General features: G+C 47.1%; 2 protein-coding genes across 6 annotated transcripts; one reads left to right on the top strand and one right to left on the bottom strand.

The window, feature by feature from the left end:
• Positions 1-32,302: 32,302 nt before the first annotated feature.
• Hnrnpdl (heterogeneous nuclear ribonucleoprotein D like) lies at positions 32,303-37,288 on the bottom strand. Of its 4 annotated transcripts, none has more exons than XR_007980288.1 (9): positions 36,256-37,288; positions 35,379-35,547; positions 35,128-35,289; positions 34,650-34,781; positions 34,427-34,541; positions 34,051-34,221; positions 33,673-33,764; positions 33,202-33,306; positions 32,303-32,556 (listed from the first exon to the last, which is right to left on the bottom strand). XR_007980288.1 is itself a non-coding variant. In XM_052199491.1 (8 exons), the coding sequence occupies exons 1-7, from the start codon at positions 36,696-36,698 to the stop codon at positions 33,694-33,696; spliced, it is 1,263 nt and encodes a 420-aa protein (XP_052055451.1). In that variant the 5' UTR covers positions 36,699-37,287; the 3' UTR covers positions 32,303-32,556; positions 33,673-33,693. The 4 variants fall into 4 exon arrangements, 2 of the variants coding, with proteins under 2 accessions (XP_052055451.1, XP_052055452.1); XR_007980289.1 differs by having other exon boundaries at positions 36,111-36,344; XM_052199491.1 differs by lacking the exon at positions 33,202-33,306 and having other exon boundaries at positions 36,256-37,287.
• Positions 37,289-37,481: 193 nt separating this feature from the next.
• Enoph1 (enolase-phosphatase 1) lies at positions 37,482-70,097 on the top strand. 2 transcript variants are annotated; one of them, XM_052199490.1, is made up of 7 exons: positions 37,482-37,796; positions 54,737-54,838; positions 56,472-56,665; positions 63,516-63,648; positions 65,136-65,259; positions 68,960-69,102; positions 69,936-70,097. In XM_052199490.1, exons 1-6 carry the CDS (start codon positions 37,713-37,715, stop codon positions 69,094-69,096), a joined length of 774 nt encoding a protein of 257 aa, XP_052055450.1. In that variant the 5' UTR covers positions 37,482-37,712; the 3' UTR covers positions 69,097-69,102; positions 69,936-70,097. The 2 variants fall into 2 exon arrangements, with proteins under 2 accessions (XP_052055450.1, XP_052055449.1); XM_052199489.1 differs by lacking the exon at positions 69,936-70,097 and having other exon boundaries at positions 68,960-69,934.
• Positions 70,098-70,454: the final 357 nt, after the last annotated feature.

The following is a 70,454-nucleotide window of genomic DNA, read 5'->3' as shown; positions in this document are numbered from 1 at the left end:
CTAAAAACACACTTCCTCCAGCAAAGTCACACCTCCTGACTCCCCAGACAGCACCACCGACTGGGAAACCAAGTATTCAAATGCCCTAGACACCTGGGAACATCTCAAACCACCATAAAAGGATAACACTTTGGTTCAGTTCCATGGTTTTGTTTGGTTTGGTTTGGAGACAGGACCTTGTGGGATGATAGTATGCAAGACAGGAGAGGCTACAGTGGGCCGGTGAGCTTCCTGGAGATGGCGCACCAGTTTACACAGCTGTGATGTGTTGTGTGTAGCGTTACCACCCTGCCTTAGCTCCGGGAACGGGCCAGGCTCCCACCCAGCTTCCCTTGAATCCTTGGATAAAAGACATAAAAGTCTGTCTCTTTTTCCTCCAGTGACCCGGAAGTCCCGCCTATTCCTTCCACCCAGCAATTAGCCCATGGCTTCTTTACTGACAGATGAGGATCCAATTGGGGAACAGGACTGTAGCATCAGACCCACCCCTACAGCCATGGCTGTATCCTGAAGACGCACAGCTCCATGGGCTTCAGTCCAGGATTGCTTCCAGCTACTGATACTGAAAATGCTTTCTCGTGGCTGTCATTGCTACATTCCTCATATGTGTGGCTTGGTGTCATTGGGTGTGAGGAGACCCTTACTGCTTATAGCCTGGTGTGATCACTTCCTGGGTGACAGCCCACTCTGTTAGGCAGATCAGTCCTGCAGATCAACAGGAAGACGAACCTTCCTAGAATAATATCGGTTAGTTGACTTAATTTTATGGAATATACTTTGATTTAAATAGTTTTAGGAAGTTAGGGTAGGTAGCTGATTGAAAGTTTAAGGAGAAGCCGGGCTGTGGTGGCGCACTCTGTAATCCCAGCACTCTGAGAGGCAGAGTTCAGGCGGATTTCTGAGTTCGAGGCCAGCCTGGTCTACAGAGTGAGTTCCAGGACAGCCAGGGCCATACAGAGAAACCCTGTCTCGAAAAAACCAAAATCCAAAAAAAAAAAAAAAAAGAAAGAAAGAAAGAAAGAAAAAGAAAAAAGAAAGAAAGAAAGTTTAAGGAGATGGTTTAAGTTGTTGTTCAAGAAAGACATAATAAAGTTAGAATTAAGAGCAGAATGTGGCCGGGCAGTGGTGGCACATGCCTTTAATTCCAGCACTTGGGAGGTAGAAGCAGATGGATTTCTGAGTTTGAGGCCAAGCTGGTCTACAGAGTGAGTTCCAGGATAGCCAGGGCTACACAGAGAAACCTTGTCTCAAAAAACATATATATAAATAAAATAAAAATTAAAAAGTGTAGAATGTGCCCCCCTCCTTGTAGCGTAGTGAGGGCTGCATAGGTTGGAAAAGGAGAACAGTAGTTTTCATGCCTTACAGGCATGTAATTGTACTTAGAAGAAATGGGACAAGTTAATGATTAAAAAGAAAGTCCACTCTATGTTGGGTCTGAGTTTCTGGATTTCGTATCCAGGGATATGGCCACAGGCTTCGGTATACATGATGAAAAGACAGGGTTATGAACAAAGGCTAAATAATTCTATAGTGAACGTAAGAATAGAAACTAGATGATTAGCCAGTTTAGCTAAACAAGACTTCAAAAATAAGACACAAGAGAGATGATGGTCTGTTTCTAGGTAAATATAATAAGCACTGGAGAAAAACTTGCTACTATAGACTGACTGGCTTGCTTAAACTTAGCTAATCAAAGAATTATTGCTGCGGGGTTAGGATGAGGCTGTGGAGATAAAGACAGATGGGAAATGTGTAGTTAGGCATGAGTTTCAGAGGAAGGAAACACAAGCAACACTCCTGTTGTGATTTCCTTTCGTGTAATGATCATAATCTGTTTTTCAAGAATATGTTTTGTGATCGTTTTTAGAGACTATGTAACTTGTGGTCATGAGGTAATCTTTTTGTTACATAGAGAACTCTGTCTTACGAAGTATAAAAAGTCCAAGAGAAAAAAAATAAAGTTGTTGGAACCTGCCAGTTGGTGTTTGCTCCATCCATCTACAAAATGCATGTATGTGTATGTATGTAAAATTCATTGGAGTTTTGCTCCATCCACCCAGTGTGTGAATGTGTATGTATATATGCACATATGTATGTATATGTATGTATGAAGTTGTTGGAACTTGCCTTGCTTTATCTATACAGCATTTGCATGTGTATGTGTATGTGTGTGTGTGCATGTGTGTGTGCATGTGTGTGTGCATGTATGTATGTGTGCATGTGTGTGCATGTGTGTGTGTGTGCATGTGTATGTGTGTGTGTGCATGTGTGTGTGTGATTTTCCTCCTTTTTTTCTCTTCTCCTTCTTGCCAAAACCTAAAAAATTTAAAGAGTTCATAGAGTTTCGTGCTGATCACAGGGAGTGCTGACCCCAGTAAACCAAACTTCACTTCTGCAGAGAAGTCTGCTGAGTGACCAGTCATGGACTCCATACTAGACTTTCCTCACTTTACCCTATGGTGTTGAAGCTAGCCATCGACACACTGCTATACCCAGAAAGGCCAGCCTTGTAATGTCTCTACACCTGATCCTCCTGCCTCCACCTCCAGAGTTTTGGAATTACAGGTAGACACCACTGCATGTTTTTTCCTCCTGCCTTCCTAAAGTTCTGAGATGAGACTTCAGTCATTCACGGCAGCTGTAATTGTCCACAATTCTACTTCAGACCTTAGGGTAAGTATAATTGTTTGATGGAATAGAAGTCCAGTTTCTTGGATATTACAAATATATTTTCCCAAAAAGTAAAAATAATAACTCCTACCACAGTTTTACTTAATAATGTTGATTATTTGTTTGTTTGTTTGTTTATTCTCACTATGTAGCCCTGGCTAGCCCAAAATTCTCTCTGTAGACCAGAATCTCCGGGTTTGAACTCCGGAGATCTGCCTTCCCCAGCCTCCTGTGTAAAGGTGTGTGCCACCACAGCTGGCCACAATGGACTCTTAGTTCCGACACTTAACTTTGCAGGGGCTAGAGTTCAGGGAAATTACTGTGGACGAATTGTAATAGAAAAGTCACCATTTGTAGATTTAAGCTCAATTACCTGTAAATTGGCACCTCAGTTAGCCATTTGTCCTGGATTTTAGACCTAACATCATCAAATGTTGAAAGTCTTGGCGAAGATTAGGAAGAACTTCCTATCCTCGACCTCTGTTGCAGAGACTGAGTTATTTGATGTTCCTCACTGGTGCTAGCTATAGCAGAATAATCACCTTCGTCCCAGGGCTGAGAGTTCTGGAACTATGTACATTATGGGAAAGGATATGAGCAGTGGAGAAATGGTTACAACCTATTTTGGAATGATCTAAGTGGCTCTGTCAATCAAGCCGCTGAAGTCACGCCCCTTGGTAACTGTCTCTGTCAATCAAGCCGCTGAAGTCACGCCCCTTGGTAACTGTCTCCGTCCTTCACACTCAGTACAAAGAAGCCCAAGACTGAGTTTGGTTTAACTGAGAAGGTTGTTCAATGGATGGCTGCCGTTCCTCACAACAGATTCCTCCTCAACCTGCCCCGTTGGTTTTCTCTGAGTACAGTATCCTTGTGTGCTTTCATTTTATTGAATAATCTACGAAGAACCTGCAGCGCCGAGGCCCGCCTTCTCTATCACTCATAGCAGGCATGCTAAGGTACTGGCTGTGAACGGCCTCAGAGGAAACCAACGAAGCCCAGCCAAACAATTGCAGAGTCACTGAAGAGAATGACCACCTATGTTCACATCTTCTTTGTTTTTTGTTTGTTTGTTTGTTTGTTTTTGGATTTGGTTTTTTCGAGACAGGGTTTCTCTGTGTAGCCCTGGCTGTCCTGGAACTCACTCTGTAGACCAGGCTGGCCTGGAACTCAGAAATCCTCCTGCCTCTGCCTCCCAAGTGCTGGGATTACAGGCGAGCCCCACCACCGCCCGGCTGTTCACGTCTTCTAATGGTGCCTTATGCAGACAGCTTCGTCTATGTATAGATTTCATCATTATCTGAGGTTTCCTACTCCAACAATGGACTGAGAACTGTCTCCACCTATCTGGAATATTTCTGAAGGGGAAAAACTGCTTTTATCCAATCCTTCAGGCCCTGTTTCAATATTTTTTATTCTGTACCCTGGGTCTCTTCAACAAGAGGCGGATGATCTTCCATACCAATTAATAAAGCCCAGGGCTACTGTTGAGTGTGAAGAGACAACAGACTCTTTATCACTTTCCAGAGACCAGGGGAGAGGCTAGTCTCAGGCTGCAGAAGGGGTGGAGGCCTGCCTCCGCTCTCCTGCCTCAGGGTGCCAAACGTTCGGTTTACAGACAGTTCATTGTGTCCTCTGGTGTGGAAGGCTTGGCGCTGTCTAACAGCCACCTCTTCTTCCGGGCTTACTAGCCAGTATCCCCCTCCACCTCTGTTACTTCATTTTGTGTTAGCCTCCTCTTCTTAATTTGATTCTAAAACACTCCAGTACTAACTATGCAAGTATAGTTTCATCCTAAAACTGCAGACCAACCCAGGTAATTCACACCTGTAATTCTACCACTCACAGGGCTGAGATGGGAAGATTTTCAGTTTTAGGTTAGCCAGAGGCATATAGCTGGACTCTGCCTCAAATTAAAAAAAAAAAAAACAAAAAAAAAAACAAAAACAACTAGGTAACTCCAAACAGAAGTGTCTGGGGTCTCTGTGCTCCACCCCACCTGCTGGCAGCCTCAGAAGAAGGAAGTGTTCATGGCTTCAGCGGCATTCTTGAATTAGGCTCTGAGGGCCTTCCAGTCTGCCTCCCTTGATCTGTCTTTAAATTCTATTTTTTCACCAGGATTTTGTCCTTTGTTCTCTTTTTGTTTTATTACAAATTCCCTTTCTGAGCGACATGTCAGAGTCTTAAAAGCCACCTCTCATTGATGACTTCTTAATATGTCCATTTGCTCCATAAATACCTAGTATAGTGCATGATTGGAAAGTCACAGTGGTTGCCACACTATCAGTCTCTAGAGGCAAACGACCTAAACTGACCTGTAAAGAAATTATTAGAACTGGAGACTCCATTCAGAGACCGAGCACTTGCTTAGCAGGTGTAAGACTCTGGGCTTAATACCTAGCACCACACACACACACACATACACACACACAAATACACATACATAAGCATGCAGATCATACATATCATGCATAAACACAAACACTCTGAGACAAAATTTGAATAGAAGCAGTTGTTAATTAACCAATTAATTAATTTAGTGGTAGCGAGACTCAAACCCAAACCTAATAATACAAATTAGGCACACACTCTACCACTGAGCCACACCCCCAGCCCAGTTAGTCATTTTAGTAGGTTTACAAATGCCAGTCATTTTCTTCTGCTTTTAATAAGGTAAAGTGCGTATCGTTATGCGTATGTATGTATACAGGTCTGAAGGTGGGTGTGCCTTGCATGTGCACGTGGAGCCAGAAGAAGACATGAGCGGCTCCCTCCGTCGTAGTCCACTGTCGCAGCTGCACTGGCTGACCAGCAAGCTCCCTTGGCTGCCTGGCTGCCTCCTGGTGCTCGGTTGATTATAAGTGTGTGTGCTGCTGAAAGACTCCCAAATCCTGGAAAATCCTCACTCAAATCTTGGGGTAGGATGACGCCCAAAAAATTTCAAGAGAGACCGTTCTTGATGCAAACACATGAGGTTGAATTCTCCAGTGCACTGGGCCACTCTCAGAGCAGGGACAGAGGAGTTGGACCCCATGCCGCTGCTGTTGGGGGTTTTTAAAGAAACAGACCATAAAGAAAAGGGAACGGGATGCTTAGGCTGTGATCTATGTCATAGGAATGGGGAGATCAGCGGCAATTCCTGGCTCAGCGGAAGGTTACAGGTTATCTTGGGCAAACACAGTTACTTTGAGCGGGGATGGGGCACTGGGCCTTGAAGCAGGAGAGTGCTTGCCCTTGCAGCTGGAGGGAGTGTGGGTCTTTGAAGCCCATGGGAGTGCTATCTTAAGGTTGACAGTTTTCTAAGTTGCACTATGTCTAGACTAATTGCTAGTGGTCTCTCACTGCCACATCCAGCTTTTTATAAGAGTGTGAGGGATTCGAACTCAGGTCCTCATAAGGAGAGAAATGCGCATGTATTTGTAGAAATAGTTTTGTGGGGTTTTTTGTTTTGTTTTGTTTTGGTTTTGGTTTTTCTGAGACAGGGTTTCTCTGTGTAGCCCTGGCTGTCCTGGAACTCACTCTGTAGACCAGGCTGGCCTCAAACTCAGAAATCCGCTTGCCTCTGCCTCCCAAGTTCTCGGATTAAAGGCATGTGCCACCACTGCCTGGCTTGATTTATTTATTTTTTTAAAGATTTATTTATTTATTATATGTAAGTACACTGTAGCTGTCCTCAGACACACCAGAAGAGGGCATCAGACCCATTACAGATGGTTGTGAGCCACCATGTGGTTGCTGGGATTTGAACTCAGGACCTCTGGAAGAGCAGTCAGTGCTCTTATCCATTGAGCCATCTCTCCAGCCCCCCTTGATTTATTTTTTTTAAGATGAGGTGTTTTTATATTTATTTTTTTATTTGTGTGTGTATTGTGTGTGTATGCTCATGCGCATGCATGACATGGAACTTGTGTGGAGTTGTCCTTTGACTTCCATATGTGTACCATGGCACAAACATGTAGACACAGGTACACTTACAGTTATATGCGCACACACTTTCACAAGATAAATAAATAATATAAAACCTACATCTTACCCCCCTAGTATTATGTTACTGGTAGGAAATTTGCTAAACTTAAATATTTACCAGTGGGATAAAAACATGCATTATGATAATTTGTTATGTAACCACGAGTGAAATACTAGTTTGGGGAATCACAATAGTCCTCACATAACACGGTGAACTGTACTCTCAGATTTCCATGAGAGAGGGCTGAGGAAGGCATTTTTTTCTCTGAAAGTTTGAATTGTTTTATCTCACTTTATGTATATGAATGTGTATGTGTACACGTGTGTGTGTGTGTGTGTGTGTATATGTGTGTGCACCATGTATGTATGCGTACCCATGTGCAGGTGCACCATGTATGTGTGTGTGTACCCGTGTGTATGCACCATGTATGTGTGTACCCAAGTATGTGTGCACCATATATGTGTGTGTGTACCCAAGTGTCTTGCACCATGTATGTGTGTGCGTACCCGTGTGTGTGTGTGTGTGTGCACCATGTATGTGTGTATACCCGTGTGTGTGTGTGTGTGTGTGCACCATGTATGTGTGTGTGTACCCAAGTGTCTTGCACCATGTATGTGTGTGCGTACCCGTGTGTGTGTGTGTGTGTGTGTGTGCACCATGTATGTGTGTATACCCGTGTGTGTGTGTGCACCATGTATGTGTGTGTGTACCCATGTGTGTGTGCACCATGTATGTGTGTATACCCGTGTGTGTGCACCATGTATGTGTGTGTATACCCATGTGTCTGTGCACCATGTGCATGCCTGGTGCCCTCAGAGGCCCAGATGAGGACATCAGAGCCCCTGGAACTGGAGTTACAGGCAGTTGAGGTATTATATGGGTGCTAGGAATTGAACAGCAAGTGCCCTTAACCACGGAGCCATCTTTCCAGCCCCTTGGAAGTAAAACTATTTTGAATGTTTTTTCTTTGTTTGTTTGTTTTTTTTAAAATAAGTTTATTATGTAAGTATACTGTAGCTGTCTTCAGACAGCACCAGAAGAGGGCATCAGATCTCTTTACAGATGGTTGTGAGCCACCATATGGGTGCTGGGATTTGAACTCATGACCTTTGGAAGAACAGTTGGTGCTCTTACCCACTGAGCCATCTCTCCAGCCCCTGAATGTTTTAAAAATCAATCCAGATAAACACTTTTTTCCCATATTTCTGGAGCACCATGTTATATTTTTATACATATCTGATTTCGGTAATATTCAAATAAAATCTTGGAGACAAAATTTTTACCTCATGTTACAACATTAGCATCAATAATGAAAGACAGGGGTGGACGAGATGCTGAGTGTGAGAGAGGTGCTGAGTGTAAGAGAGATGCTGAGGGTGAGAGAGATGCTGAGGGTGAGAGAGGTGCTGAGTGAGAGAGATGCTGAGTGTGAGAGAGATGCTGAGTGTGATAGAGATGCTGAGGGTGAGAGAGGTGCTGAGTGAGAGAGATGCTGAGTGTGAGAGAGATGCTGAGTGTGAGAGAGATGCTGAGTGTGAGAGAGATGCTGAGTGTGAGAGAGATGCTGAGTGTGAGAGAGATGCTGAGTGTGATAGAGATGCTGAGGGTGAGAGAGGTGCTGAGTGAGAGAGATGCTGAGTGTGAGAGAGATGCTGAGTGTGAGAGAGATGCTGAGTGTGAGAGAGATGCTGAGTGTGAGAGAGATGCTGAGTGTGAGAGAGATGCTGAGGGTGAGAGAGATGCTGAGGGTGAGAGAGATGCTGAGGGTGAGAAATGGCTGAGTGAGAGAGATGCTGAGTGTGAGAGAGATGCTGAGTGTGAGAGAGATGCTGAGTGTGAGAGAGATGCTGAGTGTGAGAGAGATGCTGAGGGTGAGAGAGGTGCTGAGGGTGAGAGAGATGCTGAGGGTGAGAGAAATGCTGAGGGTGAGAGAGATGCTGAGTGTGAGAGAGATGCTGAGTGTGAGAGAGATGCTGAGTGTGAGAGAGATGTTGAGAGTGGGAGAGATGCTGAGTGTGAGAAATGGGTGAGTGAGAGAGATTTGAGGGTGAGATGCTGAGGGTGAGAGAGATGCTGAGTGTGAGAGAGATGCTGAGGGTGAGAGAGATGCTGAGGGTGAGAAATGGCTGAGTGAGAGAGATGCTGAGTGTGAGAGAGATGCTGAGTGTGAGAGAGATGCTGAGGGTGAGAGATACTGAGGGTGAGAGAGATGCTGAGAGTGGGAGAGATGCTGAGGGTGGGAGAGATGCTGAGTGTGAGAAATGGCTGAGTGAGAGAGATTTGAGGGTGAGATGCTGAGGGTGAGAGAGATGCTGAGAGTGGGAGAGATGCTGAGGGTGAGAGAGATGCTGAGGGTGAGAAATGGCTGAGTGAGAGAGATGCTGAGTGTGAGAGAGATGCTGAGTGTGAGAGAGATGCTGAGGGTGAGAGATACTGAGGGTGAGAGAGATGCTGAGAGTGGGAGAGATGCTGAGGGTGGGAGAGATGCTGAGTGTGAGAAATGGGTGAGTGAGAGAGATTTGAGGGTGAGATGCTGAGGGAGAGAGAGATGCTGAGGGAGAGAGAGATGCTGAGTGTGAGAGAGATGCTGAGTGTGAGAGATGCTGAGGGTGAGAGAGATGCTGAGAGTGGGAGAGATGCTGAGGGTGGGAGAGATGCTTAGGGTGAGAGATGCTGAGTGTAAGAAATGGCTGAGTGAGAGAGATGTTGAGTATGAGAGAGATGCTGAGGGTGAGAGAGATGCTCAGTGTGAGAGAGATGCTGAGTGTGAGAGAGATGCTGAGGGTGAGAGAGATGCTGAGGGTGAGAGAGATGCTGAGGGAGAGAGAGATGCTGAGGGTGAGAGAGATGCTGAGAGTGGGAGAGATGCTGAGGGTGGGAGAGATGCTGAGGATGAGAGATGCTGAGTGTAAGAAATGGCTGAGTGAGAGAGATGTTGAGTATGAGAGAGATGCTGAGGGTGAGAGAGATGCTCAGTGTGAGAGAGATGCCGAGTGTGAGAGAGATGCTGAGGGTGAGAGAGATGCTGAGGGTGAGAGAGATGCTGAGTGTCAGAGAGATGCTGAGTGTGAGAAATGGGTGAGTGAGAGAGATGTTGAAGGTGAGAGAGATGCTGAGGGTGAGAGAGATGCTGAGAGTGAGAGAAATGCTGAGGGTGAGAGATGCCATTTTCTCAGTGATCAAGGATAGGAGGGCCCATTGTGGGTGGTGCCATCTCTGGGCTGGTAGTCATGGGTTCTATAAGAAAGCAGGCTGAGCAAGCCAGGGAAACAAGCCAGTAAGGAACATCCCTCCATGGCCTCTGCATCAGCTCTTGCTTCCTGACCTGCTTGAGTTCTAGTCCTGACTTCCTTTGGTTATGAACAGCAATGTGGAAGTGTAAGCTCAATAAACCCTTTCCTCCCCAACTTGCTTCTTGGGCATGATGTTTGTGCAGGAATAGAAACCCTGACTAAGACAGCACCCTGCATAGGTGACCAGTAACAAGTCAAAGTAACATTTTTCCAAAATCCAACTGGGTGAACTAGCAAGGTTCTTGGGAGTATTTACAGGAGTGTGGGTGAGGGGCTATTTACAGGAGCAGGAATGAGCCAGGAGTGGCTGAATCCCCGGACACTTCCCCTACAGTGAGCAATCATTACCAGCCGGAACACAGGGCTCTGGGCAGGACCTGCAGCGGCTTAACAGTTGGAGAACCTCTAACTCACCTGGCCACAGTCTCCAAGCCTAGGCAGTCGCTTAGTACAGCCTCGGGAAGGGCCTTGGGGGATCTTACAAGTTTCTCTTTTCCCCACACAAGTTTGTTTACTTGCTGAGTCAACATCCCAGGAGGGAAAATTCCAGCCCAGAAGAAATGGATACATAATCTCTCTACCTCAAAGAAAGCTCCAGCAAGCAGTTAATGTCCTCAGGTATTTCCTGGACCCGTGGGTTTTGTTTTTTGGTTGGTTGTTTTGTTTGGTTTGGTTTTGGTTTTTCCGAACCAGAGGAAATGTTATATCTCTCTCCCAGGAAAGGGTGGGGGATGGCACCACGCACAATGGACTCCCCTATCCTTGATCACTAACTGAGAAAATGGCATCTCTCACCCTCAGCATCTCTCTCACCCTCAGCATCTCTCACACTCAGCATCTCTCTCACCCTCAGCATCTCTCTCACACTCAGCATCTCTCTCACCCTCAGCATCTCTCTCACACTCAGCATCTCTCTCACCCTCAGCATCTCTCCCACCCTCAGCATCTCTCTCACCCTAAGCATCTCTCTCACACTCAGCATCTCTCCTACTCTCAGCATCTCTCTCACCCTCAGCATCTCTCTCACACTCAGCATCTCTCTCACCCTCAGCATCTCTCTCACACTCAGCATCTCTCTCACCCTCAGCATCTCTCTCACACTCAGCATCTCTCTCACCCTCAGCATCTCTCCCACCCTCAGCATCTCTCTCACCCTAAGCATCTCTCTCACACTCAGCATCTCTCTCACTCAGCATCTCTCTCTCACTCAGCATCTCTCTCACACTCAGCATTTCTCTCACACTCAGCATCTCTCTCACACTCAGCATCTTGTCCACCCCTATCTTTCATTATTGATGCTAATGTTGTAACATGAGGTAAAATTTTTGCCTCCACAATTTTATTTAAATATTACCCAAATCAGATATGTATAAAAATATAACATGGCACTCAGAGGTTTCTCTGTAGATCCCTGGCTGTCCTGGAACTCACTCTGTAGACCAGGTTGGCCTCAAACTCAGAAATCCGCCTGCCTCTGCCTCCCAAGTGCTGGGATTAAAGCCATATGACACTACCGCCTGGCTATTCTAGTAAAGCTTTTGAAAGCCCTCACTAGTTCATTTAGTCTTCATTTTTGACAACCTATACTTGTTACTGTAGGGTTCTCTCTCTCTCTCTCTCTCTCTCTCTCTCTCTCTCTCTCTCTCTGTGTGTGTGTGTGTGTGTGTGTATGAGAGAGAGAGAGAGAGAGAGAGAGAGAGAGAGAGAGAGAGAGAGATGACCTCAGGGTATGTGTTTGTAAAGAGCCAACTTCTTCCCGAGTCAGGTGACATGAAGACAAAGGATGGAGAGCTGTGTTTCAGTTCGGGCTGAGGGAAGGGATGCTGAGGAGACTTAGACTGGTTCCTGGGAACCTGCCTGCTTTGCATACCACTGTTCTGAGGTGCTGGTGAAATCCAGGCTTCTGTGGAGCTTGGGAAGGGAGACCAGAATGATCTAAGTTAAAAGTGTCACAAGCCTCGTGTTTCCTGCTGAAATAAAGCCAACTTTTGTAAAAAAAAAAAAAAAAAAAAAGGCCAACGTTTTTCACACTGAGAGGCAGGACTTCCAGCTACTTCTGAGAACTCCTGGTTTGGTGTTTTCTGTCTTTGCTCTCCCTGATCCTGTGGAGCCAACTTTTGGATCCATACTCCCACTCTCATAGAAATACTTTTTTTTTTTTTAAGATTTATTTCTATTTTTTAAATTGTATGCGTGGCGCCTTGGTTAGGATTTTACTGCTGTGCAAAAACACCATGACCAAGGCAAGTCTTATAAAGGACAACATTTAATTGGGGCTGGTTTAGAAGTTCAGTCCATTATCATCAAGGGGGGCGGGAGGATTGGAGGGGAAGCCAGGAAAGGGGACAACGTTTGAAATGTAAGTAAAGCCGGGCAGTGGTGTCACTTGCCCGTAATCCCAGCACTCTGGGAGGCAGAGGCAGGCAGATTTCTGAGTTCAAGGCCAGCCTGGTCTATAGAGTGAGTTCCAGGACAGCCAGGGCTATACAGAGAAACCCTGTCTCAAAAAACCAAATCCAAAAAAAAAAAAAAGAAAAGAAAAGAAATGTAAATAAAGAATATATCTAATAAAAAAGAAAGAAAAAAAAAACCCAACCATATTGGAAAAAAAACCAAAAACAAAATAATAAAGTTTTCACTGGTATAAAAAATAATGAACATGTTATTAAATGAACATAAAAAGATAAAAATAAAGTGGGAACATGACAGCATTCAGGCAGGCATAATGCAGGAGGAGCTGAGAATTCTACATCTTCATCTGAAGGCTGCTAGCAGAATACTGACTTCTAGGCAGCTAGGATGAGAGTCTTAAGCCCACGCCCACAGTGACACACCTACTCCAACAAGGCCACACATTCTAATAGTGCCACTCCCTGGGCCGAGCATATATAGACAATCACAAGTGGGTACCCACAGCGTCCAGGATCCCCTGGAACTGGAGTTAGGATGTGCACTGCCTGACCCTGGTCCTGGGAACCGCACATGGTTCCTTGCTATACATGCCCTTAGCCACAGAGCCACCGCTCCAGCCCCGGAAAGGCTTCTAATTTATATGTTTATTACATTTCCATTTTCACTCCCCTGTTATTTATCTGTTGGCATTAAGAATGAATTTCAGAAGGTGGCTGTGAAGGTAGCTAGGTCTGAAAGCAGCGAGAAACGTTGCCATGGTGACCGTGACAGGTCCCGGACTCTGGCTGGATTGGAGGAATGTCTTCTCAGTAGCGTTCCGACCCCAGCACTGCACAAGCTGGGTGGGGTGGCGCGTATCTGTAACCCCAACTCTTAGAGGAGGAAGCAGAAGGATCAGGAGTTCAGGGTCACCCTTGGCTACACTGAGATTTGAGGAGCAGCCCGTTGAGGGGCAGGTCATAGGGAACCATGATCCCTGGCCCTGTGAGTTTAGAGCAGCGCATCCTGCTGGAGGTCTATGGGTACCGCCGACCCTCTTGTGTCTGTCAGCTAGCCTCTGTGCTCTGGGCACTGTGGGCTATGGATGGCCACCTTTCACAGCCGCAGGAGCGTCACCTGAGAGGGCCTGAGCCAGGGTCAGGGCCAGGAGGCCTGAGTCAACTTAGCACACAAAGGGCTCTGCCCCTGACACCCTCAAACCATTCCATCCTGGACAGGATGCTTCTGTTTCCATTAAAGAGCAAGCTTATTTCAAGAGGAGAGGGAGAGGGACCGGAAGAGGGACAGGGAGGGAAGGAAAAAGGGAGGGAAAGAGAGAGGAAGACAGAGAGGAAGACAGACAGACGGACAGAGAGAGAGAAAGAGAGAGAGAGAGAGAGACCCATGGACTATTTTGGTATCTCAGACTTACAAAAGAGGTTGGGAAACCACACCTGGTCACTCTTATGCAGAAACTATTTCCAAAACCACACAATACTGGTTCCACACAGACTCCAGTTGTGATGGTTGGTATATGCTTGGCTTAGAGAGTGGCACAATTAGAATGTGTGGTCTGGTTGGAGTAGGTGTGTCACTGTGGGTGTGGGCTTTAAGACCCTCATCCTAGCTGCCTGGAAGCCAGTATTCTGCTAGCAGATTTCAGATGAAGATGCAGAACTCTCAGCTCTGCCTGTATCATGTCTGCCTGGATGCTGCCATGTTCCTGACTGAACCTCTGAACCTGTAAGTCAGCCCCAGTTAAATGTTGTCCTTATAAGAGTTGTGGTATCTGTTCACAGCAGTAAAACCCTAACTAAGACAAAAATTGGTACCAGCATAGTAGGGTATTCCTGTGACAGCATGACCATGTTTTAGGGAGGACTGTGGAAGTGTAGGACCCCCGAACAGGGAGACCCCACTCGAGTCTCAGGTCGGCGCACACCCAAGGAAATGCGAGAGACCAGCTTGATGCAAAAACACGAGGCAGTTTAATGGTGGCGCTCTGGGCCGACACGTCTCGTGCAAGAGACAAAGGGGTCCCCTCAAAAGCTAGGGGTTTATGTGGGAAAAGGCAAGGGGGTTTCGCACGCTTTTACATGATTGGTCAATTTATACATTGAGGGAGGAATTGGCATACAATTACATCAGCGGGTAGTACGTGCAGGACAGCGCATCAGCAATGTAGGAGAGTGGAGTGTAGGAGAGTGGGAGGCTTATCTTTTGTTAGCAGAGGGCCTGGTTAACATTAAACTACACAAGAGAAGAGAGGGTGAGGGGAGGGAGTGCAGATGGCCCACGACTCAGCGGAGGTTGTTTAGGCTACTTTCTTATCTTTATGGCCGGCTAGTTTCTGGAATGTCTTAACAACCTTGGGAGGACCATCCTGCTGTTCTAACAACCTTGAGAAGGCCCCAGCTTGTCTGGGCTTGCCCCTGGCCTGCCTTATGCCTGGGCTGTGGATTCTGAGAGGTCTTAACTTCGTTTTTGTTTCTAACTTCCATCATTCCCCTCTTCTCTTATTTTCATAATTTTAATCTTAGAATTCTAGAACTCAGTATCTCTGTTAGAAAGTTGGTAATCATATTCATCCTCTATTTTGGCTATGGGTTGATACTGTCGTTGCAGAACCATAAGCTGCACGGCATTTATTCTATTTCTAACAAAAGCAAGGCCTTTATTTACTAGACAAGGGCCAAAGATTAGAACCAGACATATAATAATTATAGGTCCTGCAAGGGCAGAGAATAAGGTGGTCATCCATGGGGATTTGGAGTATCAGGATTCGAACCATCCCTGCTGTTCTCCTCGTTCCCGCTTTCTCTTTTCAAGCCTTTCTCTTAATTTCTGCATGGAATCTCTGACTAGTCCTGTGTGGTCTGTGTAAAAACAACACTTTTCCTTTAAAGCTGCGCATAGTCCTTCTTCCTTTAAAAACAACAAGTCTAATCCTCTTCTATTCTGTAGCACTACTTCGGATAAGGAGGTCAAAGATTTTTCTAAGGCATTGATGGATTTTTTTTAACATTTCTAGATCTTCATTTATAGCTTCTTTAAGAGACTGGAAGGACTGAGCTCCTTGTCTTCCTTCTACCAGGGCTGTCACACCCATCCCTACTCCCACTGCAAGACCGGCCCCTAACATCATTGCTAGAGTTAGGGAAATTGGCTCCCTTTTATTTCTTCTGCCGGTATCTATATCTTCTAGGTAGGAAGCGGGGGTGATAATACACTCGGGGTAAAAGCTGAACCATGACACAAAAGTCCCGAGAGGGGTCGAAGACACTAGTAGATACACAAGGGGTAAGTCCGCTGTTACAGGCCCACCATCCAACCAGAGTAGGTACAAGGTAGTAACTGGAGTCTGTCCTATCTATGGTGTGAATCTGGTCACACAGATGGCGGTGGGAGGGAGGTGGAGTCCCTATGCACAGACTGCGTTTTCCCCTGACGCTGTCACATTGGTCAGGGTTAATTTTTTCCCTGTTTCCCATGAGCAGGAAGCATGACTACTAGTTTTATTGAAATCTCTACTGTAAGCGATCCCCTCATAGTAAGGGGGGGCCTGAGGATAAACATAACCAGCAGTTTGAAGTAGCCTCAGGATCAGTGCTGTTTAGGGCATAAAAAGCTCCCTTGACCAGATTAAATAGTCTCTGTCCCATTGAAGGGTACGTGGGGATTATGGTCAGGGGTCCACGAGGGGTGGCTATGTTAAGGGACTTTACAGGAGCAGAGGGGACGATTATAGGGGTCAGGGGTTTGGGCTTGGTGGGTGGGCCTTGTTCCGGGAGGATCTTGTTAGGTCCAATGGGTACCGTGGGAGGCTTTTCTATTGTCAACTTAATTTTGAAAATCAAACCAGGATCCACACCAGAGGCATGCAACCGCAAACCCCAACTGTTTCCCCTGAACCAGCTCTGACGCTCTTGCTTTCCTTTATCAGTGAATTTTATAAGGATCGGATTACAGTAGTTACCTTTGCAGGCCCCATTTGGGCTGCTGTTATGGGCACATACATTTTCAGGGTATTTAGAACTGTCTCTCTCACCTTGGTTTGGTCTGTCATAGCTACTGTTTCTTTTCACAGTGATCAGGTCCCAAGAAGAAGAGGGGTTCCAATAAATGTCTCCTGTAGTCTCACAACTCCATGTAGCACAATAGAAATTTGATGCCCCTCCACACTTATGCCGGAGATTCCGGACTCGTCCTTGGGCAGGACATACATAAAAAGCCGCAGACTGGAGGTTCGCTCGGTACAACTGTCCCGAGCACCCATATGTACTCCCAATCCCACTTGGAACACTCTGCTTTTCAGCTGGTGGTTTAAGTAGGTCAGTGTGATCAGAGATATCCCAAGAAAGTGATCCTGCTGCTAACTTACAAATATTGGGCGTGAGATCCGGCCACCAAGTCCATGGAGGGTGCGTTGCGGCGGTCGACCAGACAGCGTTCCCCTCCTCATTGAGTACCTCCCAAGTTTGCCTAATCGGTGTGTGGGGGTTGAAGTCTCTGCTCAGCGTTGTTCTGGCTACGCAGTCGCAACTTAAGAGGATTACCAGTCTTTTCTAGAGTCCATTCATCTTGATCAGTTCCTGGAGGAGCCTTCTTAACATGTGAGGCGTGGACCCAGGTGGGGATTCCTTCTACCTTTACAGCGGTCAGTGTGGTCAGCAGTACTAGGTAGAGTCCTTTCCACCGAGGTTCAAGGTTCCCTGCTCGGTATCTCCTCACCAGGACCGTATCTCCCATTTCGAATTGGTGCGGCACCTGCAAGTCGCCCGTGGTGTAGGTTTCTTTCAGTTGTTCCCAGATTTCCTTTCTTACGATCTTGAGAGCCTTTAAACAAGCTAGAAGGCGAGACGAAGGAACGGGGCGGGAGGGGAACACATCAGGGCAAGCTCCACTTTCAGTGGTTAAGTGAATGGGTGGGGGCGTGCCAAACATTAGTTCAAGGGGTGTTAACCCTGATGCTCCGGGAGTATTTCGAACCCAAAATAGCGCATAGGGGAGAAGGACTGTCCAGTTGTTCCCATCAGTTTCTTAGGTCAATTTAGTTAAGGTCTCCTTTAGAGTTCTATTTATCCTTTTTACCTGTCGTGAACTCTGGGGTCTATAGGCACAATGTAACTTCCAATTTATCCCCAGTTGTCTGGCCAGTCCCTGACTTACCTGGGCGATGAAGGCAGGCCCGTTGTCTGACCCAGTTACCTTAGGTATTCCAAAACGGGGAAAGATTTCTTCAAGTATCTTCTCGGCCACCACGTTAGCCGTCTCTCTCGGTGGGAAATGCTCCTGCCCACCCTGAGAAAGTGTCTATAAAAACTAGAAGGTATTTATTTCCATATCTTGCTGGTTTTACCTCAGTAAAATCAACTTCCCAATAGGTCCCTGGTCTATCCCCACTTAAACGTTTTCCACTATGAGTCTTATTCGGCACTGCGTTAGTGAGTGCGCAAACTTGACAATTCTTTACTAGGTCTTCTATCATCTTTTGAAGCTGCGGAATATGATAAAGGGACTTACCGACCAGTTTTATCAGTTTTTCTCTCCCAGGTGGGTGAGACGGTGTATGTTAGTCAAATATTCTAGCCCCTCTTCTCTTGTGAGAGTCCGTTTTTCTAAGGACCTCTAAGGTCTAAGGCTGGTTGTGATGAGGCTCTAATTGTCAATATTTGTGGTCCCTGTACTGCATCTTTTGCCACCTGGTCTGCCATTTGATTTCTACTTTCTATTTTCCCAGTTCCCCTCTGATGTCCTGGACAGTGAATGATTGCCACCTTGAAGGGCAAATGAACAGCTTCTAGCAGACTGAGAATTTCTTCTTTATTTTTGATCTCTTTTTCAGCGGACGTTAATAATCCGTGCTGTCAGTATATTGCCCCATGAATGTGAGCAGTTGCAAAGGCGTATCTGCTGTCAGTGTAGATATCGACAGCTTTTCCTTCTGCCAGCCTCAAAGTCTGGGTTAGGGCAATGAGCTCTGCTTTTTGGGCTGATGTTCCTTCTGGCAAGCTACTGGCCCATATGACAGACTTCCCATCCACTACCGCTGCTCCAGCCCTGCGCTTACCTTCTATCATGAAGCTGCTTCCATCGGTGAACCAAGTCATTGCCCCAGGCCAGGGTTGATCAGTTAAGTCTGACTGGGTCCGGCTTCCTCAGCTAGATGTACAGGGGCTTCGTCAGCTTCAGGCAGTAAGGTGGCAGGGTTGAGAATAGCAGGTGGAGCAAAGGTCACCCCTCAGTCAGCAATAAACTCTGGTAGTGGGTCATCCTGGCATTAGTCATCCAGCGGTCTGGGGGCTGCCGGATGATGCTCTCGAGGGCATGCGGGGCCACTATGGTCACATTCTAGCCCATAGTCAGTTTATCAGCATCTTTCACTAACACGGCAGTAGCTGCTATTGCCCATAGACACGAGGGATATCCGCTGGCTACTGGGTCTAATTTCTTTGAAAGGTAGGCTACAGGGCGCTTCCAAGGTCCCAGTGTCTGGGTGAGGACACCCCTTGCCACTCCATTTCTCTCATCAATGTACAGGGTAAAGGGTTTCTTCAGGTCAGGTAGTGCTAGAGCGAGGGCCTGCAGCAGCGCCTTTTTGAGTGTTTCAAAAGCCAATTGGTGTTCCTTAGTCCAAATAAATTCCCCTTTTTTTCTTGCCAAGGGGTATAAAGGGGTCGCCAGGGTGGCAAACCCTGGGATCCAGAGTCTGCAGAACCCTGCTGTTCCCAGGAATTCTCTTACCTGGCGAGAGGTGGTTGGGGTCAGGATCTGTGTCACTGTCTGTTTTTTGGTTTCCGTGAGCCATCGCTGTCCATTTTTCAGGGTATATCCCAAGTAGGTCACCTCAGTCTGGCACAGCTTTGCCTTTTTAGCCGAGACCTGGTACCCCAACTCACCTAGCTCAGCCAGGAGATTCTGTGTCCCACGCTTGCATTCCTCATGTGTCTTGGTTGCTAGGAGAAGATCATCTACGAATTGCAAGAGGGACGCCTGTGGATTGCTGGCTCGAAAAGGAGCCAGGTCCCGATGTAAGGACTCGTCAAACAGGGTGGGAGAATTTTTGAACCCTTGAGGTAACCTGGTCCAGGTGAGCTGCCCCATCCTGCCACTCTCAGGATCCCGCCATTCAAAGGCGAACAGGGGCTGACTGTTAGGGTGTAATCTCAGACAAAAGAAGGCATCTTTAAGATCTAACACCGTATAGGTTAGACTCGTTCAGGCGGCATCGTGCTGAGCAGATTATAGGTGTTTGGAACGGTGGGGTGTATGTCCTGTATCCTTTTGTTAACCTCTTTAAGGTCTTGCACAGGATGATAATCACCCGTCCCCGGTTTCTTTACTGGAAGGAGGGGGGTGTTCCATGCGGATTGACAGGGCACCAGGATCCCCTCTTGGATTAGCCGGTCAATGTGAGGGCGTATCCCTTCCCGAGCTTCCTTCCCCATAGGGTACTGTCGGATCCTAATGGGAGTGGCTCCAGACTTGAGCTCTACCACTACTGGAGGGGCCTGTTTTGCCATTCCCATTCCTCCTGTTTCAGCCCAAGCCAGGGGAAACCAGGTGAGCCAGTCTTTCAGCCCCTCAGGGGTGGCAGTCTTTTTCTGATAAATCTGGTATTCTTCTCCTAATTGCAAAGATAGTCCCAGAGCCTGGGGAGGTGCAACTCCCCAGGACAATTCTGGTCCGGAGGGGGTCCGGAGTTATTTGTGCCTTTAATTTAGTCAGCAAATTCCTTCCTAGTAGGGGTATAGGGCACTCAGGAATGACTAGAAATGAGTGGGTTACTACATTCTTCCCTAAGTCTACCGTCTGAGAGGTGGTCCATGGGTAGGGTTTCTGTCCCGTGGCCCCGATTACCAGCGTCTTCATTTTTGACCTTACCCAAAGGAGTTTTCAGTACCAAGTATTCTGCACCTGTATCGATCAAGAAACTTATGGGAGTCCCCTCCACTTGTAGGGTTACCCTAGGCTCGGGGAGGGGAGCCGAGCCCCATCCCCCCTAGTCTTCATCATTCTCGAGGGACAGTACCTTTGTCCCCTGCTTCTTCTTGGGGCACTCATGGGCTCAGTGTCCTTTTCCTCTACAGTGTGCTCATTAATCTTTCTCCAAGGGGGGATGGTCTCTTCTGGGTCTCCTTGGCTCCTGCCATCTCCCGCCTCCCAGGTTCCCTAGCTGTCTGTTCCTGTCTCTCCTGTCTCTGTCTACTACTGTGGCCAGTATCCTAGACAGAGTCTTCTCTTGCTTTTTCTCTCTCCTATCCTCATCTTCTCTCCTCTCTCTCTTTTCTCGTTCTTGCTTCTCTTCCTCTGTCTCCCTTTTGAGATACACTTTCTCAGACGCTCTAACCACATCCCTTATTGTATAATCCTGCAGTCCCTCAATCTGTTGCAATTTCTTTCTAATGTCAGGGGCCGACTGTCCAATAAAAGCCATAATTACGGAAGCTCGCTGCCCTTCAGATGTAGGGTCGAAGGGGGTATATCTTCTGTATGCCTCCATGAGCCTCTCCAAAAACACTGAAGGGGGTTCAGTCGGGCCCTGCATGACCTCTCTTACCTTAGCCAAATTTGTGGGCCTTCGTGAGGCACCTCTGAGACCTGCCACTAGAGCCCGATGGTAATTGGACAGTTGTTCCCTACCTTGTGCCGTGTTATAATCCCACTGAAGATGCGACAAGGGGAATCCTTTATTTATCCCCTCAGGGGTCTGGACAGGGTGTCCGGCATGGTCTTGGACATTCTTCCGGGCCTCAGGAAGGATCCTCTCTTTCTCCTCGGTGGTAAACAAGGTCTGTAAAAGCTGCTGGCCATCATCCCAGGTGGGCTGATGAGAATACATCAGAGACTCTACTAGACCTGGAAGCCCTGCTGGATTATCTGAAAAAGGGGGGGGTGATTAATTTTCCAGTTATAAAGGTCAGAGGAAGAGAAAGGCCAGTACTGTAAAAGCTTCAAGCCGTTCTGGTCATTTGGGTTTGGGGGTGCACCGACAGCCCTAAGGGGAAGTGCCACCGTGGAGTCAGCTGGTCCCTCAGGGGTGACTCCTCACAGACTTCTTGTTCCTGCGGAAGGGCCCTCCCTTTCTCTGGCTTCAGGAGCCAGAGCAGGAGGGGGGGCTGGCGGAGCTGAGGGTTGGGGTTCTGGTTGTGGGACTCGATAAGGTGGGGGTGGGGGAGTGGGCCACTCAGGGGGTCCTTCTATCTCAGGGTAAATCTTTGGGATTGGTGCCAGCGAAACGCTGCATCCTCTATCTTCTTTCGGGTGTGGTTTCGGTTTCTTGTCTGCAGCACCTTCCCGGACAGCCAGGATCTTGGGGCCGGGACAGTGAGGAGGAAGGAATGGCTGGACCCAGTCAGGTGGAGACCGTGCCAGATCTTCCCATACCGTGATGTACGGCTGTTGGTCCGGGTGCGATCCTGGTCCTTCCTGAAAGACAATGGCCTTCATGGCCCTGATACTGGACAAATCAAAAATCCCTATAGGTGGCCAGCCTACTCCGAAAGTTGGCCATTCCGAGGTACAGAAGGTCTGCCAGGGTTTTTTCTTAACTTCTACTGACAAATTCCGTCCTCTTGCCCTAACATCTGTCCAGTGCACCTTAGTCAAGGACAAAGGGGTCGTCACTGTCTGCCCCATGGCAAGAAACAAAAAACACAAAAACAGAACACAAACAGCAGACACTAGTACGTCCAAACACACTCGCCCACGTCTGGTATTGAACAAACAACCAAACGCAACTTCTGATGGAGTAGGGTTCTGTTCTCTCTCTCTCTGGGAGAAGGAGAACTCCGTCTCCTTCGTTCTGGAAAAACACGGTCAGGCTCTCCTGACTGTCTCTTACCCTAGGAGTGTCCTCCAGGGTCGCAGCCTGCGGTTCTGGGGCGTCCCGCTCCGCAGCCATTGGGTCCTTATGACCCACAGCAGCAGCTGCAAGAGCAGGATTCCACGTCTGCTCTGTTCAGCTACGAATCGAAACCAAAACACAGACATAGCGGCGCCACACTCAGACACTCAAGCTCATACAAAGTACCTCCAAGGGGTCTTCGGGATTCCTGGGTGTCACGGGGATCCCGGACAAGACCCCACAATGTAGGACCCCCCCCCGAAAGGGGAGACCCCACTCGAGTCTCGGGTCGGCGCACACCCAAAGAAACGCGAGAGATCAGTTTGATGCAAAAACATGAGGCAGTTTAATGGCAGAGCTCTGGGCCGACACGTCTCGTGCAAGAGACAAAGGGGTCCGCCCTGAGGCTCAAAAGCTAGGGGTTTATGTGGGAAAAGGCAAGGGGGTTTCGCACGCTTTTACATTATTGGTCAATTTATACATCGAGGGAGCAATTGGCATACAATTACATCAGCAGGTAGTACGTGCAGGATGGCACGCCAGCAATGTAGGAGAGTGGAGTGTAGGAAAGCGGGAGGCTTATCTTTTGTCAGCAGAGGGCCTGGTTAACATTAAACTACACAAGAGAAGAGAGGGTGAGGGGAGGGAGTCCAGATGGCCCATGACTCAGCAGAGGTTGTTTAGGCTTTCTTATCTTTGGCCGGCTAGTTTCTGGAATGTCTTAACGACCTTGGGTGGATCATCCTGCTATTCTAACAACCTTGAGAAGGCCCCAGCTTGTCTGGGCTTGCCCCTGGCCTGCCTTATGCCTGGGCCGTGGATTCTGTGAGGTCTTAACTTCGTTTTTGTTTCTAACTTCCATCAGAAGGACTTTTGTACTTTGAACTAGAGAAGCCATTGGGTGTTAGGAGCTCTGTGGGATGTTGGGTAGGAGCTTGGAAGATGATGCTGAGAGCAGAGCAAACGATGGAGGTCTGGCTCGTGAAATTTCAGAGGGAAGATTACACACTCTTATCAGGACTGTTGCTATTTTGATTGTGAAGATTCTGTGGTTTTGGTTAGCTGGGGCTAAAAAATTAGATTTGATTAACAAGATACCAGAACTACTAAAACGAAATCTTTGCATCACTGGGACGATTGATGCAGGTTAGCTGGAGCTAAGAAAGTAGAAGTGATTAAGAAGAGATCAGAATCGGGCTGGAGAGATGGCTCAGCGGTTAAGAGCACTGACTGTTCTTCTAAAGGTCCTGAGTTCAAATCCCAGAAACCACATGGTGGTTCACAACCATCCGTAGTGAGATCTTATGCCCTCTTCTGGGGGTGTTTGAAGATAGCTACAGTGTACTTACATATAATAAATAAATAAATCTTTATTTAAAAAAAAAAAAGAGATCAGAATCACTAAAGTGAAATCTTCTGGGAAGTGTTTTCTGAGAGCACAGAGGAGGGGTGCTCCAGAGACAGCCACGGTTGTACCTCGTGTTGGCAGCCAGACTTGGTAATGTGTAAGAGTCACCCAGGCTGTACTGGTTTTGAAGCATGAAGAACAGCTGATGCTTGGCACTGTGAGAGGCCAGGAGAGGCCATTGGTGAAGGTGCAGCCTCAGTGACAGTTGAAGGCCCAGGATTGAAGGGGTCACACTGAGGAGTTGAGGCTTAGCACCCCGAAAAGAGTCCATGAGAGGCTATTTTTGAAAAGTGCAGTCCAGTTGCAGCAGAAGACAGCAGAGTTTTTGAGATGCCAGTACCATGTGATGACCACCAAGAACAGCAGCAGCAGTGGAGTATAGGCAGCTGGAGCCTAGAAGACAAGGTGTGTGCTACAAAGGGCAGAGCTGGAGAAGTGAACCAAGCCCTTGCAGAAGCACAGAAGATTTTGAGTGGATCCGAGACATTGGTCAGAATTTAATTTTGCTTTTGATTGTGACTGTGCCCTGATATTTTTCCCTCTGGAAATATGAAAGTATTTTAGTAGATCCCACAGTTAAGAGACTCTGAATTGTAAAACAACTTTGAATTTTAAAAGAGATTGGATATTTTAAAAGGACTGAAATTTTAATATGTAAGAATTTGTAAGGACTGTGGGTCTTTTAAAGTTATTTATATCTCAGGGATGAATAAAAAAGTAAGGGTTGAGGCTTAATAAGTGATATGTTTGTGTGTCAAGTTGACAAGGTGTCATTTGGTTTTGTATGTCAGCTTGACACAAACTGGAGTTATGACGGAGAAAGGATCCTCTCTTGAGGAAATGCCTCCATGAGATCCAGCTGTAAGGCATTTTTTTTTCAATTAGTGATCAAGGGTGGGAGGGCCCCTTGTGGGTGGTGCCATCCCTGGGCTGGTGGTTCTGGGTTCTTTAACAAAGCAAGCTGAGCAAGCCAGGAGAAGCAAGCCAGTAGGCAGCATTCCTCCATGGCGTCCACCTGAGCTCCTGCCTCCAAGTTCCTGACCTGCTTGAGTTCCAGTCCTGACTTCCTTTGGTGATGAACAGCAGTGTGAAAGTGTAAACTGAATAAACCCTTTCCTCCCCAACTTGCATCTTAGTCATGATGCTTTGTGCAGGAATACAAACCCTGATTAAGACCATAGTCTCTACTGTGGCTGCTTTTTTGCTACACAAAGGTACTATTGTTTCAGCACTGACACCATCAAGGCTAAATACTGGGTGTTGCTATTAAAGTCTCTGAGCTCTCTGAACAGTGGCGGCTGCCAGGACAGCCACTTCTCCCAGCACCCAGCACGGATTCCACCGCACGCCTCTTTCTTTCTCTCAGCCACGTGCTCAAGGTCTGGTCTGGGAGATTTCTGATAGAACTGGTGTCATGCATCTGCCTATTGGTATAAAGGAGTCAGGGAAGGTGAGTCTTCCCTCTCTATATAGTGTGATGCACTGTTTCTCAGTAAGAAACTCTCCTTTCCCATAACACATACGTGACATACACACACTATCACAATAAAGGGCTGGAGAGGTTCAGAGGGTGAAAAGACACTTGCAGCATATACTTCTGCCCCTACAGGACCCCTGCCTTCAACCACGGCACACCAAGACCCAAGTACAGGGATTCTTTCAGAGGACATGCTCAGACTGTATTCAAAGTGTAGCAATCCTTGCTACTACCGACTAGATGTTTCTGTGGCAAGTAACCTTGACTGTTCACTGTACTGGATTTAAAATGATCATGGAAACACATTTGTGTTTATGAGGGTGTTTCTAGAATCTTAACTTCCAGAGGGAAGACCCACCAAATGTGTAGGTGTCACCTCTCATGGCCTGGAATCCTGGTCTAAAGTAAAGAGGAGAAAGAAAACTGATAAACTATGTCTCCCTGCTGTGATTGCCCTGCTGTGCTAGACTGCACCCTCTCGCTGGAAGCCAATACAGCCTATTCTTTTCATTTTTAAATTTCTTTCCTTCCTTTTTTTTTTTTTTTTTTAATTGTGGTGTGCACCTTTATCCCAGCAATCAGAAGCCAGAGGATTTCTGAGAGTTCAAGACCAGCCTGGTCTACACAGAGTTTCATGAGAACCACAGCTACATTGAGAGACCCTATCTCAAATTAAAAGAAAGAAATTATGTGTATGAGCATCTATCTGCCTGTTTGCATGTGCGACACACATGTGTGTAGTTCTCAGAGAGGCCAGAAGAGGGCATTAGGTACTTTGCAACCACCTTTGAGCCACCTTGTGGGTGCTGGGAACCAAACGCAGATCCTCAGGACACAGTGGCCAGTGCTCTTAACTATGGACCATTTCTTCTTTAAGCTGCTTTTACAGGTATTTTGGCACAGCACCAAGAACAGTAAAACACAAAAAAGTGCTACCAAGAATGGAATAAATTTGGAACAAAACTGGCCTGTGGAACTCCTTCCTTAACAGAAGGAATGTCAAAGCATTTAGAACTTTGGGCAAGAAAAGCTCTAGAATGGTGTCCAAAGAACTAAACAGGTTATTCTCCTGAGCGTTCAGGAGACAAGCCTGCCAGGGACCAGCTGCGGAGGCTGGTTTCAGAGCGGAACAAGGAGCCTGTGTCCAGAGCGAGAGGCTATGTTGCACCACAGGAGTGTGCCCCTGTGTCTGCTCTTGGACCTGTAGGTGAGTCCCAGTATTTGGTTAGTTCCCTGGTACTTTCAGTTTTTTATTGTTAATATCTTTTGCTTGTTTTTAATATCTCACTCTGTTTGCCAAAAGGGCTGGACTACCTAGACTACAGCTTCTAGAAGCAGAATCATGTATATTTGTCCTCTTGAAAAACCAAAAATGTCTAATGATTCAAAGACGTGTGTGCGTACACCTACATATATACTCTTTAAAGTATATTCCGGGCAGTTCTAATGCATGTGAATGTGAATATGTAGTTCTCAACAAAATTAGGAGCGGATTCTGGGCTACTTCTGAGGACTCTTGAGGAAAGGACAGCTCGTGCCAATAGCCAGTTAAACTGTCAGTGTGCGTGGCTCTTATATACACAAACTCCTGCGTATCCCATGCTGGCCTCAAACTTGTTATGTAGCTCAGGTTTGACCCTGAACTTCTGATCTCTTGCTTCAACTTCCTGGAGTGCTGAGTGATAGCCATGTACCGCCACACTGTTTATGGGATATCTATTGGGAACTGAACCCACAAGGGCCCTCCCGCCCTTGATCACTGAGAAAATGCCTTACAGCTGGATCTCAGGGAGGCACTTCCTCAAGGGAGGCTTTCTCTGTGATAACTCCAGCTTGTTTTGGTTTTGTTGACACAAAACCAGCCAGTACAATTGACCCCTTATCAACTTGACACACAAACATCACTTAAGCCTCAACCCTTACTTTCTTATTCATCCCCGAGATCTAATAACTAAATACTGAGATCTCTGCTAGACAGTCACTCTACCATGTCTCAAGCCCCAGACTGTTCTTATTAAGATATAGTACCAGCTCCCATACTTTCCAGAAATTATCAGTGATGACTGTATTTTTTGGTTGAATCTCTATTTGGTTGTTGTAAACAAAGCTAGAAGCTTCCTCTTCTATATCTTTGAGGCTGAGAATGATTTTATCAAGTGTTGACTATGTCTGAGAGAAGAAAAAAAATTTAGGTAGTTTTAAAGGAATAACCTGGGGACTGCAGACACGCACTGACCAGTGAAGTTCTTGCATCAAAAGTATGAGGACCCACCCAGGTTTGGGTCTTCAGTAACAATCTAAAAGCTGGAGCAGTAAGCAACTCCTGGCTTTCACATGCATACACATAACACACCCTCAAAAATAAATAATTCAAAAGTATAAAAATGCTAGCCTTCTAATCCCATGTTGGCTGTGTGTTATTTGAACAATCTACACTTGATCTTAGCCAAAAGGATGAGTAGCAACATCACTGGGAAAATCTGTCAAGAAATCCTGTCTGGAGGCCCAGCATATTAAAACAATAATCCTGGCTGGTTGGCAGCGGTGGCACAGGCCTTTAATCTCAGCAATCAGGAGGCAGAGGCAAGTGAATCTCTTGAGTTTGGGGCCAGCCTGGTCTATAGACTGAGTTCCAGGTCAGCCAGTCACAGAAAAACCCAGTCTTGAAAAACCAACCCCCCCCCCCAAAAAAAAAACCAACAATAATTCCATCTACAGCAGGGAATTGGAAGTGGAATGAACTGTTTGAATTTTAAGTTTTATTTTTTGAGACAGGGCCTTACTATGTAGCTTGGCATGGGCTGCACTCCATATGTAGCTCAGGTTGGTCTTGAATTCAGAGATCCGCCTGCCTTTGCCTCCTGAGTGCTGGGATTAAAGTTCTGTGTCACTGAGCTGAGCTAATTTTAAGTAATGTGTGTGTGTGTGTGTGTGTGTGTGTGTGTGTGTGTGTGTGTGTGTGTGTGTGTGTGAGAGAGAGAGAGAGAGAGAGAGAGAGAGAGAGAGAGAGAGAGGAAGGCTTGTGAATATGATTGCTGTGCGTGGAAAAGCACAGAATAGGGTCTCAGCATCCCGGGATCTGGAGGCACCCGCAGCTGTGAGCTGCAGGTGTGAGCTGCCAGGAATCACACTTGGCTTCTCTCCAAGTACACTATGTGGTCTCAAAAAAAAAAAAAAATCAAGATTAATTTTTACTTTGTGTCTTTGGGTCATTTGACTGCCTGTGCATCTATGCAACACAGTAGATGCAGTGTCTTCAGATTGTCAGAAGACAGCACTGGATCCTCGGGCACTGGACTCACAGATGAGTGAGTTACTGCCCGGGTGCTGGGATTCAAACCCAGGCCCTCTGGAAGAGCAGCCTGTGCCCTCAGCCACTGAGGCATCTCCTCAGCTCTGACACATTTGAATGTGTCAGTCCTGGATACGAGGGAAACCCTTTTTGCTAATGTCTGTATCTTGGTGCCCTGAAATGCCAGGAATACAGCAATTAAACAAAGTTAATTAACAACATTTTTATAATTAAACAAGGAAAGAACTGGGTCAGAATGGTCATACCTTTGATGGACTCTAAGACACATTAACTAATGAAAAAAGAAATGTACATTAGACAAAAGTTTTTGGGGGAGTCCTTATTTCCAAAGCCATTTAAAGACTAACTTTTAAAACTTCATAAATATGCACGAGCTCTAGTGCTTTAAAACGTTCTTCCTTTTCCAGAGCACATCAGGGGCGCTTTCCTGAGCATCCCTCCCTCCTCTACCCACAGTGATGTGGGGCTGACTTCACTGCTGATGCCTTACTGAGACTGAAATTTCTTGGGCTCAGGTTCAGTATTCTAGTAAGTGGGGCAGAAATCACAGAACTATCTGCACAGCATGATGAGAAGTATTTGACTTTTATTGGCATGATGCCCATCGCCTCAGTTACGTCAGTGCCATTACACACACTTTTTTAACATTAAGGAGACCGAGGCAGGAGGAACTCAAATTCATCACAAGCTACATGGGGAAATTGGACTCAACAGATTCCAATGTATGTGAAGAGAAAATGAAGTATTCCAGTGATGAAAAATCTGGAAACCACTCAAACTCCTTTCACTAACCAACTAGCCAACCAAACAAACCCCCTCAAAACCAAAACCTGTAATTCAAGTGGTCAAGAGACTGAAGCAGGGACAAGTTCAAGATTAGTCTGGGTTAGACACTGAAGTCTCAAAAACTGGGGGTTGTGGAGCACTTGCTACTGCAGAGGACCGGGGATCAGTTCCCTGGTCCTACAAGGAGGCTTACAATTGCTTGTAACTTTAATTCCAGGGGATCTGACACCCTCTTCTGGCCTCTGTGAGCACCAACCACAGGTGGTGCACAGACATACATCCAGGCAAAACACATTAAAAATTTTCATGGTATGTATACACACATACAACTTACCTACCTCATAGTCCAAGGACATTCAGAATTAATCACTATCTAAGGACGGATCTTTCATAGGGACAATAGTGGCTGCAGATGTCTAGGGTATTCAACCAGAGAGATGGATCCATTGTAACCAGTTCTTTCCTGGAAGAGCTCCTAGCCAGGAGCACACGGACCAAGTCTCAATACCAAAGTAGTTCTCAAGCAGCAAGTACTTCACCCAGAAATCTAGGCCTTAGATACTTGTAAGATTACAAAAGATGTCACCGGGGCAGTGCTTACTAACCAGCAGCTGCCCTGACTTGCAGACTATGGGATGGAGTTTGACAAGTACTGTTGGCAGGGCTACCATTATTCTCTCACTAAATCAGTGTTGAGTAGCATAAACACCGCCTGTGTGTGTGTGTTGCCCACAAGAAGGCTGGAGCCATTGTAACTCCTGGAGGAATTGTGGGCTGAACTTGGGTCCTTTGCAAGTGCAGCACTTGCTCTTAACCATTGAGCCATTCCTCAGTCCCCCAATTTCTAGGCACGTATTGTTCTTTGAGAAACCAACCTCTTGTCTAGAGCAGCCATACCTCTTGACAGCCAGCCCTGGTCAAATGAGCACAGTGAGTCCTAATGGATGGCCAGAGGTTAAGTTCTCATTTCTACACTCTTCTTTGTTGTGCATTCTTCTAAAGCCCAGACCACACCTTAGTTTTCAGCAAGAAGACATGGTGGATCCTTACTTAACCAAATACTAAAATCCTAATTTCTGATTTGACCGTTTTGAAAGAACCCAACCAATCAGAAGTGATCCCTATTTTACAGAACACATCTTCACATGGTTCAAGAAGGCGATTGGCTGCATTGTTCTTAAAGTCAGGGTCAGAGGTGACAGCCAGCAGGCAGAGGTCTGGGGGGCATTTTTCATTGCCGATACTGCTCCACACTAGATTCCATGTGGTTATGAACATGGACAGGTATCTTGTGTTGTCTGTCAACTTCTGAGTGGTGAATGTACACTTGTGTTGTGGGGTCAAAGCTGTTGTCGTCATCTTCTTGACTGCTTTTGATGCAGGACAGCAAGTATGGAGTCAGCTCTTCCCAAGAGCCTCCAGAGGCGCCTTTATGGGCAGAGGCATGTTAGCAGCCTGCCCAACTCTGCTTAGAGACCAGATCACTCAACTTGAAGCTATGAATGTAGCTAGGATGGGGATACGAGGATGTACCTGACTCCACCCTAGGGCTCTCTATACACAACTCAGCTTCATGTCTGTGAAATATTCATGAGTGTGAAATATTGACCCAGCCCCTGAGAAACCCCTTTAAAAAGTGCTGGTTATGACTTGAAATGTGCTGTTATCTGTATTCTTACTGAAGGTTCCCGGTCAGTGACAGTAAGAGGTTCTGGTTACTCATGTTAGTAGTAACTTGAACCTCATCCTTAAAAATGGCCATGACATTGTCAAATAAACCAGTCTGTTCTGAACCGTTATTTAGGAATGAATGAACACTGGCATTAATGTCTACTCATGCAACTAAGCAATGTCCAGACTACTCAGCCAAGCTCAGCAACACTGAAGAAATTTCCTATGTTCAAGGCACCTCAACGGCCAAGTATATCCTCACCCTTCAACTCTTAAATGAGCTTCATATTTACTTAAGTCATACATATCAAGACTTAACTGAGATTTTATTTTAAAAAGACTTTATTCATTTTGATGAGGGGAAATGACAATCTCAATGCCAACTTGTCACCTAATTGTAAGCTTGAACTCACAGGAATTCTTTTTTGAATACTGTACCTACTAACAGAATGTGAAATGACCTCCTATTTTCTGGCTGCAAGTTGAAACCAACAGTTCTTTTTAGTAGCCAACCCAGGTACCTGGCCAGAGGAAAGCAAGGCCAAGTCATGGAAACTCGACAGCCCAGCAAGTACAAATATCATTGGAACAAGGTTGCAGGCATTTAGAAAAAAGGTATCAGTATAAAAAACTTACACAGGTCTAAGACCAAGTCCTCTAAACATGTACCCCAAACCCAGAAGCTTTTGTGGAACCGTGGAAAGACCTCTAAGCCCAATATTTACCAAAAACTCAAAGCCTGTATTACTCTTAAATCCTTAAAAGTTTTTAATGCACTGAAAGATACACATGACTTTCCACAACTCCCTTCCTCTGCCGACTAGCAAACTGCTTAAGCCTATTTAGCATATGCATACTATGGTGGGATGGACTCACTGCTTTCTTTAAACCTCACCCCATTGCATAAGACCTTAGTGGATAATCCCAGACAGACCTGATGAAACCCTGGTTACTAGTTCTTCCTCTGCATTTACCTCTAATTTAACAAACCAACTCTTTAAAGTTGAATTAGTTTGTCAAGATAGGCACAAAGCAAATGTAGTCAATTAACAAGCTTTGTGGTAGCCAACAGGTCCATTTCTGAGGTGATGGGATAGAAACAAGGGCATCATTTGTGCTCAGACAAAGAACACTTGCCAACTTGCCAGTGAGGTACAGCCCTGGCCCAGCTTGCTTCCCTTAGAGCCATAATCCAAAAGCACACCACCCGACAGCAAGTGTCACCAGTCACAGACTAGTGTCAGTCTCCAGATACCCATGGGAAAACATTATTCAAAAGGTGGAGAAGGAATCAACAGAGAAATGAAGCGTTAGACTTTAAGCACAGCATAAACACCCACAGAAACCAGAAACAGGGATCCCATGACTAGTTTCTTCCTGTGGATCAATACCACCTGCCAAATAAGCTGTGCCTTGATTATTGCTTCTTTATAAAACTACATCTCCACAGAACTATGCAGTACCTGACGCAGAGAACAATCACATAAGGAAGCATTTATTTGAGGTTTAACATGAAACCACACAAATAAAGTTTGTATAAACACAAATCCACATGAGTCCTAACACAGGAAGCCAAGGACAAAGTGAACAAAGGAACTAAATCGGCAGCTATATACAGTCGGACACAACTGTGTCATGTACACTACAAAGTCTTTTACAAAATAATCATCTTAGGTCAACAGAAGATCAAGCAATCTTCAATGTCGTCCTGTAAGATGGTTTCTTTACACCTCCTAAAACAAAAACAAAACACCTATTAGATGTGTGCAGTCCCCACAAGCTTGCAAAGGTCCACTTTCATGAACTGCTTTAAGTCCTCACTTCAATTAAAGATCACATGCATATTTCTCAGCAAAGGACAGTTTGGGTATTGAAACTCACTGGAGTTCCAAATGACATGGATCGGACTTAATTCAGAACGTGGGAATTTGATCTTCCCTGTTGTGCATCTAGCAAGTGAGGCCAACTAGAAGCATCCCTAGTAAGCCAACTGGAATGCTACCAACAGATTCCAGGGAGGTTTAGAATAGTAACATGGTAACCAATTGCTTTGTGCATATGATCTTTAATGTATATCCCAGATTTAAAAGTTCTTGTTTTGGTTTGTAGATTTCACTATTAGCTATAAAAAGAAAAAGCAAGCATTAAATCTTAAAGAATGAACACTTAAAATGAGGCTCCACAATTGATATACAACACTAAACAGAAGACCAAAATGATTAAGCTGTAAAAAGGCATTTATGTACTTTAACTCCTGTAAAAAACCATTTAAGTTAAGTTTAGACACTTAATCTCCAAAAAGATTAAAAAAGAAGCCAAAGTCTGAAGTTTTCCACTTTAATCTTTACGCTGGTACATGAAGTTGGAAGAGACCATACCACAGGACAGCGTTTTCTGGTGTATGCCTTGCGCTCTGCCCGCAACGTGCGACCCCCAGAGATAGACGTGGTCAGGGTGACACACGGCCTGCAATGAAGTTCCCGCTGGCGGGTACAAACAAGGTATAATGTCAGAGTTAGAAGACAACATTCTTGTTTTCCTTAAGTTGTACCCATTTCAGTACTTTACCTGTTAATAGTTCTAAAAAAGTTTAATTATTCCTCTACACCTCCTGGTACACAAAGCAAACAGAAAAACTCTTAAGTTTTTCTGTAATTCTAAAAAAGGTGAGGTAAAACTTTAAAGTTAAAGATCTATAGACACTTTAGGCAAAACAGGCTCATAAAGCAATTTAACATTAACAATTTAGCAAGGACTACACAACATATTGTTTACTCATATTTTTCATTTGTCTATTGATCTTTAAGTTAAATTAGCCATTGCCAATGTTTTCCTGTGATTTCACACACCTGCTCGCCCAGTGTCCTCCTTCAGTAGGGCTGGTAATTGTTCTGGTGATTGCCACCCCCACGGGACGCCTTGCCATAAGTACTCTGCTGACCTGTGGACAGGATACAAGGCTCACTAACCACGTTTCCAAGGAAACATTTTTCTAAACACAAAAGCAAATCTACCTCCACAGAAACTATGCATGCTGAACATTAAAACATCAAGTCATCTTAACAGTAACAGTTAATAGTTGTAAATCGTATTTTCAAATAACCACCACTGTTTGTTACTTTCCCATGACTATAAAATAAGACTTAACTCCAAACATCCCAACAGGAAACTCATACACACAAGCTCAGCATGGTTAAGCACTTCAGAATTGAGTTAGGTGTTCTTACCGCTGTAGTCTGCATATCCCTGTCCGTATCCATAGTTCCCATAGTTATACCCAGTATAATCATAGCCGCCATAGCCACTATAGTTCTGATCACCACCATAGGCACTATTATAATTTCCATATCCTTGATCATAATAGTTATTAAATCCTTGGTTCCAGTTTTGGCCCTGACCTGAAACAATGCACAACAATGGTTAGGAAACAATGTGGGACCGTCCCAACCCACCACAAGCCGATCGATCGTTCCTGTCCCCTACACTGTGGCTCACCCCAAGTCAGCTTTAAAGCTTCAGGCTAGCAGTGCTTCCTTATGGGTCATCTCCCTAGCAGCTTCCCGCTTCAGGGCAACACTCACCACCCCCAGAAGGCGCTCTCACCTCTCCCGCGGCCCCTCGCACCTCCTCTTCCACCAGCTGCAGCTCCTCTGCCACCTTTCTGCTGCTGCTGTTGCTGCCTGTACACCTCTTTGGGTTGTGCAACTTTGATTTCGCACTAAAAAGAAACAGAAATCTTGCTGATGTTCCAAGTTCTGAACATAGAACAAGTTTCTCTTCAAACAGATTCCACACGCGCAATTCTCAATGTAGTTAAGTGCTTTACCTTCCCAGAACCTATTTGATGGTATCTGCTTTCTAACAATTTCTTTACTGGCTCTTCATCTGTGTATGTGATAAAACAGAATCCTCTTCTTTCATTTGTTTTTGTATCCATGGGAAGCTCAATATTTTCTATCTGAAATCAGGTGCACAGTCAAAACAAACAAACCCACCAGTTAATGAAGATTATACAATACCACAAGCTCTTTACAAACAGACACATCTATTGACCACCGTGTTCTAAAAGTTGTGACTATCCTTTTATAGCATCTTACACCCCAGAGGCCACCAACTGGTAAAACACTTCACACCCTTGGGGCTGTGGCTAAGTAAGATTAGACACTGGTTTCCACTACAGCATAGAAAGCAACAGTAAAGATGCAGGAAGTAGAAGCAATAATTCAGTCCCATCCTGTGAAATATTAATGAACCCTACAGACTTGACTAAACACGAGAGACACACAGATACAAACACAGCCCACCTCTCCGAAGGCTCCAAAATATTCTTTAATTTGTTCTTCTGAAGTATCTGGACTCAATCCACCCACAAACACCTTTTTAGGGGGTTCCTTCCCCTTTAAAGCTTTGGCTCTTTTGGGGTCTATCAATTTGCCGTCCAGTTTGTGTTCCTTCAGTTCCAAAACCTAGAAGACAAGTTAGTTCACAGGAACTTAGAAGCCTAGAGCAATTTGCAAGCAACACAATAGACACAGTGCAAAAAGCACATCCCTACCTTATCCACACTAGCAGCATCTTTGAAAAGCACAAATCCAAATCCTCTTGATCTTCCAGTGACTGGATCTGTCTTAATTGTGCAGTCTACAACTTCCCCAAATCGAGACAAATACTCAGTCAGATCTTTCTTGCTTGTATCCCAGCTCAAGCCTCCAATAAACATTTTACTAGAAATAAAGTTATTTAAGAAAAATAGGCTTAACAAAGTAACTTAGTAATTAAACAAATACAGGGTAACTTACTCGCCAGGCGCAATCTGTTTTGACTACAAACACAGACTACAAAAATCTTAAGATCACTTGCTCAAGCCAGCTGGCGCGTTGCTTTGTACTATGCAAACACAAAACTTAAAACAATTCAGTAGAATCTGGTAGATACCCTGCTCCGATTACTTCGGATTGCAAAACACAACTTTTCACATGGAATCTCCCACAACTTACGTAGACTTTTGTCCACAGCCATAAAGCCAACTTGCTACCTAAAAAACTTTTAGTGCCAGTCGTCTACTCGTGCCCGAACCAAGTTTCCCAAACCTCCCCAGTTAAAAGTCGCCAGAGCTGCCAACACACACAATGAAGAGGCGGCAGCAGCTGCACCAAGTGGCGCACAGAGCCCAGCCCCTCCCCCCGCGGCGCCTGCGCACTCGGGACACCGACGGCACCGCCCTCCTTCGCCAACCCCTCCTCCCTTCCCCCACCCACGGCGGGCCTCTCGAGTCACCCCATCTTACTTTCCACTAGTGGGGAAGCTACTGGGGTCCAGCGGGCACGCGGAGAATCGACTCGGGGAAAGACTGGGGGCAGCGCGCGCGGATCCAGAGGGACGAAGGGCGCGCGCGGGGCTCTGGGGGAGGGGAAGAGCGGAGCGTGCGGTACCCGTCATCCTGCTGGTTCTTGCTCGCGTTGATCTTGGATCCCTCTGCGAACTCCTCTATGTTGCTGTACTCATTCATGTCCTCCATGGTGGCGGAGCCGTCGGCAAGGGGGTGCTGGCGCGCAGTCCGGGTCCCGGCGGCAGCGGCGGCGGCGCGTTGTATGGAGCTAGATTTAAAATGGCGGCGGAAGAGATCCGGCCGCCGCCTGCGCCCTCCCTTTATAGCCGCCCCGCCCGCCAATCGGGAGGGCTGCTGGGCAGTGACGTGGCGCTGGGTCCGGCGCGCCCCCTGCCGGGAGGAGCTGGAAGCGAGCGAAGGGAGGAGCGGGGCGAGCTGCCGCGGAGCCCGCGGCCGCCAATGGGAGAGGCTGCGGGAGGCTAAAGTAGCGGGAGCGGAGGGGAACAATGGCGGCGGCACATGGGAGAGCCGGGGCGGGACCTCCATCGCGGTGCTCCGGGTGAGGAGCGAGGTCGCGCCGGAGGAGAATCAGTCGTGCAGGACCGAAGGGCAGGGAGTCCCGAGCGGCGCTCTTACAGGGCCGCAGTCCCTCTTGCCTTGAGAGCTGTTTGCGTCGCGCGTCCAGTTCGGCTCAGTCCCTTGCTGCGCCCTCAGTCCTCCAGTGCGGAGATGCTGCAGCGGCTGCTCCGGCAAAAGGGCGGCGTGCACTACGCGCCGCTTGCTGAAGCTGCAGCGCGCCCGCTCGCTCGCCCGCCCGCCTCCCGGCGCACGCGTGTTTTGTCCTCGCGCCGGCTGGAACCAGCCGAGCAGAAAGCGGGTGCACGATGACCGCCTCCGTCCTGGGCGGGGGCGGCGTCGGCTCAGGGGCCTCGGCTGCAGATCTCCGCAGCCCGGGTCCGAGCGTTCTCCCGGGCTGGCTGAGGCCGCGGAGGGCGGGGCCTGCTCGGATGACTGGAGATGTGCCAAAGCGCTCGCGGTGGGCGGGGAGGGGGTCAGATGCCGGGGAAGGCAAGGGGCACTCACGTCCCGTGTGCGCCACTCAAGGGACTCCCGTCTGCACGTGCCCCTCGCGTCCTGCGCGGGCTCCACCGGGCTGCGGAGGGCTGGCGCCCGCGCTGCGGGCTCTGGGCTCCGGGCTTGGGTGTTCGCTTCTTTGTTCCCGCCCACGCGAGGCCTATTTTGACGGATGGCGTTCGCGGCTCACCGACGGCCAATAGGCGCGTGCGCCTTGCTTCCTCCGCCCCCTCGGACCCTGGAGCTCCGCCCCTCCGACTGCCCACGTGGTCTGGGCCTGCGCTGCTCGCCCGCTCTTCGGGTGCAGTACACTGGGCGGCTTCCTCTGCAATTGCGGGTCCGCGCAGCCGGCCTGTCTCTGCGCCCCTGGTCTCTCGCTGTCGCCAGCACCCCGATTGTTGCTGGGCCTTCGGGAGCCCAAGACTCGCAGGCGGTGCCGCCCTCCTTGCCAGCAAGGCCGAGCCCGTGGTAGCGTCCGGCAGGGAAATGGTCGTGGTTTCCGTGCCCGCTGAAGTCACCGTAATCCTGTTAGATATCGAAGGTACCACAACCCCGATTGCTTTCGTGAAGGTGAGGGGCGGAAGGGAGCGGGGAAGTTACTTGTTCCTAAAAGCATCTGAAAGGGAAATTTTAAGTGTTGCAGGTTTTTTCCCCGAGAGGCTCAGGAGAGAGGTGGTGTGGTTTTCCGTCTCTGGAATGGGGGAAGAGAGGCTGCGGCGGTTTGCGGGGGTGCTTTTCCTCGCGCCACCATCTTCTCTCCCGTCCTTGCTTTCGGTTAGATGGAGAAGGATAGGAAGAAGTGGATGTGATCTCAGCCGTGGCGTGGGGAGGGCCAGGTCAGCTGGGAGGAGTTGGGGTGATTGGAGCGTCCACGGCCTGGCAGGTAGGTGTGTCACCCGGTGAGTGAGCGTCCGCCATGTGCTAAAGGTTGTGGCCGGGAGAGGCAGTGGCCTTGATTTAGTGGTTCTTGAGGTTTAGGCCTTCCCAGTGCAAAGACTAAAGTGAAAGAGTTTTCTGGTGGCTTTGGTATCTTGGGCAATAGCAATTGATTTTCGCACCATCTCACCTGCGCTGGTTTTGAGACTATAAGAACACACCTAAGTTCCATTCGTTTTCCACATTTCCACAGCTTTTCTCTTAGAAAGCTGTGAGATCTTGAAGCTTTTAAATATCTGTCTGGTTAACACCGTTTCACAGGTTTAGGACTTTGCTTTCTTCCATGTATTCAATTTATGCTCCCGTATTAACTACTGATATTTATGCTAGAATAGAAGTTGGGGAACCCATTGTCCAGTAAACTGTGCAGCCTGTTTTAAGGTCTATTTTGATTGTTTACTTTTTACAATTGCCAGATTTTCTAGGCGTAGGTCATAATGTTTGCACACAATTTTAGGTCTCCAAATATAACAGCTACTTTAAGACAGGGTCGTGTTATACTGTGTATAACCCTGGTTGGCCTCTAACTCCCATGTGACACCATTTCTCTCTTCCTTTCTTTCTTTCTTTCTTTCTTTCTTTCTTTCTTTCTTTCTTTCTTTCTTTCTTTCTTTCTTTCTTTCTTTCTTTCTTCTTTTTTTTAAAATAAGAATTATGATGCTTTGAATTCATAGCAGAGGTCCTGGAAAAGTCTAGTTGGCCATTTTGCCAAGATTTTAATTACAGTAGAGACCAGTGGAAAAATTCAAGACTGCCTAAATGCTGATAATTGTGTCGACTTTGTTGTTTTGTTACATAATTAACTGCTTTGTGTGTGGTGATGGGGGAGGTGATTATACACTAGCTCTATTCTCTCTTTGCTGTCTGTAGGGAACCGGGACTAAATGACAGCTGAGATCACGATGTGTGTGACCTTGCTTAGATATGTACTGTTTTTTGGAAAGTTGATTTGTTGAATAAGATAAGCTCATATAAGTCAGGGTGGAAACAATAAAGCCTCTCTCCCTTCTTCCCTTAGATAGATGCCTATGAGCCACGTCTTAATCCTTGGGTATTCTTACTCTGAAACCTTTTACTCTGAGCATTTTAGAGTAATAAAAATGCTCTAGTGACCTAGAAACAGATTGACACCAGATTATGTGGACATTCAAGGTTAGCTACAAAATAATGATTTGGGAATCTCTCTTAAAGGATAGCTTTTAGCAATCAAGCATGGTGCCGCCCAGGAAGCTGAGGCAGGAGGATTGCTGGTTTAAAGTCAGCTAGGGCTTCATGTGACCTCATCTCAACAATAAGTAAATACAGGGCCTAGAGGTGTGGCTTAGCAGTTAAGAGCACTGGGTGCTTTTCAAGAGTACCAGGTTCAATTCCCAGCACCCACATGGTGGTCTATAACACTCTAACTCAAGTTCCAGGGGATGAGACGCCCTGTTTTGGTTTCGGTAGTCGTCAGGCTTGCAAATATGTGCAGACAAAGCACTTATAAAGTAAAAATTAAAAAATCTTTTTAAAAAGTTAAGGGCTGAGCATGGTGACACACACCTTTAGTCCCAGCACTAGAAGGCAGAGGCAGGTGGATCTCTGTAAGTTTGAGGCTAGCCTGTGCTACATAGTGAGTTCCGGAACAGCTGGGGCTACAGAGACGCTGTCTCAAAAAACCCCACAAAATATAAAGTTTAAAAGTAAATACATATAAATAGGTTTCTTGGTCCTGTCTTTTAATGTTTGTTTTTAACTTTGCTATTACACACGAATTTATCAAAATAAAAGTATGTTCAGAAGAACCAGTTATGTTCAGAAGAATTTCAGTTCTGTGGGTGTTTATGGCAGTTGAACAGAGAGAGTCCATGAGCCATACTTGGGAGCTGCTGTCTGAGCCAGTTTAAGTTCCCAGCATGACTGCAAGGTCGCTGCACTCTTACGAACATGCGCTCTGTGAGCCCTCCGTCAAGAGTGTCTGAAGGATCCTTGAACTCTGAGGAGAACGACAGAGCAGAGACATGCCCTTCTCCAGCTGACAGCACGGAGCTCAGCCAAGCAGGTGTGTGAACCTGCAGTCTTATTTCCTGGGAATGACAGACAGAAGAAGCATTGAGTGCTGTTTACACATGAGAGAGTGAACCCGTCTTCACAATTGTGAAGATGTGTGCACTATGGACCTAATAAGGCTCCAGAAAGTTGTATGGAGTGCCTGAGATTTGAACCGAATTTGTCATGATCAAAACCTTACTCTTGGCTGGGGATATGGCTTACCTAGCATACCTGAGGTCCTAGGTTCCATCTCCAGCATGGCGTAAAACCAAGCAAACGCCAAATGTCATGTTGAAGGTCATCAAGGTCATCACTGTCTACAGAGCAAGTTTGAGGCCAGCCTGGGATACATGAGGTCCCCTCTTAAAACACACACACAGACACACACACACACACACACACACACACACACACACACGCAGATGTATGAATGTATACACACAAGTACATAAACAAAACACCCTCTTATTATTTCTGCTATTGAACCTAATGGTTGTAAAAGTACTTTATCAGGGCTGGAGAGATGGCTCAGAGGTTAAGAGCGCTGGCTGCTCTCCTGTGGTCCTGAGTTTAATTCCCAGCAACCTTGTGGTGGCTCACAACCATCTGTAACAGGATCTGGTGCCATCTTCTGGCATGCAGGCATTTGTGCAGGCAGACCACTGTATGCATAATAAGTAGATAAATCTTAAAAGGATATTTTATTTCATCTCTAAAAAATGTTTAATCAGAATGCACTTATTTTTGCGTATTGAGTATGTATGTGCACACATAGGCGTACAGTGCCCATGGAGGCCTGAAGAGGGCGCCATATGTGGAACTGGAGTTAGGAATGGTTGAAGGAACCGAGCCCACTGCCACAGCAGCATGTGCTCTTGACGGCCATCTTATGTGCTGAGTGAGGACAGTTGCTGTGAGAACACTTTTAATCACTACGAAATACCATAAAAGTAAACGATAAAGAACCCCACTTTATATTGCTGCTTGATGTGTACTCTTGGACCAGAATGAGTAGTCTTTATTTGCATATTGGTTCTGTGGTTAGCATGGACTGAGAAAGAGAAGTCTTGTCAAAATTGCCCTTGAAAGGGCCTCTTGATTTGTCAGTAATCTTTGCAGATACTTATTTTCCTCTCCCCTCCCCTCCCTCTCCCTCTCCCTCTCCCTCTCCCTCTCCCTCTCCGTTTCCCTCTCCTCCCCTCCCCTCCCCTCCTTTCTTTCTTTAATTCTTTGTTTTGAGACAGGGACTCTATGTGGGCCTGGTTCTCCTTGAGCTCTGAAGGTAGGCAGACCAGGCTGGCTTCAAACTCACAAGAGATTGGGCCTGCCCCTGCCTCCCTAGTGCCGGGATAAAGGTGTGAGCAACTATGCCCAGCCTCATTTTCCATCTCTTAAGTAGTCAAATGCAGCCAGTTATTTGAGGTTGGGACACCCCCTTGCTTCCCTCCTTCCGCGTCAGGTGGGGAAGCCGTGTGGCGGTTTGGGTGGCACCATGTTATTTAGGCCCCACACTGAGCCGCTCACACTGTAAGAGCCACGGCTGGGGAACTGAACATCCTCACCGGTGTCATAGCAGACAGGTTGCTGGTACTGTGATGTTTTCCTCCTTACTCATATTACTTATGCATGTTTGCATGTATAGCCAGTGTCCACAGTCCTGGATGTGTGTGAGTTTACAAACCTGGCTTGGGAAGTGGTATTTCTCTTGCCATGTCTCTCTGTTGCTTCAGCCCTGAGATTACAGGCAGCATCCTAAAGTGGTTTCACTTAGCAGCTCATGCGTCTTAGTTTCTGAGTTAGCAATAGTCCTGGCGCAGACTGGGCTCCTGGCCAGGACGTCTTGAGAATAGCTCAGCTGCCTAATGCTTTCTAGGAGACGGGGAAGGATCAGCACAGCTGGTTGGGCACCCAGCAGCCGTTGACCCTAGTTTCAGTCCAGTGTTCCCACTGCTCTGTCCCGAGTGACACCTGGGCTGCCCTCTGTGCCTCTGGAGACTGTTGTCTGCAGCCACTGGGCTTCTCTTCTGCACTGTGATCTGTCAGTGCAGAAGATTCCCTCAGGTTGGTCAGGTACATCAGCGGAATTGGAGGAGGTCTTACCAGTACAAAGTTTTAAGACTCACTTAATGTAATTGAGTTAACTGATAATGAATGGTTGGCATCGTTGGTGATTGTTGTCATACACGTGCTGTGGAACAACCACTTGGTCTATTTCCCATGGTTATGGAATGACCAATTATGCATTGTGTCAGCCTGGGACACAGGCAGCAGCCGGCAGGTCCTGTGGCCATCTTAACATGGGAAACTGACGGTCACGTCTGAGCTCGGGGGACATTCATTTGATAAAATGCTCGCTATTTCATTTTTTTTTCCTTCCGCTGAGTGTAAGAACAGTTGTGATTGCTTCCTTCTGCATCCGCAGCGTCAGTGAGAGCAGGATCGCTCCCCTAGAGGAAGAACCCCATGGGGTTCCGGCCCTCCAGCCCCAGTCCTAGTCCAGCCCCAGTCCTAGATGTATCCCACGTGTTTCCATGTTCCATCTTTAGCGATAATTAGTGTACTGTGCTGTTCACAAATCCCGCAGCTCAGAGCCATTCGCATCGTCTCACAGGGCACACCATAGCTGCCTTGAACTGCGGAAGTGCCACACCGCACTTCAGCCCCGCCCACCGCAGGGCTGGGTTTTTTGAAGCTGAGCCACCAATAAAAATGATGAAAGACTAATTGTCCACTCCTAGGGCTCGAATAGGCACCCTGTGTTCGTCCTCAGCAGGGATGTGGGCTCTTGTCCTTGGAAAGCCTAAATGAGCTTTTTGTTTTTTTGCAAGACAAGCCTGTGATGTCCAAACAGCGGAGAGACTGAGGCCGGATGGTTGTGAGTTCGAGGTCAGCCTAGGCTACACAGACTCTCCACAGAGAAGAATTAAGTATCTGTGTAATAATTTCAGGAAAGGGCTAGGGGACCATGTAGTTCAAGATTACAGTGTAGTTCTTGGTTACACTACTCTTAGACTGTGCTGGTTCAAATGAGCCTTTATAATAGGGAATGCATCCATAATCTTTTAAAAAGACTTGACACTTAAATTTTTATTTTTGCATTTACTTATTTTGTGTATGTGTGTGGGCATGTGTGTGGCACGGTGCATGCCTGACACCTTACAGGAATAGAGTCCCCTTCCACCATGTGGCGGTCAGGCTTAGAGGCCAGCATCTTTACCTGCTGAGTCATCTTGCTAGTCCAGGTTTTGCTTAAGGGAGGATTGTGATATGGGTTCATTGTGATGATAGTGTTTAGGGCTGAAATTGTAACTTTGGGAACTTGTTGGTTTTGAACAGAGGAGGGAAAATGCTACTACTCCTGAGGGGAAATTACTATTAATATAGATATGGTGACAACTGCCAAATTAGCCAAAAGTCCCCCCACCCCTACCACCGGGTTTTTAGTTCGGAATTTCTCATAGCTGGGGAGCCGTCTTAGTCAGCAGATCTGTTCATGGCATGAGCACAAGGAACTGAGTTCTGAACGCTAGATCACATGTAAAAAGTAAAAGCAAAACAATAACAATGGAACAGATCAGGTGCTTTCCTGTAATCCCAGCACTAGGGCTGCAGAGACAAGGACCTGGGGTTTGCTGGCCCAGCCAGCTGCTCCATATTTATCAACGGGTGCTGTCTCTGTGGTGTATAAATGGCTGGCATTGGCTCCTTGTCTCCCGGTGTCCCTGCATCCCCCTCTCCCATGTCTCTTGGAGGATGTATAGTTTGTAGTTAGGTTTCAATTGGCATATGATACCAGAACCCAGGGAGTTGGTGCTGGTGAGCTGTGCCGCTTGGAGACACCCCGCCCTTAGGCGTAGATGACCCCGCCTCAGTGTTGGGATTGGAGAACCTTGTAATTGAGTTCTGATTATACTCAGGCCAACCAAAAAGCCTTCATCTACTAAATGGAGTTTGTTTCCTTATAATAAATGTGAATTCTTACCTGACTGGGATCCTGGCCTGCAACTCACTGAGGGTCTGATGTTCTGACTTCTGAATTTCCTTCAAAACCTTATTCCACACCAGGCCAGTTATAATGATAGTCCTCCCTTGTACATTGGGAATCATTGCACTTGATTAGATTAGGGTTTCTCTCTCTCTTTTTTTTTCTTTAAAAGATGTATTTATTATTATATGTAAGTACACTGGAAATATCTTCAGATACTCCAGGAGGAGGACATCAGATCTCATTATGGATGATTATGAACCACCATGTGGTTGCTGGGATTTGAACTCAGGACCTTCAGAAGAGCAGTCAGTGCTCTTAGCCACTGAGCCATCTCTCCAGTCCTAGAGTTTATCTTTCATTAGTTACAGTTAACCTCTTTAATGAGGTTTACAAGATAAGTACATTTCTTGATTTATTTGGAGTGCAGATAACAGTTTTCAAAAGGGACCCCATTGTTTGGGTTCTGTCTCCAGGGAGAAAAGGACACAGAGGGACAGTCTGAGAGCCCTGGCCCCCAGAGCACAGAAGCACTTGTTAGTTTCTGGCCTGTCCTAGGGAAAGAGGTTTAATGCTCAGTACTGTAACCACGGAAAGGTTCTGGCAGATGGACTGCACCATGCTGTGAACTGATTCCCATCCTTAGAAGTGTCCAGACTAAACCTGAGAGGCTGGTTGAACCTGGTATGGTGGCACATCCCTGTTACCCCCGGGGCTGAGACGGGACGATCATGGGTTTGAGGACAGTGCAAGCAACACGTTAGTCTCGCCAGTGATAAAGCTGCGATCACAGTTAAAATAGAACTTCTTTGCCAGTGGGCCAGGCTGTGTTGGGCCAAGGGACATGACCCCAGAGTAGGCGGGTGCGTCACTGCACCCATTAGAGCAGGCCTCGATTACTTCCACAGACTGGTTTTCAGTGGCGCATGTCCATATTGCATACAGGGTCAGACGACAGAGGTGTATCTCAGGGGGCCAGAGGGTACAGAGGTGTAAATTGTCTGATGTAAGCCTTCCAGCCACTCTGGGGTGAATATTAAGAATGAACAGGCTCAGAGGCCGGGGTTGGATTGAATCCCTCCCTCGGCACCCTTTACCTGGTGGGGATGAGACGGTGGGCCTGGGAAACAAACCCCTTCCACCTGACTCAGCGGGGCCCTCAGCCCACAGCACTGTTCCTGAAGGGAGAAGCGGGCAAGGTTATAATTTACATGCATGAAACAGCTAGGTTATTGGCAGGGGCGGCACCTTTCTGTAAGGTCACAGGAGTTGTTTTACCCTGCTGTATGAATACTCTGCCATGCTGGTTAAAGGCAGCTCCTTCAGAAGATTGTCTTTACGTTTCATGGCCAGCGTCGAGCTCTGTCAGTCTTAACATATATCCTTCCTTTGAGCTAAGAACTTTTTTTCTAAAACTTTATTAGGAAACTTTAATCAAGAAGGGCTAACCTCACCGCTCTGACAGGATTCTGTAAAGGCCAAGGCTTGTCCACCCACTCGCGCATCTCCTTTGCCTTCTGCTGATTAGCTGCAGGGTGGGGAGAGTCAGGCTGGGTTACAGTGAACTGATCCCAAAGAAGAAAGGAAGACGCCTTCCCTCCTGCCTGGAAAGGGCCTAGCCTCCGCAAAGTTTCCTGATAGGAGAGACTCCTCCCTCCACAGGTGACATCAGGTCGGTCGTCACCTATTGGGCCATTGGGCGGTACAGCTGCTCTCTTGTCCTAGGGAACCCAGTCTTGAGGAAACAAAAGATTGGGAATGGCTTTTGAAGTTCATTTCATCCTTGCAGTTCCTGAGACTTCTGTAATTTTAAAAGGGGTTTTATTGACTTCCACCATGCTGCGGTGGTGGACGTCACACCCTCAAGGCTCCCCTCTGTCTTACCGCAGGAGGTGCTAGCTAAGGGTCAGCAGAGGAAGTCCGCTCAGCACAGATGTGGCCCTCAGGTGGCTCACTGTCTGAGTCGATTGGGCTTTGCTCTCTTGGGGATACAGTCTGACCATTTGGATTTGGGTTTTATTGGATTCTTTAGCCACAGTTCCGTGTGACTAGCTGCTCTCATCCATTGCATTTATTTTCTCCTAATTTTTGAGGATAAATGGCTTCTAGCTGGTGAGTAGCTTATTTACAATCTTCCGATATCGCTGTGGCAGCCTGTGCCTATGAAGTCAGTCAGCACTCAGGTTTCAGGCTAGCCTGGGCTGTGTCTAATGAGTTGAGCATACCTGACCAAAAAATACTTTGTGAAATCTGTTTGTGGTTGGCACAGGTTCTCACTTACCCTAGGCTGACCCACGTAGCCAAGGATGACCTTAAGCTCCAGGTTCATTTGCCTTCTCGTAGATGCTGCTGGGGTTGTAGGTGTGTTGCTCATACACCTGACTTTTTCTTTCTTCAGACTAAACTTCAGTTTTATCAATTTGTGCTCTGTTACTAGATGTTTTGTGGCTGGTGAGATGGCCCACTGGGTGAAGGCACTTGCTGCCAAGCCTCGTGACCTGAAGCCATCCCCAGGAGCCACTGGGTGGAGAGAAAGAACGAACCAGCCCTGCCCTTCAGCCCTGCCCTTCACACTCATGCTGTGCCCCCCATGCCCCCCATATATGCACATGCACGCACTTTAGAAAGATGATGTGTTTTCATGGCAGACGTAGCGTATACTGTGGTGGCGCGGCTGGCACTGGAGAGACCAGATTAGAAGAGGGCCCGCTTGGGAGCCAGTGCGTGCCAGTCTGCCTGAGCTGAAAGGTGCCGGAAGGGGAAGCACCCCAGCGCCCGCCAGCCCGCCGGTGGCCTCTCAAGCCCCGTGAAAGATGGAAGGAGAAATGTCTGCTGCCGGGTGTGGAGCCCAGGGGACTCACTAGAGCTGCTCTCTGTTCCCGTCTGTATCTCATAGCACCCACAACAGTATTGGGTTTTATTTCTTTCTTAGAAAGTTGACTTCTTTTTAAGAACCAAGCCTCCTTTGAGGTTGCTGTGAAGAGATACCTTGGCCATGGTGGTTTCAGAAGAAAACGTTTATTTAATTGAGGGCTTGCTTATAGAGTGTGAGTCCATGACTATCACTGCAGAACACTTGTCAGCAAGACAGAGCGGCACAGCACTGGGGCAGTGACCGAGAGCTTACAGGACAGCAGCACAGCACTGGGGCAGTGACAGAGCTTACAGGACAGCGGCACAGCACTGGGGCAGTGACAGAGCTTACAGGACAGTGGCACAGCACTGGGGCAGTGACAGAGCTTACAGGACAGCGGCACAGCACTGGGGCAGTGACAGAGCTTACAGGACAGCGGCACAGCACTGGGGCAGTGACAGAGCTTACAGGACAGCAGCACAGCACTGGGGCAGTGACCGAGAGCTTACAGGACAGCGGCACAGCACTGGGGCAGTGACAGAGCTTACAGGACAGCGGCACAGCACTGGGGCAGTGACAGAGCTTACAGGACAGCAGCACAGCACTGGGGCAGTGACTGAGAGCTTACAGGACAGCGGCACAGCACTGGGGCAGTGACAGAGCTTACAGGACAGCAGCACAGCACTGGGGCAGTGACCGAGAGCTTACAGGACAGCGGCACAACACTGGGGCAGTGACAGAGCTTACAGGAAAGTGGCACAGCACTGGGCAGTGACAGAGCTTACAGGACAGAGCGGCACAGCACTGAGGCAGTGACCGAGAGCTTACAGGACAGCGGCACAGCACTGAGACAGTGACAGAGCTTACAGGACAGTGGCACAGCACTGAGACAGTGACAGCTTACAGGACAGCGGCACAGCACTGAGACAGTGACAGAGCTTACAGGACAGTGGCACAGCACTGAGACAGTGACAGAGCTTACAGGACAGCAGCACAGCACTGGGGCAGTGACAGAGCTTACAGGACAGCAGCACAGCACTGGGGCAGTGACAGAGCTTACAGGAGAGAGCAGCACAGCACTGGGGCAGTGACCGAGAGTTTACAGGACAGCGGCACAGCACTGGGACAGTGACAGAGCTTACAGGACAGTGGCACAGCACTGGGCAGTGACAGAGTTTACAGGACAGAGCGGCACAGCACTGGGACAGTGACAGAGCTTACAGGACAGTGGCACAGCACTGGGCAGTGACAGAGCTTACAGGACAGAGCGGCACAGCACTGGGGCAGTGACAGAGCTTACAGGACAGAGCGGCACAGCACTGGGGCAGTGACAGAGCTTACAGGACAGCGGCACAGCACTGGGCAGAGACAGAGCTTACAGGACAGAGCGGCACAGCACTGGGGCAGTGACAGAGCTTACAGGACAGAGCGGCACAGCACTGGGGCAGTGACAGAGCTTACAGGACAGCAGCACAGCACTGAGGCAGTGACCGAGAGCTTATAGGACAGCGGCACAGCACTGGGACAGTGACAGAGTTTACAGGACAGCAGCACAGCACTGAGGCAGTGACTGAGAGCTTACAGGACAGTGGCACGGCACTGGGACAGTGACAGAGCTTACAGGAGAGAGGGGCACAGCACTGGGACAGTGACAGAGCTTACAGGTCAGCAGCATAGCACTGGGCAGTGACAGAGCTTACAGGACAGCAGCATAGCACTGGGACAGTGACAAAGCTTACACGACAGCAGCACAGCACTGAGGCAGTGACTGAGAGCTTACAGGACAGCGGCACAGCACTGGGGCAGTGACAGAGCTTACAGGACAGCGGCACAGCACTGGGGCAGTGACAGAGCTTACAGGACAGCAGCACAGCACTGAGTCAGTGACCGAGAGCTTACAGGACAGCAGCACAGCACTGAGGCAGTGACCGAGAGCTTACAGGACAGCGGCACAGCACTGGGTAGTGACAGAGCTTACAGGACAGCAGCACAGCACTGGGGCAGTGACAGAGCTTACAGGACAGCAGCACAGCACTGAGGCAGTGACCGAGAGCTTACAGGACAGCAGCACAGCACTGAGGCAGTGACTGAGAGCTTACAGGACAGCGGCACAGCACTGGGTAGTGACAGAGCTTACAGGACAGAGCGGCACAGCACTGGGTAGTGACAGAGCTTACAGGACAGCGGCACAGCACTGGGACAGTGACCAAGCTTACAGGACAGCAGCACAGCACTGAGGCAGTGACCAAGAGCTTACAGGACAGTGGCACAGCACTGGGCAGTGACCAAGAGCTTACAGGACAGCGGCACAGCACTGGGCAGTGACAGAGCTTACAGGACAGCAGCACAGCACTGGGCAGTGACAGAGCTTACAGGACAGCGGCACAGCACTGGGTAGTGACAGAGCTTACAGGACAGCAGCACAGCACTGGGCAGTGACAGAGCTTACAGGACAGCGGCACAGCACTGGGGCAGTGACAGAGCTTACAGGACAGTGGCACAGCACTGGGCAGTGACCAAGAGCTTACAGGACAGCAGCACAGCACTGGGCAGTGACAGAGCTTACAGGACAGCGGCACAGCACTGGGCAGTGACAGAGCTTACAGGACAGCGGCACAGCACTGGGACAGTGACAGAGCTTACAGGACAGCGGCACAGCACTGGGACAGTGACAGAGCTTACAGGACAGCGGCACAGCACTGGGACAGTGACAGAGCTTACAGGACAGTGGCACAGCACTGGGACAGTGACAGAGCTTACAGGACAGCGGCACAGCACTGGGCAGTGACAGAGCTTACAGGACAGCGGCACAGCACTGGGACAGTGACAGAGCTTACAGGACAGCGGCACAGCACTGGGCAGTGACAGAGCTTACAGGACAGCGGCACAGCACTGGGACAGTGACAGAGCTTACAGGACAGCGGCACAGCACTGGGACAGTGACAGAGCTTACAGGACAGCGGCACAGCACTGGGACAGTGACAGAGCTTACAGGACAGCAGCACAGCACTGGGCAGTGACAGAGCTTACAGGACAGCAGCACAGCACTGGGCAGTGACAGAGCTTACAGGACAGCAGCACAGCACTGGGACAGTGACAGAGCTTACTGGACAGCGGCACAGCACTGGGCAGTAGCTAAGAGGCATCCTTTGGGGCTGGTGAGATAGCTCATAGTTAAGAGCACTGTCTGCCCTTCCACGGGCCCTAGCACCTACACGATGGCTGACAACTGACCGTAACTCCAGTTCCAAGAGCTCTGATGGCCTCTCTGGCCTCTAAGCACATGTGACACTCTTTTTTTTTTTTTTTTTTTAAGCTTACACCTGTCTTTTGAAACCTTAGAATTCGTCCCCAGTGTGTGCCTCCTCCCCCCAACAAGGCCACGCCCCTATGAACAGTCCAGCTAGGGCCAGACTTGCCAGTTTGCTTTAGATCTTGGTTTAAAGAGATATCACACATTTGGCCGAACCCCTAAGAATATCCTGTTCTGTATTTGTGCTGATAAAGGTGACTATCACATTGCCTTCTAAGTGCTGTGCAGCGAGCGCTTCCTGTTCGTTTTGATTTTGATTCGGGGTCTTACCACAACAGGCCGCAGCAGAGCTCTGTGCAGCCTCCGGTGCTCCTCCCACTCCTGCTCCTCCTCTCCCCAGCTCCCTGCGTCAGGGTTGCACCCCCTGCACCCTCATAGTTTGCTGATGTTGCTGAAGGCCGAGACTCCCCCAGGCCCACTGCTCTATGACCGGTCCCGCAGTAAACACTGCTTTAGCTGTGTGTACATCTTGTCTGTACGTGTGTCTGGCTGAATGTGGCATCTTGTCAGGCAGTGTTCTCAGGAGAGCCAGCTTGCTGTCCTACCTGGAGCCTATTAAGGGATGGGAGGGGATGTGGTGAGCGGGGAGGGGGAGGAGGACTGCGGGGGCAGAAGGAACCTGAACTACTCAGTAGGAAGAGTGTCCGTGTACTGGGGCCTTGCAGGAGAGTCTGGTGCTCAGCTCTTTCTTATTCTAGAGCCGTTTGTGTGAGCTCCGCACGGCTTCTCTGCCAGGTGTGCTGGAGGGTGCGCCTAGCTCGCGGCTCCTGTGCGTCTGTTCTGCCCTGCATGCGTGAGACCGGCCAAGCCGGCAGTTGGCTTCTTTGTCATTGTTGAACAGGTGAGGTGTGGACAAGGGGTTTTGAGGATGTAAACAGAAGAAGTTAGAAGACCTTGGTGATTTTCATTTGGGAGTTGTACTTAGATTTTGGTTTTAGATACATTTTATAATTTCTCAGACTTGGGCATTCTCTATAGTGGGTGTTTTCCTAGCATGCGGAAGGCCCTGGCTCACTCCTCCGCATACACACACACCTGCCTGGGCTTCTCGTTATATACCCAAACCACCGAGATGACACCGAGATGGTCTACTGACTATTAGATATCCTAACTTTATTTCATGGCTGTTACTGGTGACAGGCGCTCACCCCCAGCCCCACAACCTTCCCATTGTGTGTGTGTGTCTGTCTGTCTGTCTGTCTGTACAGTGATTCAGGAGCTTCGGAGGAGGCCAAGTGAGGAGAGGCCGCAGTGTGGAATGACTTGGAGTAATTATTCTAATTACATAACACATAGTGAGCCCACTTTGCCAGTATTAGGATCTTGTATTTTCAGGGCCTTCTGACCACTGTGGTGTAGAATGGAAACACTGTAATTTTTATACTCAGTAAAATTATACCTGGTCTCAGGTGACCCTGCCGAGAGCCTTTTCTAAGCACTCTGTGTCTCTGGAAACTGCTCTGTGAACTTGTCTATCTCGAGTCCTATTTCTGTATTTGCCGTATTGGGAAGTAAGACTGAGCAGTAGAGAACTCTTTATCGTTGTCACTTCGTTTTGTTTTGAGACTCCTAGAGGTCTGTGCTCCCCACATGTGCCTAAGGACTTTTCATTTTACATAGGAGCAGTAAACCTCAGTGCTTTGTTAGCGTGAATATCAGCATGAAAAATGCTTGTTTGGGGAACATGGTAAAGAGTGCATCTTCAAGCATCAGTTTATCTGTTAATAGACATACAGTCTTAGTCACGTCCGCCTAGCCTGAACCAGCAGGTCATTTCTCAGTAACTGGGTCGTGGCCTCCCCAGCCCCGAGGTCGGATTCTTACATCTGTATTGGTCTTTGTGTTTGCCTGGCCTGTGGAAAACCCCATTGCACACTCTCAGTGAGAAGGAAGAGGAGGGGCAGGGAAGTCAGTAGCATCTTGAAATGTAGTAGAAGCCATTGATACTTGTTGGAAGGTGACTGGCAGCAGTTGCTAAGTTAGTCCCTCTGCTGACTTACCTGTAAAGATGTCTTTACCATCATTGACCACGTCAGCAGTCAAGAATAAATAAAGAGAAAGGAGGGCAAAGGGCCCTGGGTTCAGGCCTTGGCACTAAACAATACTTTAACAGATAAATTATTTGTCTGGGTGTTTTCTCTGCATTTGTGTAGAGTGCTCTGCAGTGTGCTCTGGAAGTAGTTTTACTTTGCAGGTTCCCTAGAAGGTCCCAGAACATTGAGGGGTTGTGATACAGGCTTAGAACCTTTGCTCGATTCTGTTGTCATACCCCCCCCTCCCCCAGCTTCCCTTCAGGTTCTTTGGATGTGTTAGCTTGTGCCTATAGTTACTCAGGAGGTTGAGGCTAACCTGGACTACATAGTCAACCTTTTTTTCTTTTTCTTTTTCTGAGACAGGGTTTCTCTGTAGCCCTGAGTGTCCTGGAACTCAAACTGTAGACCAGGCTGGCCTTGAACTCAGAAATCCGCCTGCCTTTGCCTCTGCTTCCCAAGTGCTGGGATTAAAGGCGTGTGCCACCATTGCCCATCTACATAGCAAACTTAAATAGCAAAAAAGAAGAGAACTTCTACATTTCTGATTTTTGTAGCATTTATTAAAAGTATCTTTTAGCCAGGCGAGGCGGCATATACCTATAATCTGGAAGGCTGAAGTGTAAGGATTGCAAGTGTGAGGCCAGTCTAGGCCAAATAGAGAGCCCGTCTCAAGGTGGAGGCAGCTGGTGGATTTTTCAATCAATAAAGTGAGTGATTTTAAGCAGGTATAATGAATTTAATTCATTATACTTTAGCTTAAAATAAGAGACCTCTGAAGTCTACGTGTGGGTTCTGTATTCAGCGTTTAAAAGAAATGGTTATATGTACTGTAATATAACTTGAGGGTGTGTACATTCAGACATTTTAACTAGAGAAGGAGCCATGAGTGTAAGTGTATCAGAAAGGCATTTCCTTAGACGGTGAAGGCCAGGCTGGAGGGGTGGTTCAGTGGTTAGGAGCACATTCTGAGGACCTGAGTTCTATTCCCAGCACCCACCTCAGCTGCCTGTAACACAGCTCCAGAGGAGTCTGACACCCTAGCCTCTGTGGGCACCTGCATTCATGTGCACTACCCTCCTTACACATAAATTAAAATAATAAAAATAAATAAAGAGAAAGGAGGGCAAAGGGCCCTGGGTTCAGGCCTTGGCACTAAACAATACTTTAACAGATAAATTATTTGTCTGGGTGTTTTCTCTGCATTTGTGTATGTCTGTGCCCCACGTGCTTGTAAGTACTCTAGGAGGACAGAAGAGGGCGTGGCTGGTGTCCCTTGGATCTGGAGTTACAGGTGGTGGTGGGCAACCCTGTGAGTGCCAGAAATCACCTCTGGGTCCTCTGTGAGAGCCGCCAGCCCTCGTAACTGTGGATCCGTCTCTCTAGCCCCCTTCCCCAATAAATAAAACATTGATCAGTGTGCTATAACCTCAGCATGTGAGTTACTGACATGTTATTTGTTAGTGAATTGCTTTGCACATAAGTTTGCGTATCTTTTTCTTGTTTTCCTTGAGGCAGGGTCTCCCTTTGTAGCAGGAACTGGCCTGGAACTCCCTTACTACATAGTGTAGGTTTACTCGGTCTTCAGTCATTCCTCCTGTCTGTCTGTAAGGCATACTCGTAACTGCACAGCCACTTCAGGATGCGCTGGAAGAAGTCCGACCAAGCCTCTGGTGTACTGTCCCTTTAACATTGCTATCTGGATACCATTTAACTGATACCTGAGTCACACTGGTATTTTTCAGCAAAGCACTGCCCATCCATGCCCTCAAGAATCTGTGGCCTCAGGATGGAGAGGTGTAGTAGTTACAATCACTTTCTGCTCTTGCCAATCCACATTCAGTTCCCCAGCACCCAAGCATCCACGTGGCCTTATAACTGTCGTAACTCCAGGTCTGAGGCAGACATCCTCTGTGGGTACACATATAAAGTTGAACACTCATATACATACAATAAAGATAGAAAATTCAAAAAATAAGGCAAGCAAGAATCTATGGTCTGAGATTTAGCAGATTTGTGGAAAATGCCTGGGGAGTATGTTTTAGGCTTTGTGGGCTAAATGGTCTTACCTTGACCATTATGGCCCCAAATAGCCAGAAACTGTAAGTAAATGATTGTGGCTGTATTCCAACAAAGCGTCATTTAAAATACAAGCAGGACTAGCTGGCCGGCTCCCCACGTAGGTCTCTTAGTCCCCTTTGTGTCCCACTGGGAACAGGCCCGCAGCCGTGTCTTCCACTGGGACTTCCACAGTTCACTTTGTTAGTTAAGGTAAGATTATAAAAGACACAGATTGTGTGATGCAGTTCAGAAAATACCAGCCCGCGTTTTAAATTCTTGTTTCACTCTTCTTTTTTCCAGGACATTTTATTTCCGTATATCAAAGAAAATGTCAAGGAGTATCTGCAGACGCACTGGGAGGAGGCCGAGTGTCAGCAGGATGTCAGCCTGCTGAGGAAGCAGGTTAGGACCCTCTTCCCACTCCGCAGCCTCAGAGCGGAGCATGCTTGGAGACTTAGCGAGCTCTGAGCGAGCTGTCAATCACGCTGTCCAGGCAGACGCTGCAGTGGCTTGCCTGCCTAGGGCTTCACAGCATGTAGCAAGACAGGAGCAGCAAGTCAGAGCAACCTGTGTCTGCGGAATTGCCTCTTTCAGCGACTTGTTTAAATGGCATAAAAGCCTTGTGCATTTGTGAAATGAAGCCTTTCTGGGGGAAGACAGAAGGCTTTGTGCAGTGTCAGCCCATATCATTAATGTCACCAAGTGTCAGCAACTTGTCGATTTCTACTTTTGTACCTCCCAGCAGGAGAGTCCCCCAGTACAGTGCCCGTCACACCCCGGCACCCTACCAGGCTCCTCAAGCACAGTCCTCAGACTGCTCTCTGCCGCTCCCTCGTCAGTCTGCATCTTTGTTCTTGCACATGTGCGCCGTGCAGCCTGTCCTTGGGACAGAGACCTTCCACGCTGTGCGCCCTCACCAGCAGCTTTCCCAAGGGGGCTGTGAGGGCTGAGATTAGAAACAACTAACACCCTTTGGGTCGGGCAGGGTTGGGCTTCCCTGCTTGTCCTGAGGGTACCTTCTTATCGTCTCAGCAAATGCTCTGAGCATACATGCTCTCTTACGCTTAGATAATGCATTCATTGCATTGTTGCAAAACCCTTGTAATTGAATTGCAGTCAAATTGTGTGTGTGTGTGTGTGTGTGTGTACACTTACAGAAGCCGGGGGACATCACATAACCCCGGAGCTGGATTTCCAGACATTTGTTAGCCATCTGACATGGAGTCTACTGGGGACCGAACTTGGAGGTTTTTTTTTCTTTTCTTTTTTTTTTTTTTTAAAGATTTATTTATTATTATATGTAAGTACACTGTAGTTGTCTTCAGACACACCAGAAGAGGGCGTCAGATCCCATTACAGATAGTTGTGAGCCACCATGTGGTTGCTGGGACTTGAACTCAGGACCTTCGTTTGGAAGAGCAGTCAGTGCTCTTAACTGCTGAGCCTTCTCTCCAGAGAGAGGCAGAGGGGAGCCAGTGCTGTCACCATCTGGGTTCCTTTCCATTAGCCATGAACTAATTAATCCGTTTTCTAATGAATACTTTTTCCTGTTCGCTCTCCAGTTAAAGCCCTGAGGAAATGATCCGTCTCAATTAATCCTAATGTGCGTATGCCATCAACTGACTCAGCCTGACACCAGGACTTATAGTCACTGTCTGTCTTTTCTTCTCCTCAGCATGCCTTTGGGTTAGCAAGAAAGGCAACACAAACTTGTATGTTAGGATCATAGATTATTTTTTAAATGTTGTAATTGAGAGAGGGAGGGAGAGAGGAGAGTGTGTGGGATGGATCGCTTGGGGAGGTCAGAGCACAGTCTGAGAGTCATTCTCCCCTTTTGATCACGTGGGTCTCAGAGACTGAGCTCAGGTCTTCAGGCTTGGTGGCCAGTGCTTTTTTACCTAATGAAATCCTGTCTGGTTTCTGCTGTATCTTTTTTTAAAAAACACATGTGTGCATGGGTGCATGTGTGTGTAATAGTGTATGCATATAATGCTTTTTAAATGCGCACGTGCATAGACTTGTCTCTGATTTGAAGGCTGAAGAAGATGCACATCTGGATGGGGCCGTTCCAATCCCTGTGGCATCTGGTGGCGATCTGCAGCAGACGATCCAGGCCGTGGTAGACAACGTGTACTGGCAGATGTCTCATGACCGCAAGACCACAGCGCTCAAACAGCTGCAAGGCCACATGTGGAAGGCCGCTTTCATGGCCGGCCGCATGAAGGCAGAGTAAGTGCTCTGATGATGAGACAGGTCAGAGCCCAGAGCCCAGTGCAACCTCGCCTGTGCCCTTCCCTCCCCTCCCTTCCCCCCTGTGAGGGGCACAGTTGGTAAAAGGTGATAGAGCTGCCTGGTGCTGTAGCATGCACACTGCATCCGAGCATTTAGAAGGCAGAGGCAGGCAGATCTCAGAGTCCAGCAAGGGGAGGGTACATAAAGGGACCCTGTCTCAAGGGGCTGGGGGGTGGGGTGGGAGCTCAGATCAGGATTGCCTTTTTGTAGCAAGTGAGTTGTTTGCTTTTGTTTCAGAAGTATTTCATTCAGCTTCGTACCCCAGATCTGCACGTGGGGCTTTGTGGGCGAGGAGGAAGACATTTAAAACAGCTTCCTAAAAAGTGGCAGCCTGGGCCTGGTATGGTGGTGTGCATCTGTGGTGTTAGGAGGTGGACTTCCCTGAGCCTTCCGTCGGTGTCCCAGTCGGTGACCCCGGGTCCCAGCGGCCTCTCATAACTATCGTGCCTTTTGCAGAGAGGGCCGGAGAGACGGCCAGCAGTTAGGAACACTTGCTGCTCGTGCAGAGGGCCCAGGGTGAACTGCCAGCACTCGTAACCCCAGTCTAGGGGACCCAGTGTCCACCCCTGACCTCGGGCGTGAAACACACACATGGCGCACAGTCACACATATGTGTACATAAAACACTCATACACATAAAATAATAAATGAAACCAGAAAAGGGGAGAAGCTGTGAGACCGCATACTGCACATACGATAATAAAACCAGAAAGGGGTGACGCCGTGGGGCAGCATGCCTGTCGCCTTGCGGTTACTTAGCACCGCTCTGCCTCCACTTTTTCCAGCACCCTCATAATCTTTGTGGCTCGCAGGGTGATGCGCTTTCTGATTGGTCTCCCCTGAGTATTGTATTGCTGAGCTTTACAAACAAAATGTAACAGACTCAGGCTAGTCAGGCAGCTTAGTGACAAGGGCGGATGCTGCCACCTCTTGATAACATGAGTTCCAGTCCTAGGATCCACATTGTGAAAGGAGGTAAACCACTTCTGCAGGTGACCTCCGACCTTGATAAGTGTTGTGTGCAGGTGTGTGTATGCACATACAAGATGTAATAAAAACAATTTAAGATAGGTTCTTACCATCTGTCTGTCTGTGTCTGTCTGTCTGTCTGTCTGTCTCAGGCCGGCCTGGAACTTGCAGTGTAACTCAGCATGGCTTCATGCTGAGTTTCCTCTATCAGCCTTCCCAGGGCTGGAATTTATAGCTGTGTGCCTCTCTGCACACCCAGCTGACCCGAGAGGTTCTTGTTCTTTGAAGGGTTTTCATTCACTCGTCTGTAATCCTCGTATTCAGGGCCATTCTCAGCTGCCTGTGTTTCCTTTTTATGTCATGTATTTTGTTAGATGAAATGTCATTTTTTTTATGCTGGTACAAGGATCTGCCCTTTAGAAGAAGCATTGGAATTTCAGGGTCTGCCCTTACATGCACGCAGGAAGTACGCTTACATGTACTCAAGCAAAACACCAAAGTGAATCCTTTCAAAATGGGGAGGAAAGAATTTTCATGTTTCTCAAAGCACAATGAAAGTAAATTAGCCTCTTTTTGTAAATAATAATTATATAGTATTGTTTATATTGTTTTATTTTAGCTCCTTGAGACTTCAAACATAATCAGCTTCTTAGGTTTGTATAAGTCTTTTGTTTGCGTATATGGTAAGTCACATACATGTTGGTGCCCTGGAGGTCCGAAGAGGGTACTGATTTCCTAGAGCTGGAATTACAGGAAGTTGTGAGGTTGTGTGTGGGTGCTGGGAGCAGACCCAGGTCCTCTGCGAGAGCATGTGTAGGGTTCTATAGCTGCCTGCAGCTATTACGAAGTGGGTTTCTGGAACAGAAGCTGAGGAATAAATAGGGAAGAGGGGTGAAAAGAAGTAACGGCTAAGACAATATTCACTGATCAAAGCCGGAAACTTTAATGGCGCCAGACCTTTTAACAGTTTGGGCAAACCCTTCCCCCCAGACTCCAGGCTGAGTTCCGGTGGAAGTTGTCTAGCTTCTCTTGGAGGTCCTCGTCTTGACTGCTCCGGCAGCTGGGTGGGTCACCTGTTTAATTCAGGAATTCCTAGACCTGGAGGAACAATGAACTTAACCTTTACTTCGAGCACTCCACCCTGGGTGGAAAAGGATCCTGGCTATCTGGGAGAAGTTAACCTTGACCAAAGTCAAACTCTGACCAAGTGCAAGACTGCCCCAATATGGCTCTGTACATGTCCTCCCTTTTTTTATTAATTAGAACACGAGGAGGTAGAAAACAAGTGGATAAATATCCTTCATAAGAAGGCGGGCCTTAACCAGGAGGGGAAGCATTGACCGTAATTCCTCTTAAATATTGTATAACGTCTTTTTCAGAGGAGGGGTAATAGGCTCCCTTATTATTTTAAGGACAGCCTCTCGACGTTAACCCCTATGCAATTAGGTGTACTTCCTGGGGACTCAGAAGCAGAAATTCACCTCCCCATGCAGTGCTTTGCCTCGCAAGTCTCACTGGTACCCATGTTTGTTCATAAACAAACACACATAGATCTGAGTTCTATGTGGCTCCCTCTTTGGAGATCCACTTGTGTAAGTTTTGAAGCCAGGGGGGTCTGCAAGTGTCTTTAACAGACATGTAATCTCTCCATCCAGGTGAGCCTGGGTGGAGACAGCCAGTCTGCTTAACAAACAAGGTCAAGAGTTAAAGGTGGAATAGGATTAACTTGTCCCTGAAGTATCCAATTCAGTTGCAAATGAACAACTTTAAGGACCCAAAGCTTGGCCTCTGAGGTGGGAGAGGTAGCCTTGTGTATCAAGAAATAAGCTGTTACTTCTCAGGAAAAGTGGAGACTATATGTTAAATTAACACAGCTGGCTGAAGATTGTTAGCCATCTTCAAAATTGGAATCTTCAATATTGGAATTATTTCTAGACCAGTCTATGGTTGAGTCAGCTGAACACAATAAGGAGAAGAGTCATTTTAACTCTTCTTTAGATTAATTTTTCCTAAGCTAGCTTAACAGTCTCCATGTTCTGTCCCACAAAGTCTAAAAGCTTGAAGCTAGGCAATTTATCTAACCTGGGACATTTGACAATTGAGGTAAGTCAAGAACATATACCCAATATAGCTCTTATGTTACCATGGTCTGGGCATTCAGCAAGCACAGTCAGCATATCTTCTGCAGCATTCTGTGGAAAAAACAGAGGACATGCCTTCTCCCCCAATATTAAATCAGGATCATGGCATATGTTAATAAGTGAATTCCTTCATTTCACCTAGACATCAATATGTCTAATTACAAGATGTCATATACATTTAGCAAGGAGTTTCTTGGCATCCAAATTTTAAAATTTTCTTAAAAACATGAAAGCATAATATAAATGATATGTACAGGGACACGATTTCCCCTCTCTTCTCTCTTCCAAGAAGATATTGTTTTATTAATTTAAGTTGGAACACAAAGTATAACCCATAACATAGGCAATAACTATGTAATTATATAAAATAAACATAGCATTTTTAGTTGCTTTTTCTGTTAGAGCAGTTGCAACTAGACAGCCTAAAAATGAATCATTAGTCACATGCACATATTTTTTAATCTTCTAATTTAGAAATATGAATATCATTTATCTGTAATAACTAAGTCCTCTAGGATTAACACCATTATGTGGTAGAGGTAGAAATTGAGGACATCAAGAACAAATCTTTATAATTTGATGTGCACAAAATATAAAATTATTTCAAATACCTAAAGGACAGTCATTTAGAGAACATATCCTTTGTTCTTAGAAATTTGAATCACATTTGCATAAACTGTAGAAATTAAGAATTAGCAGTATTAAAAATGGACCAATTTTAAGCAATTATAAACCATGAGCTATATATATCTACTATTATTAAAAGCTTGACTTTTAACATCTTAAAAATAGCTGTTATAGCACCCAATTCAGGTATCTGTGTTGAAGCAGGGAGAAACTTAAAGGAATAAACATGTGATCTGATAGTACAAATTTTCTTTTGGATAACAATTATTAATTTTGCCTAAAAATGTTTGCCATGTAATAGACCAACCATTAATAATTTGATTGTTGCTTGAAGCAAGGAACAGACGTTTCCTACCTTGAAAACAGAGGTTTAAGACCTTCTGTGGCAAGCTTAAAATGAGGTAAATATAAGATAAAGCCAATTAATATATCCTAACAACCTTTGAAAGCCATTTACCTAAAAATTCTAAAAGTCCATAGGAGCAAGGGCCTGTAACAAACATTCTATGAACATTATACACTGACTATTTTAAGATCCTAACTTCTAGTATTGAAACACAGACAAAACATTTTTTTTTTTTTTTTTTTATTTATCTGCCCTAGGATCCACCTTTAGTCCTTGGCAAGGACTAGATCTGAGCCTTTTATCTAAGACCAGACCCAAACCTGTGTTTTGAGGATTAAACAAAAGAAACCAGTAATTCCATGGTCAAAGGAACCTACTTGATATCAAATACATTTCCACAAAGATCTCCTTTTTAATCTTGGAGGGTTAAATTTTGCTCCTACCATTGTAGCCTATAAACTTGTGGAAAAGTGGCAATGGGCCTCTAAAACCCATAGCTGTATCACTCTCAAAATTATCTTAAATTACAAAATGTTAAGAATTATGAGCCTGCAAACTGAAAACTGTAGCCAATGACACACTGATTTTTATTGTAACTCAATGTTTTCTTGCAATATTAGAGCACAATTGCAATTTTGGAAGCAAATCCCAATTTTAAACAATCTATTTTCTTTAAAATCAATGGCAAACACATATTTACAGCACAAGGTTTGTCTGCCAGTTCTTATGTTCAAGTGTATGACAGTGTAACTTATTAAAGAGACAATATTTTAAATCTTAATCTTCATTAAGTCCAATCTCCAGGCCAAGATTCACATGAAACACCATGCCAATTTAGGAGCATCTTAAAGGCCTGTATTTCCTGGATTGCGTCATGCCACGTGTTGTTTAAAAATGGCGACTACCCTAAACTACCAGCTTTAACCGTCATGCCACGTGTTGTTTAAAAATGGCGACTACCCTAAACTACCAGCTTTAACCTAACTTTTGTTAACAACATTATACCTTTTAAATAATGTCCAGTGACTTAAGCCAATACTCTATAGTCAAGACATGCAAAATATACCTTTAAATCCAATTATAAACAAGAACAAAGCATGAGTTGCGTTAGGCCACCTGTAGCTAGTTAAGATGGCTCTAACACTGAATCACCAGTTTTAAACTAACCTTTTCTTAATAACACTATACCTTTTACATAATACCCAATTAATTTATAACTCTTTAGTCAAGAAATGTAAAGCCTTATACCATTAAAACCAATTAGAAACAAGTATAAAGCGACTACATGAATTTCACAAGCCAAACCAAGGTCTTCCCAAATCTTGAGGCTTCTGGGCTTTTAAAAGCGGCTTTTTCCCCAGCCATGCTTGTCTCTTGGGTGAGTGAGCTGCGCTGCTGTGGCGCGCCTTTAAATCAATCTCCACACAAACTGTGGCTGGCTCAAGAGGTTGCCAGCAGATGAAATCCTTACCAATTTTTCTTTTTAACATGAAACAGTCATTCACACAAAGACACAGAGAGGACATAAACATACACATAGACAAACAGTCGGTGCACCGGGACAAACACGGAAAGATACACAGAAAGTTAAGCGTGCTTGTTAAGCAATTGCATCCATTTTCCTCTTTAAACAGCTCTTAGAGGCTGTGGACATATGCTTATTTTTAAAACCCCCTTCTTTTTCACCGAAATCAGCTCTTACGAGCTTTGGGCAAATGCCTACCAAATTCCTTCCCCATATTTCCCTATCTTTTCAACCCAAGCAGCCACTGTGCCGGGCCAACACAGTTTGCTTGAAAAACCGTATCCCTCTGCACTCAAAACGATAGACACAATTTTTCACTAGCGCTAGTTTTGACCTCTATGTTGCTTACCGTGCGGATACCATTCCTTATCACCTTTTCTGGGAAGCTTCGCTGGATAGGGTTACCTCAGGAAATTCTCCCGTACCAGGTTGCCCCACGTTGGGCGCCAATATGTAGGGTTCTATAGCTGCCTGCAGCTATTACGAAGTGGGTTTCTGGAACAGAAGCTGAGGAATAAATAGGGAAGAGGGGTGAAAAGAAGTACGGCTAAGACAATATTCACTGATCAAAGCCGGAAACTTTAATGGCGCCAGACCTTTTAACAGTTTGGGCAAACCCTTCCCCCCAGACTCCAGGCTGAGTTCCGGTGGAAGTTGTCTAGCTTCTCTTGGAGGTCCTCGTCTTGACTGCTCCGGCAGCTGGGTGGGTCACCTGTTTAATTCAGGAATTCCTAGACCTGGAGGAACAATGAACTTAACCTTTACTTCGAGCACTCCACCCTGGGTGGAGAAGGATCCTGGCTATCTGGGAGAAGTTAACCTTGACCAAAGTCAAACTCTGACCAAGTGCAAGACTGCCCCAATATGGCTCTGTACAAGCATGTAAGTGCTCTTCACAAAGGTCCATCTCTCCACCCACCGCTCACCACCCTAGTTCATTCCTTTATACATTTTTATTGTTAAATGCTGTTCCATCCACTAAACTTGTTGCTTTTATTCTGTGATCCTGGAAGTCCAGTGACCTGTTGTTTAGAACCACAGGAATTCCCTGTGTTATGGGGTTGCCTCTCAGGCCACCATTGGAGCCAATACAGAGGAGTGCGTGGCATCGTGTGCTGTCTGATGGTCATCTGGCTGAACCGGTACCTTTGCCGTGTAACTTGCTGGGTTTCCCTCCAGGTTCTTTGCAGATGTGGTTCCCGCAGTCAAAAGGTGGAGAGAGGCCGGAATGAAGGTGTACATCTATTCGTCAGGGAGCGTGGAGGCACAGAAGCTGCTCTTTGGGCATTCCACAGAGGGAGACATTCTTGAGGTAGGTTACTTGGCGTCCGACTTTGTTTGCTCTGATGAGTCTTATGGCCAGCAGCAGCCTGGGAGGATTTATTTGGCTTACACTGCTGCATCATTTGGGAGCATGGATGCCGGAGCACAAACGAGGGCTGCTTTACTGCCTCACTCAGCCTGGCTTGCTCAGCTTGCTTTTTCCTGCAACTAAGGGCACACACGTGCACACACACACACTGGCACACACACAGTGTAGGTTCCAAGCTGTGTGTGCTAGAGCATCTGCCAGTGCATCTCTCAGGAGGTTAAGGTAATAGCATCACACTGTCAAGGCCAGCCGGCCTACACAGTGGGGTTGAGGGGCCCATGAGGAGGCCTCACTATCTCAAACATTAAAATATGAAAGCAGTGTTTCGTTTCCTAGGAAGTTTGAGTTGTCAGTAGAGGTGTAGAGTACATTTAAATCCTAAGTAATTCTGGTGAGGCTAGTACTAAAACCAGGTTACATATGTATGTGCATGCACACATACACAAAAGCATATACACACATTGTATAAATTATATGTAATAAATATTTATGTATTTTATATATTTTTTACTTTTATGTATAAAAAGGTACATGTATATATGAACATGGTGACACATTAGAAAGTACTATTCCTCTAATTCAGAACATCAGCAACTCAAAACTCCTCCCCTTCCCAGAAAGGCTAAATAGACAGAATTAGTGGGCTGTTAGCTTTCTTGAGGGAGTTAGAGCCCATGGCTTCCTGCCACACTCAGAGAGTACTTTGTCACTTAGCCGTGCTTCTGTCTCTGAAATTGGGATTTTCTGGACCCATAGTGGATATTCAGAAAACATTTTTGTTTTGGATAGAGTGCCATATTCTAGTTATACATATATATATATTTTCTTTTTGTCTTCTATAGCAGATATTAAACCAGTAATGAACCCTTTAATAAATGACAGTCATTTTATAGCTACAGATAGAAACTTTGTGTCTGTTGAGACCAGCAGTGAGTGAGGTCTAACATTGTAAGTACCCAGGGCATGGTAAGCCTGGTTTCAGTAGTAAAAGTCTCCTTCAGTTACCAAGGGAGTCAAATATGCAACAGAGGTATGCAACATCAGCGTCAACTTCTTTAATAGTTAAAAACAAATTAACCTTTTCCATCCGGAGCAAAACCCAGCCCAAGAAGCAGTTTGTATGTACCAGTGTTTTCAGACTAGAAGGTAGGGCAAGCATACTTGGAGTGATTTCCGGCATAAAGTAGAGCTGATGAGAACCAAATGGGACCCGTGTTGAACTAGGAGATTTCTTCCAAGTGTGTATTACCATAAAATACTTGTTTTTTGTAGCTTCTTTAAAGCATTCCGTGAGATATATTTTCAGTACATACATGTGAAATGCTGTCACTGTAATGGGCGGGCATTTCAGAGGGAGGCCTGCAGGTGAAGAAGGCAGTCCATTGCAAGTAGGTCTGCACTGAACAGGCTTTCCCTTCCCCCATCAGCTCATCGATGGCCACTTTGACACCAAGATTGGGCACAAGGTGGAGAGCGCTAGTTACCGGAAGATCGCGGATAGCATCGGCTGCTCCACCAACAACATCCTGTTTCTCACGGATGTCACTGGAGGTAAGTAATGTCAGGCTTGGTGTCCTGGCGGTGTTGTCATTGCGATGTGGCACCTGAGCGCTTTAAGGGGGCGAGGTTCGTGCTGTCCAGAGGATGGAGCCATCACGGTGGGGAGACATGGGCCCTGCACTGGCTTCTCCTCTCACATAGCCACAGAGGAGGAACAGGTCTTCCTTAGAACCCTCTGTGAGCCTGCACCTGCCAGGGAGGCCGTTCCCCAAAGGTTCCCAACCTCCCCGACCTTAGCAATACCTGATGGAGACCAGTACTGAAGGCCGCAAGCCTGCTCAGGGGACAGTTGAGAGTACACCTTAGCTCTCCTATGTGTGCTGTCTTCACGTGGCATAACTGGATGTCCGTGTCACCTTCCAAGGAAACATTGTGGAAGGTTCAGGCCTAGGGAGGTAGCTCTGTGGGTAAGAGTGCTTGCTGTGCAACCATGAGGACCTGAGTTCAAATATCCAGCCCCCACATAGCCTCTACCTGAAGTCCTAGCCTTAGCAACGACAGCTGTGTCCTGGGAGCTTGCTGCTCAGTCACCTACCTCAGGGCAGACGTTCTAGTTCAGTGAGACTCTGTCAAGAGTGAGGCCAAGATAATAAGATGATGGTATCCATACAGAGCCTGTCACAGTGGTACTGCTACTAAGAAGAAAAGTGTGTCTTCATAGTCCTTGGTAGCTGGTGGGGATTTGTAGTCTGGGCAGATGGTAGCATCCCCAGGGCCTGCTGCCCTGAGGTTTGGAGCAGCAGTGAGGACCAGGCTCTCTCCCCCTCGTCCTAGCTGGGCTGGGATCCTGTAAACTGCTTACATTCTTCACATCCTGGAAGTTGTTTTTTTTTTTTTTTAATAAGATTTATTTATTTTATGCTTATGAATACACTGTAGCTGTCTTCAGACACACTAGAAGATGACATTGGATCCCATTACAGATGGTTGTGAGCCACCATGTGGTTGCTGGGAATTGAACTCAGGACTTCTGGAAGAGCAGCCAGTGTCTTAACCACTGAGGCATCTCTCCAGGCCCTGGAAGTTTTCCTTTTACACACCTGATCGCACTGCAGGCCAAGGCTTGGCTTATTCTTAAAGATGTATTTATTTTTATTTTATGTTATGGCTGACTTATATTACGGATGTGGAAGCTAGACGAGATTATTGGATACCCTGGACCTGGAGTTTCAGGTGGTTGTGAGTCAGCATGTGGGTGCTGGGAATTGAACCCAGGTCCTTTGGAAGAACAGCCAGTGCTTTGAAGTACGGACCATTTCTCCAGCCCAAGGCGTATCTGAGCCAGACCATGTGAAGTGATAGCTGGGACAGCAACGCTCACACTGGAACATTTGCTGGTTGTATTTCTCTGTGGACTCTGTCCTGATTGAGGCTGTACTCCACTGCTGAGGGATTTGGGGAGCAGTATAAGATTCCCTCCCCATCACTATAAGCTTAGGGTGTGTTCAGGATTTCTGTGAAGAATGAAAATTTGCAACCTTTTCCTGTGTTGCCCTCGTAAGTTTAGCTGGTTTAGCTTGAATTTGTTTTGATTACTTCTAATTTCAATAACATTTTCCATGGTTGATTTCCCCATAGACATAGAATTAAAGGTTGGCTCTGTGGCTATACCCCAGGTAGCTATACCCCAGTCTCACAGTTGACTTTATCTTGTGATCCCAGACACTTCTGTCTTCTTCTGGCTTTGGTTCTATTCATGATTGTAACTCCCAGGGCTGCCAAGACAGCTCAGTCAGAAGTGCTTGTTACGCAGCACCTCGTGAAGTGCTCCGGTGTGGCTGGTGGTTGTAATCCTAGTGCTTGGGAGGAGGAGGCGGCAGATCCCTGGGCTCTCTGTGAGTTCCAGGCCAGTGACAGACCCTATGTCAAGAAGGAAAAGGTCATCGGTGTCTGAGGACTGACACTTGGTTGTCCTCTTGTCTCCATGGGTGTACATGCACAGCACATGCATCACACACGTGTGCACACACTAATTCTAACTGTTTGTTTGTATGTTGTGCTGCTTGCATACAGAGAACAGAAGGCAGTGTGTGCGGTGGGGACGGAGGTCTGTTTCTCCTACCATGTGGGCTTGGGCAGTGGAGCTCTTGCCGTCAGCATTGGTGGCACGTACGTGCCCTTTCTGGGTGAGCTGAGCTGTCTCACTGCCCACAGCTCCTCAAGACTGCTTAGGCCTTCCTCATGGTTTTGTCTTGAGGTTCTTCTAACTTTGAGGCCTGCAGATTTTCTTGTTTCATTTAAGCCATTCTCCAGGGCTGAAGATACACAGTGAAGGACCCAGCATAGATATTCCCAGCTCTGTTTGTGTTTGTTTATTGTTGTTTTGAGACAGGGTTCTCCATGTAGTGCTGACCATGTCTGGCTATATAGTCCCAATGTTAAAAGAATAGGAGAAGTTGGCCTTAGATGAAATCACCTGTATTTAGATGTCTGATAAGGATAACGCATACACACACACACACACACACACACACACACACACACACACATGCCATCAGCTCCCACACATTAGTCATGAGGGCTGGACCCTGGATGGTCCATTGCTGGGATGGAAAGGTAGAGGCTGCTCGCTGTACTCTTCTGTCGTCTCTGGTCCCGTGGTCTCTGGTCCCATGGTCTCTGGTCCCGTGGTCTCTGGTCCCGTGGTCTCTGGTCCTTTTAGCACCACATACTCATCCCTTTTCTACCAAGGCAGGGCATAGAGTCAAGCTGATACTCCAAATGATACTAAAGTATGGAAGAGCAAAATAAAATTTGAACTTGAGGCACACAGAGTGCAGACCAGTGGCGCGGCCGCATGCTGGGCGCCTTCGTGGAGGCGGCCCGCTGTGCTGCGCCAGCCTTTGCTTTAGGGCACTGGCCTCACATCAGGCTGGTGGTGGAAGCTGTAGGCCTGCTCCTTGCTTAGCTCTGGATCTGTGTGTGTGGGGGGGGCGGGGGTAAGGAAGGTCGGGGCTACGCTGTCCTCGTGTTGTCAGCAGTGGTGCCTAGCACACAGTAGAGGCATGTAAAGGTGGGGCTAGCTGTGGTTTCCACCTGACAGTCAGATGGGGGGAGGACCATGCGCCTCCTGTGACCCCCCCCCCCCCCCACACAGCTTATCTGATGTAATGCGACTGCTCTTGTCTGTACTGTCTTCACCTGGCACTGTTCCGGCGCTGACCCTAGGGTCCCCACAGCTTAGGAGGGGATGGACAGTCATATGTGTCTTGTCAGGACAGCTAAGTATACGCTATAAGAGGTACACAGGCTGTAATGCAGGGGTGGTGCTGCATGCTTTGAGTGGAGTCTCTGCAGGGGCATGGCCTGTTGGGGCCTGAGTGAGAGCGCGTTCTCTCCCTGCAGTGGATCACAGGACTCCTTTGCTCTCATCTACTTGATAACAGTGTTAGACCCCACAGCCTGCCCTTTGGGGATCAGCTCAGCTCTTTGGGATAACCTGCAAGAATGGGCAAAGGGCGTGGGCCAGAGCAGCCTGTGTTGCATTCATCAGTAGTTCTAAGTAAAGCACAGTACAACGGGCTGTTTTCTGTCCCATACACGAGGTGCTCCTTAGCATAGAATCTATATCTGTAAAGACTTGGGCATCGTCTCACTGTGTGCCGGCTCCCGCCGCGTTCTCTCTCCCTGATGACCTGCTGTCCCCTCAGGTGCCAGGCCCTGGTGTCTCACCTGTTCTTTCATCTCACAGAGGCCAGCGCTGCCGAGGAAGCCGACGTGCACGTGGCTGTGGTGGTGCGGCCTGGCAATGCAGGGCTAACTGACGACGAGAAGACATACTACAACCTCATCACGTCCTTCAGCGAACTCTACCTGCCGTCCACCTAGAGCAAGGTCTGAGGAAGAGTCCCCGTCCCCTAGTGTCTAGCTTATTCTACCTGTAAAAGTCACTTACTTACGTGTGCATACTGACATGTGAAGAGTATATACGTGGGTGTGTGCTCAGATTAATCTCCATGGGCACATAGTGGGAGAAAAGCTGTCAGCCCACGAGGACCAAATTCATGTAAGATGCTGTGTGTGTAGACTGTAGATAGACAGACCGTAAATCTAATCTTACCAAGGCCGGAGAAGAAACTGCAAAAATACAAATCAAATCTGTGATGTTCATCAAATCATTTACCAAATGGAAAGCTAGTTTAGAGAAATTATTATCCAGACTGGACGGGCTTTGGAGGCACCATAAAGAGCAGCCCCTCATCCCTGTCTCAGAGCGGGCCCCACTGCTGCACTGACACTCACGGCCCAGCGTTCTGAGGCACTGCCTGAGGTCCTTCCTGCTCAGAGAATGAGTCTGAAAGGTGGTCTGGTCAGGCAGGCAGGACGGACGGACGGATGTGCTCCGAGTCCCAGCCTGCCGCCCGTAGAGCTCTTGGGATAGCTGGGGCTGCGATGGGTACCACTAACCCTCCCGTGTTCGCGTGGTTTGGAGTTGCCTTCCTGTGTCTTACACAGTTTGAGAATATTTGTCAATAACTATTTTTTTTAAAAAAAATGTTTTATTGAAACCAGTGTAACAGCACAAAGAGCTCTAATGTGTAATACTTCCTCTGAAATGGATGCAGAGATGTAAATTTTATAACAGCCCTGTTTATCCTGATGCTATTCTGACGGGATTTCGTGTCAGTTTCGTGTAATTAATTAATAAAGGCGTTTTCTTCTTTCAGTTTCATATAGATGTGTGGATTGTACCCCACTCTGTCAGAAGCAGAGAGGAAAGCGAGGCTGAAGCAACTGGAAGACTGAACTTCCTTGAGATTTTTCATGGAGTGTGTGCTAGGTGTGTCTGTTTTAACAGAATATAAATGAACATCACTGCATAGCTTCAACTTGTATTTGAATGTTTTTCCGACTTAATTCAGACAGCATTCAGTGTATAAGTTTCTTGGAATTTTGATAACCATGGTTTTTCCCCCCACATTTTAATTGGTGTGTGTGTGTGTGTGTGTGTGTGTGTGTGTGTGTAGGGGAGGGGAGGCCAGGCCAGACAGTTGTGATGTTTGGTTCTCTTCTCTACCCTCCAAGGCAGGGGTCAAACATGGCGCATGTCATGGGTCTTGCTAGTGGCAAGAATCTTTATCTGCTGAGCCATCTCTTCTATGTTTGTTTTGTTTCTAAGACAGGGTTTCTCTGTGTAGCCCTGGCTCTCCTGAAACTTGTTCCGTAGACCAGGCTGGCCTCGAATT

This window comes from Apodemus sylvaticus, chromosome 11, assembly GCF_947179515.1.
Source record: "Apodemus sylvaticus chromosome 11, mApoSyl1.1, whole genome shotgun sequence".
NCBI classification, from domain to species: domain Eukaryota; kingdom Metazoa; phylum Chordata; class Mammalia; order Rodentia; family Muridae; genus Apodemus; species Apodemus sylvaticus.
This window is presented reverse-complemented; position numbering and strand designations above follow the sequence as displayed.

Excerpts from the sequence above, each read along its gene's own strand:
- Enoph1 (XM_052199490.1), top strand. The coding sequence starts at position 37,713 with ATGGTCGTGGTTTCCGTGCCCGCTGAAGTCACCGTAATCCTGTTAGAT. Across the intron at positions 37,797-54,736 it reads CCCCGATTGCTTTCGTGAAG|GACATTTTATTTCCGTATAT; the intron begins GTGAGGGGCGGA and ends TCTTTTTTCCAG. Across the intron at positions 56,666-63,515 it reads GCCGGCCGCATGAAGGCAGA|GTTCTTTGCAGATGTGGTTC; the intron begins GTAAGTGCTCTG and ends GTTTCCCTCCAG.
- Hnrnpdl (XM_052199492.1), bottom strand. The coding sequence starts at position 36,698 with ATGGAGGTCCCGCCCCGGCTCTCCCATGTGCCGCCGCCATTGTTCCCC. Across the intron at positions 35,290-35,378 it reads ATGCTGCTAGTGTGGATAAG|GTTTTGGAACTGAAGGAACA; the intron begins GTAGGGATGTGC and ends CTTGTCTTCTAG. Across the intron at positions 34,542-34,649 it reads ATCAAATAGGTTCTGGGAAG|TGCGAAATCAAAGTTGCACA; the intron begins GTAAAGCACTTA and ends GTTTCTTTTTAG.